At 34.2% G+C, this 72,089-nt stretch overlaps 5 protein-coding genes, 1 long non-coding RNA gene and 1 other non-coding gene across 12 annotated transcripts; 6 read left to right on the plus strand and 1 right to left on the minus strand.

The window, feature by feature from the left end:
• Positions 1-2,367: 2,367 nt before the first annotated feature.
• TRNAG-UCC lies at positions 2,368-2,439 on the plus strand. Its single transcript has one exon. It is a non-coding gene; the product is annotated as a tRNA-Gly (tRNA).
• An 18,863-nt stretch (positions 2,440-21,302) lies between these two features.
• LOC109172243 (UDP-glycosyltransferase 74G1-like) lies at positions 21,303-23,687 on the plus strand. Of its 2 annotated transcripts, none has more exons than XM_019321396.1 (3): positions 21,303-22,087; positions 22,709-23,460; positions 23,563-23,687. In XM_019321396.1, exons 1-2 carry the CDS (start codon positions 21,410-21,412, stop codon positions 23,438-23,440), a joined length of 1,410 nt encoding a protein of 469 aa, XP_019176941.1. In that variant the 5' UTR covers positions 21,303-21,409; the 3' UTR covers positions 23,441-23,460; positions 23,563-23,687. The 2 variants fall into 2 exon arrangements, with proteins under 2 accessions (XP_019176941.1, XP_019176942.1); XM_019321397.1 differs by having other exon boundaries at positions 22,709-23,457; positions 23,560-23,687.
• A 1,666-nt stretch (positions 23,688-25,353) lies between these two features.
• LOC109172245 (zinc finger CCCH domain-containing protein 12-like) lies at positions 25,354-30,711 on the plus strand. 4 transcript variants are annotated; one of them, XR_002052697.1, is made up of 10 exons: positions 25,358-25,714; positions 26,200-26,252; positions 27,280-27,440; positions 27,769-27,863; positions 28,001-28,156; positions 28,545-28,580; positions 28,704-28,915; positions 29,175-30,039; positions 30,250-30,333; positions 30,443-30,711. XR_002052697.1 is itself a non-coding variant. In XM_019321398.1 (5 exons), the coding sequence occupies exons 1-4, from the start codon at positions 25,626-25,628 to the stop codon at positions 28,874-28,876; spliced, it is 438 nt and encodes a 145-aa protein (XP_019176943.1). In that variant the 5' UTR covers positions 25,354-25,625; the 3' UTR covers positions 28,877-28,915; positions 29,175-29,452. The 4 variants fall into 4 exon arrangements, 1 of the variants encoding a protein (XP_019176943.1); XR_002052696.1 differs by having other exon boundaries at positions 27,280-27,419; positions 28,685-28,915; XR_002052695.1 differs by having other exon boundaries at positions 25,359-25,714; positions 27,280-27,419.
• Positions 30,712-31,346: 635 nt separating this feature from the next.
• On the plus strand, positions 31,347-34,238 carry LOC109172242 (UDP-glycosyltransferase 74F2-like). Its single transcript, XM_019321395.1, has 2 exons — positions 31,347-32,114; positions 33,356-34,238. The coding sequence occupies exons 1-2, from the start codon at positions 31,410-31,412 to the stop codon at positions 34,085-34,087; spliced, it is 1,437 nt and encodes a 478-aa protein (XP_019176940.1). The 5' UTR covers positions 31,347-31,409; the 3' UTR covers positions 34,088-34,238.
• A 4,312-nt stretch (positions 34,239-38,550) lies between these two features.
• On the plus strand, positions 38,551-39,471 carry LOC109172246. Its single transcript, XR_002052698.1, has 3 exons — positions 38,551-38,660; positions 38,762-38,859; positions 39,014-39,471. It is a non-coding gene; the product is annotated as an uncharacterized LOC109172246 (long non-coding RNA).
• Positions 39,472-41,027: 1,556 nt separating this feature from the next.
• On the plus strand, positions 41,028-43,425 carry LOC109172241 (UDP-glycosyltransferase 74G1-like). Of its 2 annotated transcripts, XM_019321394.1 has the most exons (3): positions 41,028-41,189; positions 41,232-41,866; positions 42,585-43,425. In XM_019321394.1, the coding sequence occupies exons 1-3, from the start codon at positions 41,147-41,149 to the stop codon at positions 43,314-43,316; spliced, it is 1,410 nt and encodes a 469-aa protein (XP_019176939.1). In that variant the 5' UTR covers positions 41,028-41,146; the 3' UTR covers positions 43,317-43,425. The 2 variants fall into 2 exon arrangements, with proteins under 2 accessions (XP_019176939.1, XP_019176938.1); XM_019321393.1 differs by having other exon boundaries at positions 41,028-41,866.
• An 8,137-nt stretch (positions 43,426-51,562) lies between these two features.
• On the minus strand, positions 51,563-55,199 carry LOC109172133 (filament-like plant protein). The gene is made up of 5 exons (XM_019321278.1): positions 54,781-55,199; positions 54,222-54,343; positions 53,595-53,787; positions 52,237-53,435; positions 51,563-52,154 (listed from the first exon to the last, which is right to left on the minus strand). The coding sequence occupies exons 2-5, from the start codon at positions 54,297-54,299 to the stop codon at positions 51,783-51,785; spliced, it is 1,842 nt and encodes a 613-aa protein (XP_019176823.1). The 5' UTR covers positions 54,300-54,343; positions 54,781-55,199; the 3' UTR covers positions 51,563-51,782.
• Between the last annotated feature and the right edge of the window lie 16,890 nt (positions 55,200-72,089).

Consider the following 72,089-nt stretch of genomic DNA (forward strand, 5'->3'; position numbering starts at 1 on the left):
TGAATTAAAAATCCCGCGATGTCCACGTCTACGTCCACGTTGGCTAAAGAGTGCTTGATTATATTCAATATAATTTTTATCTTCTTCTTTTTGAGAGGCTAGGGTCTACTCGTACCCCTGAAGAGCAAGTAAAAATTGATTAAATTTAGGATAAGGAGGTTTAGTTACCATAGCTAGACGGAAGCTTTCATAGTTTGCTCATAGTCCACGTGCAAATTGAAAAACTTTTATCAAGATCATCCACAGGTTTCTTGATAGCTGCTAGGTTGTCGTAGATCGATTTGAATTCTTTTGTGTAATCATCTACGGATCGTGATCCTTTCTTGATGGTCATCAACATATTTTTCAAAAGACCTTCCTTTTCAATTGTGATTGGCAGCAATTGTTCTTCTAAAGAACTCCACAAATCATAAGCAGTAGCATATTCTACAATGGATGGTTGAGCTTCTTCTTTTATTGAGCCAAGCAACCATGAAATAAGAGGACCATCATTTGTTAACCACAAGGTATATGCTGGATTCACAACCTCATCTTTTAGCAAACGTTCAGGTTTGTCATCATTCTTTTCCAAATGATGAAGCACGCCAAGACTACGAGCCAGATGAATGATTTGTGATCGCCACATGAGATAGTTATTGGAGCCTAGTCTGATTGAAATCAAACTGGCACACTGATGGAATGATTGCTTGGGTTCATGACTGAATAATAAGAAAATGGAGAAACCGGGATCTTGATGCCTGCGAGTTTCAAGGCTCTGAAACCATGAAAAACTCTTATAAACTTAATATTATTGTATTCGATTATGCATATTTCATAAGATAGGACAGACTTATATACAAAGAGAAGGGAGAATTAAAAAGGCAAGATATCATAATGATTCCTTTCAATATTTCCTTGATTTTATGCAGTGATATTTGTTTCCCTTCTTCCTGTGAAATCTTTTGTTTCCTCAATTTGCTTTTCTTCCTTATCACAAATAAATGCAAAGTATCCCACACCCAACACTTATGTATTTGAAAACCTAAAGATAAGATTCCAGTTGTGAAATTTAGGCACGACCTTACTTGAACACAGGGACAGAGGCAAGTGCATGCCTAGGGGGGCCAAGGCCCCCCTCCCCCACCCCAATTTTTTTTAATGTTATATATGTATTAAATTTTTTTAAAAAATATTATATAGAATTTTAAAATTTTGTTGTTTCTTCAAAATATTTGGCCCCCCTCCACTTAATTAATCTTACAGGTTAAGTTATAAATTTTTTCATCTTCTTACTTTTCAAGTTTTCTCCTATTTCAAATTATGTATTCCCTATATCGTTGACTCACATTCAAATTAAACCTTATTTAACCTACTTACTAGTTTCTCTCTCTAGAACCATGCATATATGCGGCATATACGTTATAATAAGATAATTTGTCATTAATAAAATCTATGCATATTTTTCAAGTTAATTTTTGTTTTTATTTTTGTTCCATATTCTATTGTTTATCTTAAATAGTTCTTTTGTTTGATTCTAAATCATGGATATCAAGATGCATTTGTTTGGTTAATTATGTAAATTTGTGGTTATATGATAAATTTTATATTTAATTTAAAATGCATAATAATGTAACAATTGTGTAGTATATGTATTTGAGAAAACAATTGCTCTTATGTTATGTTGTGAAGAGGATTTTTCAAGAAATAATCAATAGTCTTTTAAAACATGCGTGAATGTTTTCATTCTTTCACCCGTACAAAGCAATGTGCATTGAAAAGCATATTGCAAAATAATTTAATATAGATTCAATTATAAATGATTTATTCTATAAACTTTATTGAATTTGTAATGTAATGATTATTTTGACCTATGTTAACGGGATATTAATGTATTTGATTTAGTACTTCAATCATAGTTGGCCCCCGCACTATTCAGTCCTGGCTCCGCCTCTGCTTGAACAGGATCTGTTCTATAGGTTTGTACCTTTGTATCCTTGAGTTCTAAGGAGACAGGAAACTAAACTAAGTCTGGTTGATGAACTGTGGTCAGGGGGCTAGAGCGTGAGTGACAGCACCGTGCCTTTGCCGGCCGGAGCCGTGGCTTCCAATTCTTTTTTCTGCTGCATTGACGAGTGGAGATTTGATTTTTTGTTGGTGGCTTCTTCCAATCCTTGTGCTGCTACTGTTTTTATATCCATTGGTCTACAGGTTTTTATATTGTTTTGATGTTTTACACAGTTTGCCCACACCAGAAAATGGAGATTCTGAAATAAAGTTTTTTTTTAAATGGTTTATTCTGAAATGAGATCAAATCAGATTTTTATCAAACAATATGAAATTCCAAGTTTCGACTTTTTAAAGGCAGTTTCATTCATTTTCAAATAACATGCGTTTGTAGTCCAATGGTTAGGATAATTGCCTTCCAATCAATAGATCCAGGTTTGATTCCTGGCAGACGCATGTCTTTGCTTGTTTAATTTCGTATGCTGAATTTAAGTAGTGAAATTGCAAAAATCAGTCTATACGCCCCTAGGCCATGGCGATTTTCTCCCTAGGCAACTGGCCACCTAGCGCTTAACTCGGCTGAATTTGACCCAGTTGACTCGTCCATTTGGGTCTAGCCGAGTTAACTCAACCTTGCTAATTTTTTTCATTATATATATATAGGCTTCGGATCCCATGAGGTCACTTAGATGGGTGAGATAATGGGGCATCATCTCATCCATTAAATCATACCATATCAAAGGGTGAGATTGAAAGAGATTTATTTTCCATCTATGGTAATAGTCTATGCATAAGGGTGTATAAGTAATTGTAATATTAGAGCTATATATGGTTAGGAATAGATTGGAATATATTCCATGCTAAGGATCAACTAATTATGGTGTTGAATAATATATTTACGGTTATAAATTATTGTTGATAGAGTGTGAGTTGTATTTAAACATTTGTACTCATCAATAGTGTTTTGCGGTGGGATATCTCCTCAACAATGAAGGTGCAACAGGAAAGAGGTATGTGCAACCTTAATAGAAGTGTGTTATGGGGTATGTTCTGTCTGTGCAGCCATTTAGTTAAGTCCGTGCGTTGAGTTAAGAACCCAACGCACAAGCCCAAAAACTAAACCGAACAAACGTCAGACCTACTAGAATCTAGTGTAAATTTTAAATTAAAAAAAAACAAAAAAACAAAAAAAAAAAAAAAAAAAAAAACACACACACACACACCCCTTGTAAACCCCAATCGCACAGACCATAACAACAAAAAACACCAAATAAATATATAAAATAACAACACACCAACAGTTAATAGATCGTAACATGTTACAATTAAAATACACATACCAAAATTGGTTTACGTAAAAAAAAACAAAAACCAAGCTATAAAAATATAGTAAAAGTTTGCCTCAATTCTAGTTGCCAGTCCAAATAAGAGATATTTGGCCTGAAAACTTGTCAATCTATTTGTGACCCAACGCACAAGCCGAACACATAAAATGCACACAGAAAAACTTCATAACACAACGCAAACTTCTGTTCATTAATTTTTAAATTGAATAACGGAATCAACATGCAACAAAAACCACAACCATACCGCTGATTGATCATACCCGTCATAACAAAGAATTTAAGCCAAACGCACACACGGGAAAACAAATTGCACACACAGCATAACAAAGAATTGAAGCCAAATGCACACACGGGAAAACAAATTGCACACACCCTATACAATACCATAATTAAGTAGTGCAGAAGCCCATAAAAATCTGCTAATTAATTATTACACCCTAATTAAGACACTACCAAAAAGACAACAACACCCCCACATGCAAATAAATCACACGCACAAGGCATTATATTCAGCCAAATCTAATCCATCCAAAAACCCAAATAAACGCACCAGATCAAGCCTCACCACCTCGCCTGACAAAGGTAACCTCACTGGATCCAAAATCTATATATATATATATATATATATATATATATATATATATATATATATATATATACACACACACACACACATCTGCACACGTGCACTGTTTTTTTTTTTTTAGTTAGCCGCCTAGGTGACCGCCTAAGCCGTCTAGGCGCTAGGCACTACTCTACCACCCGACTAGCGCCTAGCGCCTACTGCAACCATGCCTTCAGTATATCAAAAATATATGTCAATGGCGAACTTGCAATATAAACCATAGTCTATTGTATAATAATTTCATAGCTTCTTGGTTGACATGTCAATCACATTAAATCCTAATGGGCACACATGTCATTTGGTAGCTGGGAGTTTTCTGATTGTAGTTGATTAGAGATTCCGATTTTAGCTCATAAGCGATCTTGTATTTCAAATTTCTTAGATGTTCTGATTTTATAATAGTACTAGTTTTTTCTACGCGCTTTGTGCGAAAACTTGTGCCCAATATTTAAACTCGATTAGTAAAATGTATTTATAATTTTTTTTTTTTAGTTGTCGAAGTTTCATAATTATCCACGTGAAGATTATTTTGTTGATGTATTTGAAATTTACACAAGAAATACAAATTCATTATGATGAAAATATACAATTTTGATTTTAAGTAAGGGTACTCAACGTTATATACATCTATTTTAAGTAAGGGTACTCAACGTTATATTATAGATAAGTATCTAAACTCATCATACAATACATTAATTTGTAATCCTTTGTCATCAGAATCCATTATTGTAATTAGCTTAAGTACAAAAAACATGCATATGCACATTCTCCCATCCCTACTCAAATTAATACAGTTGCAAAAACTATGAAGTATGTATCTAGAATCCACAAAACATGCTTAGGTCCAACTCCGTTGATTGGCCATTTTAAAGAAGATTATCACACTACATATTTGTAATTAATGTGATGGAGTTTTTTTTTTAGTATTTTATTTATCGTCTTTAATGGTTTTCAACAACAAAAGAAATCATTGTTCTTGCAATTCTCCTTTAACAAAAACTAGTTTTTGCCCCGTGCGATGCACGGCATAAAATTTAAGTAACTTTATTATTGATAATATTTTAAAAACAATAAAATAAAATATTAATCATGAAATTAAAACTTATTCTGAAATGTATTTTCCTTTAACAATACTAAATTGGTTGTTATATCGAACATCACATACTGTTAGCATATATTATAAAGAAATTGTGTTATAACATACCACATGAGATTTAAAAATTTTACATTAAAATAATTATATATATATATATATATATATATATATATATATATATATATATATATATATATATATATATATATATATATATATATATATATATATATACACACACACACACACACACATTTTTATAAAAAAAAATTAGGAAATCAAACAATTTACAATAAAAAATTATGAAATTAAATTTTCTTATATATAAAACATTTATTAATATGATTTGCAATTAAAGCCAATAGTACATATACTTGACAATATATAAATAAAAAATACAATATCATCATCATACATTGAAACTAATTACGAAAATCTTTTCTTAAATATTGCTTAATTATAATAATTATATACGTACATCATATATAAATCTAAACTAAATATGAAATATTTCATGACATGAAATAAAAAATAAAACCTGCAATGCTAAGCCCAATAAACATTTAATTATCTATCCATATAACCCAGTTATTGTTTAAAACGAAATTAAGAAATACATCATATTTTCTAATTACTTAATATCAGTTCAATAATTATTTGTTTAAACTTATTCGTCTCTCCAATATTATTGTTCATGCAACTGATTTAAATTTTAAAAAACTTTTTTTCAATTTAGTAACTGCTTTAGTAACTTTTTTATTTTTTATTTTTTAAAATTTTCCCTCTCAAAACTATATTAGAATGAGCAATTAAATTATTGTCGATCAACAAAATTGTAAGAATAAAAAAACAGGTTAATCTTTTTTTAAAATCAAATACTCTAATTTTTTTATTTCAGTAAACAATAAATTAATTTATATAATAAAATGTTAACTTAAAAATACTGGAATGTATTACCTGCTTCATCATTAAATAACAATAATTGTAGATTAACATGTATTGAAAATATATAAGTATGCTGCATTATATACCTTAAAATGATGCAATTTCATTTAATTGGTATTTAATACCTTAAAATGATGCAATTTCATTTAGGCGGGAAACTGATGTGGCAAAAAACATTTTGCTATTATATAGAGTAAGATTTTCAAGTATTGTAGAAGAAACTGATAAATTAACAATGAAAAAAATTTAAATTTAAATTTACATAAATTATTTATGCCCCCATACCACTTCACAACATAATAATTAAATATTTTCTTATGCTGTCAACATTATGTTTTCTATATATGATTTTCTTAATTTCGCTATCAACACCCAAAAGAAAAACAAATGAAAATGGTGATTAAAAACTGGACTATTCTTCAATCAATAAGCTAGGAAACTTAATAACAAAAAATGAGAACAAGAAAACAGAGTAAATTGATTTTAGAAATTACATGCTCTCATTTTGAATAACATATCACACAATGTATTGAACCATAGAGGATTTGGCATATATCGATATACATATCACTTGAATTCAGTTGTCTCAATTCAACAGCTTTCACATGCATATTGATATCCAAAAACCCTGTGGCACATGTGTCATATATCCAAATACACATCACTTAAATCCACTTGGGGGTGTGCACATAGGTTATGATCCAGTTTCCAATTACTTTTAAAGGTAGCTGGTAGAAACATATCCTAGCTACTTGGATCATATATTACTCAGTATGCTTGAAATCCTTTGGGGTGTGCACATATGTTTTAGTTCAGTTTCTAATTTGGTTGCGGTTTTGAATTATTTCTCCATGTTTTGAAAATGAGAATAAAATATTATTTTAGTACAATTTATATATTATGGATGGAGAAAATATTATTTTTGAATATTAAGTTTTTGGTGAGTACTAAAAATTCTTTTGACTACATATTTTTTAAAAAAAATATATAAATATTATATTTAAAACTTATTTTACAGGGTGGAGTGAACTTTAACAAAGTTTTGCTAATGTTGCTAACGTTGTTTGTTTTGTATGTCTTATAATTGTGACTTGTACAGGAGATTGTTGTTTGTTTTGTATGTCTTATAATTGTGACTTGTACAGGGGATTGAGTAAGAGGTTGATTGAAGAGAGAGCGAAAGTATTAGTTACTTGTTAATCATATTTCAAGAATTATTGTTCAGGACTTATAATAAGTTTCTTAAAGTTTAAATTATTATTATTATTATTATTATTATTATTATTATTATTATTATTATTATTATTATTATGGCATTATTTTGGATTTTAAAACCTTGCATCTAGTCTTGATAAGTTAGATGTGGCGATAACACTCTATAAGAGTGAAATTTGTATTATGAATTGTTTAAGACATGAATTGAGTACAGAGATCATATACTTACTACAAAGGTGAATATTAACCAAATTAAAGAAAATGAAAAATAATAATAAATAAGGGAGGAGGGAGTCACACTAATTTAAACAAAATGTCTTGGATCCACGATATAATTTGCCTCATGCGTCTTATTATTGAGTTTTACTCACATCAATTATTATTGTGTGGACCATAATCTACACAACTATATATGTGGATCATAGTACCATAATATTAAATAATGTACATTCATTACACAAATAATGTACACTATTTTATATAATGTAGGGAAAATCGCACTTTTGGTCCCTCAATTATTTAAACCGTAGTCAATTTAACCCTCAGATCAGATTTCTCACTAACTAATGTTAAAATCATGGATAAATTTGTAATTTTGCAACCCATTCAGATTTACCCCCAGCCATCGCCGAGAGAGGGCCTGTCGCCGGTAGAGGAGCTATCGCCACCATCGTCTATTCGTCTTCGATTGATTTCCGTCCACCAAATGCCGATTATCAAGCTGTGACGCGGGGGAAGAACTAGGTAGCGAACCCAGTCCATCCCGAACTTCTGAGCGATAATTGGATGGACCAAGCGGCGGAATTTGCCTCAACTGCGAAGAAATAGAAATAGGGTTCGAGACCATACGTGTTCGATTGAGGTCGCGATTGGACCGGCTAGAAGCCAGATTGGATTGCCGCACCTCAGGGAGCGAAACGGCCATTGCTGACTAAGTGCCCACTACCGTGGGCTCCAATTGCGACGAGGAAACCTGGGTTGGATTATTCTGTTCAGGAAACTGCCGCATCTCAGAGAGACCATCGCCAGTCCCCAATCGCGTAATCACCAGCGTTGGAGCTGTGAAACCCGCGTGACGCAAATCAGCGATGAATCTTTGCACAATCTGTTTAGCGGTTTCAGGGGTTTTGGAGGAGGATCGCCTACCTCCATGGTCGTCTCGACGGTGATGACACGGCGTCGTCTCCACCGAACAAGAAGACCGATGGCTACGACTGATTTTAATCTGTTATCTGCTGATGTTTGCTCCAGCGGCCACCAAATCCGGCTCCGGCAGATGGAAGTTCTCACTCTTTTCACTATGTGGCTCACCATGCTTCACGGTGACACATGAGCTTTCCGGCTAGGAGACTGCCAGACTTCGCGTATGTCAATTCGGAGGAAGGAGGAATTTGGGGGTAAATCTGAATGGATTGTGAAATTATAAATTTGTCCATGATTTTAACACTAGTTAGTGAGAAATCTGACTGGAGGGTTATATTGACTACATTTGAAACAATTGAGGGACCAATTTGGAAAAATTGACAATGAGGGATTACATTACATATCTGGAAACAATTGAGGGACCAAAAGTGCGATTTTCCCTATAATGTACATTCAATACACGAATAATGTACTTTTAGTATTTAAAAATGTACTTTTTATCATGGTTCACACAATCGTTTTCATACTCACATCAATTGAGCCATACATTCAATTGGATCACCAGTTAATTAGAAACGTACAACATGATATTTGGCTCTGTCCGACTGCAAACAAACAAGTGCGTGTCTGCATGCGTTTGTTTGTTTTGATAATTTCATTTCCTAGCAGATGCCAAACTCTTACTCGACCTCATCTTTATTGTTATTGACTATGTTTACATATACAAAAAGTTACAAAACCATTGCAACTTTGCTTAGCAAATCAAAGAAACACCCACCTAATTTCATCAAACCATTGTCTATGAGGGTAGCTAAATCTTCAGAATCAGACACAGGACAACCAGAAAGTTGAAAATTTGACTCTAAGTATTTCATTGATTAGGTCTATATTATGTTCCACTTGAGACTGCTCATGTATCAAGCCGTATGTTTTTCCAAAGAATTCACCGAATGTTTCCTTTCCTCCTTCATCTTCCTGCGTAAGAATATGAGATGTTTCCTCCTTCATCGCCTAAGAATCTGAGCCTCAATCTACTATCATAATCAACGGGATAATTAAGTTTCTCTGATCCTTCACTCTTTCATTCCTTCATCTTCTATCAAGTCGTATGTTTTTCCACTTGAGACATCTCATATTTTTACGCAGGAAGATTTAGGAGGAAACGTGAGTATTTAACGGTAACATAATATGTTTGGGCATTTTTGTCTTTTAAAAAATAATGTACAATATTAAGAACACAATGTACAAACAGACCAGCACTAACAACACGGACATAAATTCAAGGACAAAACCTGTATTAACACTTATTATGTTTTTAGATAATTAATTTGCTTTTATGATTTAGCTTGGAGCTGTTTTATTGCAATTGATGCGAATTTCTCAATTAGTATTGATAATAGTTCTTCTATCCATGTTTTAATTTTATTTTATGCTATTAATTTTAGTGCACTGGTGGAAATTTTCAAATTTTCGATCATTTAAAAGTGGTCAAAAATAGCATCCACTATTATAAGGTAGTCAAAAAAAATTGATTGTGGAATTTACCACATTATGCACTTTGTAACAACTAAATATGCATTCTTGTAATACATATTGTGATACAAGTTCCAAAGTAAAATAAATAATAAAATAACATAAAAATGATAAATAATAACAAATAATCAATAATAAAACAAACAAACAGTCGAGGAATATATCAAATTATTAATCGAAATGAAATATTGTATAACTATCGGATATGAATGTGAGAACATAAGCTTGGATTTGTATCGATGGAAAATAACAACTCATTATTATACACTAATTTCAATTGTGAAAAAGGAATGCATCACATAGTACTCCGTATACACTATAAACTCCGATGTTTATTCAGGCGCTTAGGTTCAGACTTTCATAGGCAGCTAAACACTCACCATCCTTGCTCCTATGAAGATCTAATGAGGACGGTCAACCGGTTTTGTATAAGCATAGGAGGCCGATAAGAATAAGAAAGAAAATGACGAAGGCAAGTCAAAGAGGAATGTCTGAGAAAACGGGTCCAACCAACCAGGTGTCGGGCTCAACTCCATCAAGGAAGGGATATAGAGATCAATCCTCAAGGAGACCTCGTTTGGTCACCTTGCGTCATTTAACCACGCTAACCCATCCTCGCCTCGGCCACAGTCGAGGCCACACATTGGCCAGAGCCAAGGACGTGCCTCGGCCCGGCCGAAGCCGCGCCTCATGATCAAACGAGATCGCCTCGGACAACATTGTTTTAAAAAATTGTTTCTTCCTAGCCGACTCCTCTACGCTTGTGGCCTATGGGCCGGGGGGGGGGGGGGGGTGCTGGTGACGAGATGTTTGGTAAGTCTAATATTTTGTAACTCCCTAGTTAACTTTGCTACACTCGTAGCTCAGGAGTAGGGGCTGGTGACAGGATAATTGGAAAAGCTAGGCACCGAACCCAACCCGATATTCTTGGTTTAACCCATTAGATCGAGCAGTTAAGGTGGTCAAAAAAGTAACGGTCAGAGTCAAAGGATGCGGAACAATACACTTAAAAGCAGAACCCATGCATTTATTAAGAGCACTGCCTCATCAAATAGCAGGAGTTATATAGGGCTAGCGCACATATAGACGAGAGCGCCTCAATTACTATGGAGTAGGAACACTTATTGAGAGGAGCCATTGAAGTTATTAGGTAGCCTTGTAACCGTTAGCTACTGTATATTATAAAACCTTACCTCATGTAGCAAGTGGGGGATACTCTCTAATTCTTGTACCGAAAACACTTTGACGATACACTTACAACTTACTACTTATCAATTATATTCTCCGGTAACATATTTACCGTCACTAATAAAATAACACACACTAGTACACAAACAACATTTCTTAATCTAAGTTAATTTTGACTAAAAATACGCAATACAATATTATGTATAAAGCTTATCTAATTTAGAGGCATTATTGAAGTTCTTTAACACGATATATTCATTGACACAATTAATTATAGTTTTGGTTATCAATGTATAATATATGATGTTATATACTTTTTTTTTTTTTTTTTGCCGAGTTTGCTTACATTATAAAAATGACTTTATTGGAGAAAAGAGGTTTTTTTTTTTTCTTTAAAAATACTTTTGTTGGTGTAGTTTTATCCTATTTGGTCTTCGATTATAATGATTTTTTTTCCGATTTAGTCATTGATTCTAATAATACAGTTGAAAACTAAATTGGATAAAACTATTAAAGTCGATAACCTAATTAGGTACAAAAAGTCTTGTAGGACTAAATTAAAAAAAATCACCATAATTAAAGACTAAATTAGGTATTAACTCGAATGAATACTTTTAACAAAACTGCGTAGAAACGGAAGTTTCATAGCCTTCTGCACCCACCACATATTGTGTTGATGAGAATCTGATCTCCAGGTGTGACCAAACTGCATGCGTGAAACCCAGAACAGCAAAACAAATATAGAAACCTGTAGACCAATGGATTCCACCATCGCCCCCCATGATTGACCACAGTAGCAGCACAAGGATTGGAAGAACCCTACCCACCCACCCAAAAGAAATGTTGCAGCTTCGATGCAAAAAGATTGGAAGCCTGTCAGACAGCCAAGGGGCCATCCCAACCGTGGTTCCACGGCCAGGAACGATCCTCTACGGTCCCAGCCAACGAAGGCACAGTGCTGTTAATCACGCTCTAGCCCCCTGACCACAACTCATCCACCAGGCTTAGTTTCCTGTCTCCTTAGAACTCAAGGATACAGAGGTACGAGCCTATAGAACAGATCCTGTTCAAGTAAGGTCGTGTTTATTGCTCTCAACTGAAATCTTATATTTAGGTTTGCAGATACATGAGTTTTCGATGTGGGATAGTTTGCATTTGAAGAATGAGAAGAGTAAAAGCCGCAAATTTCTTTGGACCTCTCAACTTTCTTATAATCTCAATTGGACCCTAAGTTTCGCCAGAAGCAATGTTATTCATTACTCCGTATTATCTAACTAAGTTGGTCTGCACACTTCTCAATATTTTGGGAGGCAGGTAATAATGAATTAAAAAATCATATTTAATTGTATTAATTTTGTCAATTTTGAAAATTACAAATTTAATTTTAACTCAATTTTAAATATTATTAATGTTAAACTGTTAATGGATATTAGCTTTGTTTTCATTTATAGAATAATATTATTTTAGTTAGTTGTATGAATTAAACAGAGTTAAGCAATTCAAATTGTTACTATCGGCCATCTAATTACATTTCCAATTACTCCCCCTTTCCTATTTATAAGTCCTATTCAATACCCATTGATCAATCAAACTAATATTTCATCATATCACTTTGTTTCTTTTTAAAAAAAATCTTATAGTTTAGTTCTTAGATATATAAAATTTATCTACTAATATTAAATTAAATATTACTAAAACTTGAATTGTTGATAATTTAATTTGAATCATTTCTGCGCGCATAAGAAAATAATATGTGTAGCCGAGTTAGTTAAGCTACCTCTTAGCTTGGTAATCATAAGATTCCAAGTTCGACTTTCATTAGGTGAGATCTATTGATCGACCTTCTTAATTTGGGTCGATCAACTACTTTCGAACAGTGACAATTTTTTAGTTAGCTTTTTAGAGATATTCTTTTGATTATTGTATGATAGCTATATAATTATATGTTTCTTATCAATGATAATTACAACTTTATTAATTAAAAATTTTTATTGATCGCCTAATATAAATTTATAAGTTCACCCCTAATTATAAATGATCATTATTTTTCATAAATCAATCAACACAAACATTAGAAAAACAACAACAATGAAATTTTCTTCACTTTTTTCTGACCAAAAAAAATAAATAAATAAAAAATCAAACAGACAAACTTCCACGTCGCTGATTTCGACATAACCATGCATACACTTAAATGTAGAGCGACAAAAAGCCTGAATACAATAAAGGCACATTTTACTACTTCCAATGTAGTATTGACTCAATGCGAGCCACACATTGGTTTGATCGTGCGGCCAACATTCAATTCCAACTTGAAACCATGCAAAACATGAATATCATTTCAAAATAAATAAGAAATATAAAAAATATAAATATAACCAGAAATATATTTCTAAATTTAAAATTTTAAAGATCAAAATACAATGAAATCTAGGACAAATAAAATGTTGCGTAGAATAACTAGTAATAAGATAAACAAAATCACAATTATTTAATAATTATTAAAAAAAAATCTTCCAAAGATTACATTTTTTGTTCACCCATAGCTTCTTAATATTATTTTTAAGTCTTGAAAAAAAAAAAAAAGAGAAATTTTTTATATTACTTTGTTATCACAATAAGCTGACACTGCAACGTATAACAAATCTAATACAAAACTGAGATTCGATTAGATCACAATTTAATTAATTGATACATGTTGGAATAAGCCAGATCCCTATTAAGGGTGTACGGCCTCACCTGATTTGATCCTACCTTCGTTTGGCAATCGTTATACAGTACAAAACGGTGCACATAGCAATGTGCACTCCGCGCCTCCCAAAACGACGTCGTTTTGTTGTGTTGTGTTGGAAGTCGACGCGACAGAGTGTATGTGTATTCTGTTATATAATTATGTACATTATGTTATACAATTATGTACATCCAAACACGCGATTTTTTTAACAGTTAAAAGTTGATGTGTATTCTATTATACAATTATGTACATTTTCAAAACATGAGATTTTTTTATAAAAAGTTAGCAGCAAACACAGAAAAACAAATTTTCCAAAAAAAAAAAAAAAAAAAAAATGCAAAACGACGTCGTTTTGCACCAGGACGCACAATACAACGTGCGCTAGTCGTTTAGTAAAAATATCAAGTCTAGGACTATTTTAAACTTAATAGGTCCAAATGAAAAGATCAGGTCCAGGTAAAAAGTAAGGACTAATCAAATCTATCTTAGTTTATATATATATATATATATATATATATATATATATATATATATAGAGAGAGAGAGAGAGAGAGAGAGAGAGAGAGAGAGAGAGAGAGAGAGAGAGAGAGAGAGAAAGAGAGAGAGAGAGAGGAGATTATTTTTAAATACAAATCCCCCTTAAAATATAAACTCCCCTTAAAATACAAACTTCTCTTAAAATACAAATTGTATACATGTAAGTATGTTAATGTGTGCACGAACTAATCCAAGATATTGTTGGCAGTGTACACAATGTGCATGCAAGTATGTTAATGTGTGCACAAGCTTTGATGGATGGTTGTGATTTTTTCTTCCTACGCGTTGTGTGTGTATAAATATGTTAATGTGTGCACGAGCTTTGATGGATGATTGTGATTTTTCCTCCTACGCGCTGTGTGTATGTAAGTATGTTAATGTATGCACGCACTCAATTTTGTATTTTAAGGGGAGTTTGTACTTTAAAGGAGTTTGTATTTGAATGTAACCATATATATATATATATATATATATATATATATATATATATATATATATATATATATATATATATTGTTTCTCTTCTTTTTTTTTTTTTTAATCAATTCCATATATTATATTTGTATAGAGATAGATGTTAATGTGAGCCAGCAGGGCGGGCCAAGAGTTGACTCACTCGCCTTGCCCTCTTCAAGGATCACAGGCTTTGGCGGGCCAGCTCACTGTGTTTTTTTTTTTTTTTTTTTTTTTTTTTTTTTTTTTTTTGATATATAGATATCTTCTAAGTTTTTAAGTGTTGAGATTGAATAAAATTTAGTGTAAGAATATATTGAATATTTTTTTTTTATATATAAAATTTGATGTTTTGGGTTGGAAGTAATCTAACAAAATTTAGGTTTATAAAAATGACATTAATTGGATAAATTATCACTTAAATATAGTATTCTTATCTCTATTTATTTTTGCATAAATAAAATGATACTTTAGCGTTACTATAATGAAGCTATTGTATGTGAAAAATGAAACTAAAATTTAAAGTCATATAATAACATATATTGTCAAATGAATCTAAAGTATAATTAAAATAATACTTCAGCATTACTTTAATTAAACTAGTGTTGAAAAACTAAACAAAAATTAAAGCTCATGCAATAATGTATACTGCTAAATGAAACTGTAGTAAAATTAAAATGATACTTTAATATTGGTATAATGGAACTAGTGTGTAAAAAAACCAAAAAAAAAAAAAAAAAAAAAAACATAGCAATTTTGTCAAATAAAGTTGAAGTATAATTAGAATGATACATACTTTATAGTCCACACTGCTACGTGGACCATGGTCTATGATAAAATTTGCCGATCATGTGCGACCAGGTGATGATACAAGGCCTCCAATTCTTTAGGGTCAATTTAAAAAAATATATATTAAAAAAAATTTTACTGGTTTGTCCCTTGACAATCATACATGTATCAAATTTGGTCATTGATTATGAATATTTTCAAATTAGGTGCATGACTATGTAATTTGTATCACATTTGGTCCTTGATTATTAATATTTTCAAATTAGGTACATGACTACATAATTTGTATCACATTTGGTCCTGCCGTCCAATTTTCTAGCCAAGTTTCCAACAAACTATTGTCATAATATCAACGAAAAAATATAATATGTTCCAATTAAAAGAATACTTTTTGCCAATTATTGTCAGAAAAATTATTTTCTAATTGAAATTTCGACAATAGTTGGCCGAAAAATTGAACGGTAGGACCAAATCTGATACAAATTACAAAATCATGCACCTAATTTGAAAATGTTAATAGTCAAGGATCAAATGTTATACAAATTACATAGTTATACACCTAATTTGAAAATATTAATAGTTAATGATCAAATTTGATACATGTACAATAGTCAGAGGGCCAAAAGTGAAATTTTGTCTAAATTTTATATATATATATATATATATATATATATATATATATATATATATATATATATATATATATATATATATATATAAAGTCATTATGTTTTTATAATCTATAGATTGACCTAAATTGTAACTAAAAATAAAATTTTAGAAAGAACTATCATTGAAATTTTGGTATATAATTTTGTATATAAATATGCATGAAAAATGTCACTTTTAAATTAAATTTTGAATTGTATTTTTTTCTTTGTGAAATTTTTATACGTTATGTTTGAACAAAATTGTTTTATTACATTTTTATTTTTGTTATGAAATACAATAACTTGAAGTTCAAATAGATTTGAACTCAATTACCTCAATTAAAGATACCTTTTATACTTCCATTGTTATCTTTCAATGCTTTTTTAATAATATACTTTTTGCCTCTATAAATAACAATGAAATCGAGGGTTAGGAGGAGAATATCTATTTTTAATAGAGATACATGAGGTGTTTGGTAAATATCTGTTAGCAGATTGGATTAGTAGATTTGACTAGTTGATAGCATTAACCTATTGTAGAAAAGTGTTTGGTAAATTAGTTGTTAGCTGATAGCTGATTACATGCAAAAATAAATTTCTCAAAAAGCTAATCGAAAAAGTTATTTTGAGCAATTTTTTAAATTTTAGCATTTTTGAGCACTAAATTGTTACAAAAGCTAATTAATCAAAAACTCATATTGATTATTTAACCAAATCAAACAACTAATTATCATGAAATAAGTTAAAATTAATTAATAGGTTAACTATTTTATCAGGCTACAATGGTATGAAACCGGGATATTCTTACCATGCCCACTTTTTGGTACATCTTTAGAAATTAGAAATATAGAATTAAATGGAAAAAGTGATTGGGAAGACAACGACACGGAGAACAATTAATTTTAAAAAATTAATGATATGTCAAAAATGATAGATAGAGATATCAGTAGGGATGTTAGTGAGCAAAGTTTTTAGTAAATTACTTGTATTTGTGTTTAGTTATATTCATTTATTAAGGTAAATAAACATAAATGAATAAATGTTAGAGCTCGTTTAATAAATGAACAGAGTATGAACGTTAGTGGAATTATTTGATAAGAGCTTATGAACAAGCTAGCTTGTTAGTTTTGATTTAATAATATTTATGAACATGCTCGTTTAATAATTAATGTTTACAAATATACTCGTTTAGTGTTTTGTTTAATAATATTTACAACCATTCTCGTTTAGTGTCTGTTATTTAAGATTGTTAATGAACAAACTCATTTAAATACGATTTATTTTTATTTAGTTTTAATATAATATACTAATATACTACTTTATTTTAATATAGACTATTTCTGATTTATGAATAAATTATGATCATAAACATGAACATATGTTTGTTTATTTAAATTAAATTAAAGTTTGTGAGGCATGTGTCCAATGAGACTGCTACTCATACAATGGCTATGAGTGTTAATCTTCGTTATTTTGAGGAATACTCCACCAAGTTGTATTCGTGGTTTTTTCTCCAATTAATGAATTTTGTCTCTTTTAAAAAAAAAAAAAAATTAAGTGGTTCTACCATTTAGCTACATTGTTTGACTGCTATGTTTGTTTAAAATTAAGTGGTTCAACCAAACAGTCAGAAAATAATAGAAAATGACAGCTAAAAATAAAGAAAGACCAACATAGGCCAAACTGCCAAACAATGAAATATTTTAATAAAAAGTTTTGCTCTGTGGCTTGATCCAATTTTGACGTTAAACACATCAATTTTACCATAAATAATTTATTGTTCTATACAAACATTTCCCCAACACATGTAATGTGATACAACCAGCACTAGACAGACATCTACGTAAGTGATTCCGTCATAAGATCATACACTTGGGCAAGACAAAAGGCCAAATACAAGAAAGGTACCTTTTACTACTTCCAAGTTCCAATGTAGTATTGAGGAGTAATATTAGATTATTAGACATAGTCTTACTTTCTACTTTAATTTTTATTCTCTGTTGTTTATCTGGCCCATTATGAATCATTCAAGAAAATATGGGCCACATTTTCTTGATTTGAGCGAGCACGAATTTAATTCAATGGTTTAGTAGACAGTATTTAGAACATCTCATTAGAGGAGAAATGGGGCAGAATTTATTACTTTTGAGATCAAAATGTCATGGTGGCAGAGAGAGAATCAAGAGAGAGAAGGGGTGGGGAGCATCTGCAAATGTTGGGATATTCTTCTGCCCAAGAAAAAGAATTAATGATGGAGGAGAGAGAACCAATAGAGAAATGACATGCTTATTTTTTATATTTTTTTTATAAAATCAGTTTTGATTTTTTTTCCCTCCCCTCCCACATTATTCTCTTTCCTACTCACTCTTACATTCTCCCCCTAATATCTCCAACTGATAAGGATGCTATTAAAAAAAGATATCAAGATTTAAACATCTACGATAGTAGTGTGGAACAGATCCCTTATGCGCACCAACATTTGGCCCTACTAGCCATTGTGTCACTGTGATTTACATTTTTTTAAATATTCTGTCGGGTGGGATATGGCGCCTTTAGCGTTGGAAATTCAACATTTTGGGAGAAGCTTAATAGTTGTGATTTTTACTTAATTTTTGTCCGTCTAGAGAAGAGAAGATGAAAAAAAAAAGAAAAAATAAAACAACACAAGCTTTAAAAAACACGGAATCAGACGCCGTGGGCAATTTATATCCTACACCACGGCGTGCGTTGCACTATGCGCCCAGATGCAAAACGACGTCGTTTTAATTATTTTTTTTTTTTTTTGAAATTTCCTTCCCCAGTGAATGGCAGTAGTTTTTTCTTTAAAAAAAAAAAAAACCCGTTGTTCAAGAAGGTACATAATGTTATACTAGAATGTACATAATTATATAACAAAATATACATACTCTTTTTAAAAGATAATACACATAATCTAACATAATACATAATAAACATAAACTTATAATACACATCAACTCTTAACATAATACACACAAATTTTCTGATTCGGATGTACATAATTGTATAAAAAGAATGTACATAATTGTATAAAAAATACACATAACTGTATGAACCAATACACATAACGTTGTGAACAAATACACATAACGTTGTGAACAGATACACATAATCTCAGCAACTTTCTACCGCGCCTCCCAACACTACCCCAAAACGACGTCGTTTTGAGAGGCGCGCGGCGCACAATACTATGTGCGCCGTGGTGTAGGATATAACGATTGGACGCCGCGCAGGGTGCGTGCATTTGTTGGGCCACAAGAATGCACAAGTGGATTTGTGCGTATTTGTTTCCATTAAATGGGGTACACAAAAAAATTATATTTACATAATAAAAATCATGATAAAACCTCTAATCTCCTCACATTTGTTAAAAACCCAACCCAAATTTTTTAACTCTGCAAAATTAATAGGAATGCTCTAATCCTTTCTTTTCTTCTTTTTTCAATAAAATTAATACACATAACAAAAATTTTACTTCCTTGAAATCTAGTTATCATTTTTCTCACGTGAGCCACACATTGGCCAACATTCCGTTCCAACTTGAAACATCTTGCAGAACATGACTATCATTTCAAAATAAATAAGTATATAAAATATAATACGACGAAAAAATAATTTAAAATTTTGAAGATAATACGATGAAATCAGGACCAATAATGTAAATGTTGCTCAGAATATAATAACTAGTAATAAGATTAACAAAATCACTATTATTTAATGTGTGTGTATATATATATATATATATATATATATATATATATATATATATATATATATAGGTTCTGGTGCGGGTGGCAGCTCCAGATGCGGTTGTACGGGGAGAGGAGAGCCATTGATTTTGTTTAAATCAACGTTCAGGATTACCAAAATTTAAAAAAAAAACGTTGTGGCAATTTAATAATTTTTGCAACTAGGTCAAATTCAAGGTGCGTGAATTTTGTGCTTAAGGTGCGAGAGTTTTGTGCTTAAGGTGCGTAGGTTTTGTGCTTATGGTGCGTGGGTTTTGTGCTTAAGGTGCGTCATGTTTCTTCTTCTCGCACCATTCTTTATGAGTCACGGGTAGTTCAGACCCTCAAGAAGAACAAAACTTTTGAAATGAGGGGTGGTTCAGACCCTCAAGAAGAACAAAACTTTTGAAATGAGGGGTGGTTCAGACCCTCAAGAAGAACAAATTTTTTAATTGAGGGGTGGTTCAGACCCTCAAGAAGAACAAAACTTTTGAACTTAGGGGTGGTTCAGACCCTCAAGAACAAAACTTTTGAATAAAATTTTTGAACAAAACTTAATGGTCGTCATTTTAACACTTAAGGTGCGTTATTATAACAATTAAAGGTGCATTGTTCTAATACTTAAGGTGCATCATGTTTCTTCTTCGCGTACCATTCTCTGTGTCAGAGGTAATTCAGACCCTCAAAAAGAACAAAACTTTTGAACTGAGGGGTGGTTCAGACCCTCAAGAAGAACAAAACTTTTGAAGTGAGGGGTGGTTCAACCCTCAAGAACAAATGTAATACTTATATCAAAAAATGTAATACGTACTAAATCAGGAATAAAACGTTTATTACTTATATCGAAAAATGCAATACTTTTACATTTTGATATATAAATATTGTATTTTTCTATCAAAAGTATTATATTTTCTTTTATAACTGCAACATTACTTATAAAGGAAAATATAATACTTTTGATGAAAAAACAATACGTTTACATCAAAATATAAAAGCATTACATTTGTTCTCAAAAGTATTATATTTTCCCTTCTAAGTAACAAACACTTATTTATTTCCAATTTAGTATTACATTTGCTAATATAAATATTACATTTACATATTGATCTGACCCCATCCGACGCATCTCGTGAGACAATCTCATATAAGTATGACCCATTTTTATTCGTCCCTAGATCTATCCCGCATTAAAAAAACTATATATTTAATTTAGAAATTAAATACAAATTATATATTAACACCCCTTATGTTTCGCACCTTGGCTTGCTCAATTTTTTGTCGTTATACCCCTAAATTTAACATAAATAATGTATAACTTCATCGTCGCCGGGGTCAACACCATAGCAATGAAATAATTAAGCAGAAAGACAGTGGAGTTTTCAATTCTCTGATCTGTTCAAAGTTCGAGCCATTCACAGAGATTGAGATGGAGAACCATGAAAGGGGAAATCACAAGCAAGATGATGATCAATACAAGGTTCATTGCCTCATACTACCATATCCAGCCCAGGGCCACATAAACCCCATGCTTCAATTCTCCAAGCGATTAGAAGCCAAAGGAGTGAAGATCACCATAGCTATAACCAAGTTCTTCTTAACAACCCTGCAAGACCTCTCAAGCAGCCACCTCTCCATTGAAACCATCTCCGACGGCTTCGACGAGGGCGGCTCTTCACAGGCCCCGAACGGTCAGGTCTACATCGAAAAATTCCGAGAAGTCGGCTCCGAGACGTTGGCGCAAGTTATCCGTCGCCTTGGGGTTGGGGGGTGTCCGGTTAGCTGCGTCGTCTATGACGCCTTTCTGCCTTGGGTTGTGGACGTGGCGGCGGAGGAGGGGATCTCCGGCGCCGCTTTCTTTACTCAGTCGTGTGCGGTGGATGCGATTTACTATTACTGCCAACAGGGGCGGTTTAAAGTTCCTCTTGCCGGCGATGAAGTCGTTGAAATTCCGGGGTTGCCGTGTTTGGAGCCCAAAGACATGCCGTCTTTTATATATTCTCCTGAAGCATACCCCAAGGCCTTGGAAATGCTTATGAACCAATTCTGCAATGTTCAGAAGGCCGACTGGGTCCTGGTCAACACTTTTTACGAGCTCGAAAGCCAGGCAAGCTAAGCAAACCTTTAATTTTTTTTTTATTTTTTATTTTTCACTGTGTCAAAAGGCTATAGCTGGTAACAAATACATAATTTTATTTTTTATATAGTCAAATTTTTAGAGACAAAATACTGAACTTGACCCTTCAAGTCTCTACCTAACAATTTTCTAGTCACCTGGTGACGGGTGCTGGACTTACTCTTTGCTGGACTAAGTCCAATTAAATTCTTCCTGCACTTGCCAATAATGGTATTGGACTTGCTGTGGAGCCTCCGCCCAGCAAGTCATCTAGTGTTGGACTTTATCCTTTATCGAATACGTCCAACAATACCTCCAACACTTATCAACAATGGTGCTGGACCATAATTATTCCGTGGACCCGGGTCCACCTTGCAAGGTGGATCCGTGTCTAAAAATACACAATTTATCTACTGAATATTTACAATTTGAATTGTGAACGTTTAGTATGTAAATGGTAAACATTCAGTATATAAATTTTGTATTTTGACTCGTGTCCATGACATAATAATCGGTACTGGACTTGACCATTCAGACCTTCAATAAAATATCGCCTAATCACCTAGTGCTAGACTTAACCATTAACATCCTTTGCCCCAATTGCCCCAACAGGTAATTGATTGGATGAGGAAGTTATGGGTGGTTGGGGCAATTGGGCCAACTGTACCATCAAAGTATCTAGATAATCGATTGCCAGATGACAAAGAGTACGGTTTGAGCATGTTCAAACCGATGACCGAAGTTTGCATGAAATGGCTGGAAGACCAGCAGGATGGTTCAGTTGTTTATGTTTCGTTTGGAAGCATGGTGAAATTGCAAGAGGAGCAGATGGAGGAATTGGCGTGGGCTTTGAGGAGGAGCAACAGACCCTTCTTGTGGGTTGTAAGATCCGAGGAAGCTAACAAGCTTCCAAAGAATTTCAAAGAGGAGATAGAAGAGGAGACGAGAGGATTGGTGGTCTCGTGGTGCCCGCAGTTGGAAGTCTTGGCTCACAGTGCCGTGGGATGCTTTCTGACACATTGCGGATGGAACTCGACATTGGAAGCAATAAGTTTAGGGGTGCCGATGATAGCAATACCTCAATGGTCTGACCAAGCCACCAATTCGAAACTAGTGATGGACAAGTGGAAAACTGGGGTAAGGCCAAAGGCAGAAGAGAATGGTGTGGTGAAGAAAGAGGAGATTGAGGAGTGTATAGGGCGAGTGATGGAGGAAGAAGAGATGAGAGCCAATACTAGAAAATGGAAGCAAGTTTGCAGAGAGGCAATGGAGGAGGGTGGAACTTCCGACCGTGATATCGAGGACTTCATTTCTTGTTTGGCAGCCAAATCCATAACTAACTAAGACACATTTGACGCTGCACGAGCTTAGCTCACTAGTTCAGGAAGTAGTATTTGGGAGAAAAGATCAATATCTAAACCTTGGCATAGCAGTGTGGAGGTTATGTGCATTTCAATCAAATAAATTAAGATATTTCAATTGAGAGATGAATAAACTTGAACTTTATTTAAATAATTGTATTCCATGAGCCATGTTTGGTAGATGATTATTTAAAAGGCTTATTCAAATAAATTGATCAAGTACCATTTAACATGCATTCACATTAGGCTGGGATTATCTCATCCAATTTGCTATTGGCAAGATGATGTTAACAGGATTTGCAAATTTGCAAATCCTGTATAAAAGCTGTTGCTGCCTTTTTACTTTTTTTTTTTTTTTAGTTTTAAATATTTAAATGTAATTAATATAAACTAATAATGTTATTTAAATATATTGGTGCTCACTTTTGAAATTTGATTGGATTTGCAGGGATGTAGTGTGAATAGTAAATGATTTGTAAAGTGGGTGATGTGGAAGTGAAATCTATTTTTAATAGTGAGAGAAATTTACAGGGATAAGGATAACATTAACTAGACGAGTCCTATTTTACTATTTTAAAAAGAGGAAATCAACAATTTGGTTCTTCAATTGTTGACGAACTGTCAATGTAGTCCCTCAATCGCTTATTCATCGATTTGATCCCTGAAATCAATTATTTTTAGTCGATTTAACCCCTCCGGTCGTGTTCCGTCGTTTAGCTGGTGAGAGCTTCGATTAAGCGTGGGTATTTCGGTCTTTTCGTATCTTCACACCGGAGCTTCATTCCCTAAAGAATCTATCATCAACAATTTTATTTCTTTTGTTTTGTTTGGTTTGTTTGTTTGGTTTTGTTTTTGTTTTTGTTTTTTGTTTTTTTTTTTTTTTGAGAAAGAAGTAAAATGAATATGAATATATATATATATATATATATATATATCCAACCCTAAGGGCCTCCCACATCCTGGACAAAGCATTTGGGCCAAATGTCAGTGCGCATAAGGGATCTGCCAACTTTGGTCATAATTCTCACACTGCCATTGTTGATGTTCGAACCTTGATTTCTTCATCCAAATACCGCCACCTGAACCAGTGAGCTAAGCTTGTGCGGGCAAAAAAATTAGTTCTTTGATTATTTTTTATAAATTTTAAACTTAGTGTAATATTCAATTAACTATTACAAAAAAAATAAAAATAAAAAAAAATAAATAGTAAATAATTCCACTTAAGTTTCATTAATCAACACATAAATATAACCGAGGAATAGTAATAGTAATTATATAGATTTGAAGCAAGGTTTTTTTGTGTGAACACTATTATGTGTGGCAATTTATATCATGGACAAGGTCCACATATTATTATAGATCATGAATTCGAACAACGAATTACAGAATTCATATTTATAAGGTACAAAATTTCATATCACAAAATACAAAAAATTACAAAACAAGACATATAGCATAATGTTATGGACCCACCTGGATTGAAAAAGCGAAGTACAGAATTTATACTTGTAAACATAATTTCATACCACAAGACACAAAAAATCATAACACAAGACACATATACATATTATATATTTACTTATTTTTCAAATCTGAATTAGATATATAATTTGCGTTGACAGACACAAATTTTAACAAAACAGAAATTTCATAACATAAAACACAATTACTAATTTCTACGAAGTACATAATTTCTATTCATAAGTTACACAATCTCATAATGTGAGAGGCAAAGTCATACACAAATACATAAATTAGGATTCATAGTGCACTGGTCCATAGTATAACGATTGATTATGTCTTTACTAAACAAGTTGAGTTGGACAGAAAAGAGTAGGAATTTCCGACCACTTTTAAAGTGTGGTCGGAATTTAAGTAAAAATAGTCAAAACAATTTTTTCGTCCATTTAGCAGGTGGTCTCACTCCAACAAATTGTTCTTTCAGCAACATCTACTTAAATAGTCTTCGCACTTCGTCTTCACTCCATCAACACACGAACCCTAAAACCTCGTCCTCACTTCATCACTTCATCACTTCATCACTTCATCAACACACGAGCCCTAAACCCTCGTCCTCACTTCTTCACTTCATCAACACACGAGCCCTAAACTCTACCATCATCAACCCTCGTCCTCACTTCATCACAACCTAGTAGCCTACTCGTAGAATGAAGCAAAAGGAAGAAGACATTGCAAATCATAGCCTAATCGTAGAAAGCAGCAGAAGGAAGAAGACATTGCAACAGATTTTTTCCAGGTTCTCCTATTCTATATCCTCCTCTTTCTCTCTATATATGCATATATTTATGTTTGTATCTAATTTTTGATTAAGATTCATATTTTGTTTTTTCATTTTATAATTACATTTATTCAGAAGAATCAGTAAATAATTTCTATGAATTCCTATCCTTTTGCGCGAAATTTCAGTGAGCTGCCGATTTGTTTTTGAATTTTGAGTGTCAATCTAGCTAATTTGGTGGGAATTGTGTTTCTTCTATATAATCTATTCACTTGAAATTGCTTTTGGAGTTCCCTTACTTTGTTAACATGCCTTCCCTTTATTGACTGTGCACATTGATATTGTGAGTACCTTTTATAATAGACTTGATGCCTATACATCAATTACGAGTTAGAAAAAAGTTCTAATTTTGTACTATGATTCATGGTATGCTTAAATTAAATTATTCTCCTATGAATTGGTGATGTGTGGTTTGAAAGAAGTCACCATTGATATCATTTCAGAGAAGTAAGGAGAAAAGCATAAAAGTAAAAGCCACAAGCATAAGGATTCATCAGTGAGTTCTCTTTCTATTCCTATCTTTACAAAAGTTCAGCATTCTAAAACATGTTTATAGTTGAAATGAGCCTAAAATAAACTCCCTACTTGCTTTTCATTTTCTGTTTATCTTTGAACTAATTTTTTGGACCATAAACATATGATCAGTCCTATTGGATATAAATGCTAGACCCATCCCCTAATTTCAGTTTGATTGAAAATGAAATCTTGAATTGCCCTCCGGACACCTCCCGTCTCCTATTGCATCGAATAGGATTTATGTTTGTGACTATTGGTGTGCTAACACTATTGGTGGCCATTTATACAAAATCTAACCCTCAATGTTAATAAGTTTACATAAATAAAATGAAAGGTTTAGTTGTGTTTCAAACTCACATTTGGTATTGTATTTAGCTGCAATTTTCTGATTGATTTACATCAACATCATTTACATTGTGATGTACTTGGTTCAGATTAGGAGTATATTCTTCTAATTTTTAAATCATGAGTTATTCATAGTTTTAGAGATTTATGAATCTCTAATTACTTCCTGTGAGGGTCAATGGCATGCTGGTGATTTTGGAGTTCCAACTGCTTAAATTAGTAGTAGTTTCTTAAGTTCGAGTCCTTGTTTAAATGTCCTAGAATTGATCTTTTGAAGTATTGAGTCTAAAACCTTTATAATGTTCTTTTTGTATTGAGCCCTCTTCAGGGTATCTTTTTCAGGGTATTGCTGAAAACTTCTCTCTAGGATTCCTAGATTGTTTTCCCTGTACTTTTTCTGTTCACAAATTTCTGTTTTTGTCTGGATTTTTCACAACTGTAGGACAGTCCAAATTTTGCATTTAGCTCAAGAACTAGTTAGCTTTTGTTTATTTTGAATTTAAAATGTAAAGAAAATATATAGCAAAAGTTGCATTGGAAAAGGCTATACTCTAAATAATTTGGCATTCCTATTAATCTGTACCATACTTTGAGGACATAATTTTTGGGGTCTTGCTTTCATTTTGTTATTTATCTGACAGATTTCCATTCCCCCTTGGCAGGTTCATTGATAGGGAAAATGAACTTAGACAATCAAAACCACCCACTCCACAGCTACCACAAAGACCAACCATGGATCCCTGGACAAAGTCTCGACTCAGTGGTCATTTGTGTACACAATCACCTCTGCTATTATCATCAGGTTAATACCAGCAGTATCTCGGTACTCTCTAGACTTACATTCTTACAATTCTTGGATGTCTAACCTAATCTATACAAGAATTTCATATAGGACTGCAATTTTAGTTTTCTAGCCTTGTTACTCTCTGGACTTACATTCTTACAATTCTAGGCCATCTAATATATTTCCTTGAATATTTTTCTGGAGCATTTTCTCAGCAACTCACTATATTAGTAAGTGATTAGATGAACTACAGGTTAACATGCTTGCTCTACTAGAGTTTTGCTCTTTTTCTTCTTATTTTTTGTTCATTTCTGTTTTATTCTTCTCTATTATTTTATTATTCATTTGTGTTTGTTTATGTTTGTAGGAGTATATGATACATTGCAGAAGAAATATCTGAAAACACTCTTATTCTCTGTGTGTGAAGCAATAGATGGGCCCATATGATTGAGGAATATGCTTGTAAGATTTCAAGATATGTTTCATTCTATACTTTTCATTTTATATGCACATGTATATAATGTGTGTATTTGGTATAGATGCATGCTCATACATGAAGAATTGAACTGGTTTCTAACATACTTCCTTTTCTGTGTCAGGCCTTCCATAATTCTTATATACATGTGCCAATGTGGGTTCTATGTCTATAGCATCGCTGCCCTCCTTGTCTGGGAAACTCGAACGAAATATTTTGCAGTAATGATGTCTCATCATATAGTCACTGTCATACTGATTTCATACTCATACATTACAAGGTAAATTTCAAAACTCGGTGTTCTTTTTAGCCTCCTGCATTGAGGTATTTGATTGTTCATGAAGTTTATGGTCTCTTTTGATTGTTCATGACGTTTAACAATATCTATTATCAAAATTGTTATTTTATTCAGTAGTTAAATATGAGTCATTACTAATACAGGGTATATACTAACACTAATGCTTTTTTTTTTTCATTATCTAATGTTTGATATAAGTCAATTTCATCTTAGGCTCAAGATTTTTTTTTTTAAAAATCATATATGCAACATCAAACAGTGCATATGGTATTTATTAAATTATCATAATATCATATCATTGTATTCTCATGTATCTTATCTACCCCTAGATTTTTATTTTGTTTATTCATTTTTTAAATCATATATGCAGCCGGCGTGGTTTCGGCGACTGAGACGGGGCTCGAAGGTGAGTAGTTGCATGAATTTCATGTGAATTTCCCCCGAAGTTGTTTATTTGCGGTAATGCGGGCCTGCCGGGGTTGATTAGTTTGTTTTTTTGTTTGTTTGAAGTTTTAACTGTGAAATGCAGAGGCTTTGTGGCAGTTGTCGCACAGTGGTGGGCCCAAATCCTACCCCGAGCGTCCTAACGTGGCTGATTGTATCTATTACTTGGGGACTGGCTTGTGCGGCTATGGTGCTCGCTGTCGGTTCAACCAAGGCCTAATTGGGTTGATCTTAATGTTCACTTGGGGTTTAGTGTAGATCTGTTGATAATTGGGTTGATCTTAATGTTCAAAGAAGGTACTAAATTCTGTGTCGTTGTCTTAGTTCAATTTCACTTTCTTTCCCTTCTGGTTTCTAGATATTCATACTGCCTGTGTAAGTTTTGCAGTCAGGGGTTGTGCTAGATGAAGTTCGAAAAAAGATTTGAGTTGTCGACTCAAAGACACTTGCACTGATCTCATCAATTTTGACTAGCTTCATAATAATGCACATTTTCTTTACTACTGCCATGAACTTGACCATTTTCACCAGTAAAACTTGTTTGGCTTTATATTAGGGACTTGGGCTCACGAACACTATTGATAACTGCAACAACCCGGGTTCCACTTGAGCAAGTAGGGCATGGATTGACACCAACACCAATCGCGAAAACTAGAGAATGATCAACACTCAGCGGGGCGTTTGCAGGGTAGAGTCTCGAATTCAAGCTTCTGAGGGAGTCCGTGAAAGAAATTGTCACTGGCGTGGTGTCCGCGAAAGTAATGCCTAGTTGGAATTGTATTATTACTTCATTGTAATTACATTTGGAATAAATATGGCATCATTTTTTGACCACATAGTAAATACTAGTTGTAGGTTTACAGTTTTGTAAATATTAATATGATATAAGTATAACCACATAGTAATCTTCCATCAATTTGATATGCTAGAAATTAAAGTTCTAAAATTTGACATGGGATGGGTCAATGTGATCAATAGATATTTATGCAGATGGTATACTTATTCCAAATTAGGCAAGACAGGTTGGTGATAGACTTCTGGAATGATATATTATTCTTCTTACCAGGAAAATAATGGGATAAGACTTCTGTAATGTTTGTTCTCATGCTATGTAGTTAAGTCCCCCATTTAATGCATTGGCAGGCAAAAGAGGCTGGTAGCACTTGATTTTGTATTGGTGCTGCATGCAGGGATACTATAGGAAGGAAAACCAATTTAATATAATTTTCTGCCTGTGAAGTTGAAACTGATGCTACAATTGGTTCTCTGGCATTAATTCTTCAAAGGAGAATTGATTTTTCCAATCTCATGATTGTATGTGGGACTTTGAAGAACTTTTCAAAGAGCACTTCAGGAGGCGCGGTTATTACATTCTCAAAGCATGTGATGCCTATATTGAGAAATTTGCTCCCTTGGATGAGGTGCGTATGAACTTTTATGATGTATTTTAAACTTGTTTATTCCATCATATGACTCAATATCAATAATTGACAACTTTTCTTATTATTTATTCATTTTTTTGACAGCATTATTATTTGTACATTTATGTAAGCGAGTTGTCATTACCAATAGGACAACTTTAATTACAGCAAATACAAACTCATCACTTTTGTAAGTTTTCACTATTGAAGAGGCCAAAGGGAGCTCCATACATCAACCAAGGTGTGGGATGCACGGAAATTATATTGCTGATAATAGGCATGGAGATGATGAAGGTAAATTACATTCCCATGGACTTAAAGGATTGCTTTCTTTTTCCTGTTTTATCTCTTGAAATTCTCTTATCTCTATTTTGTCCAATCACTACATCTTGAACACAAGCAGGATTTTGTTCATGGAGCATGTATGAAATAGAAGGTTTTTGTGAAAGATCTTTTGAAATTACAGTGTCTGACATGTATCAGGTATTAGTGTTTCTTACAGTACTAAAAAATTTGGAATTTCATTACATTGTACTCAGTTGACATTGACCAATCTGGCTATTCACTTAGTCTTATAATTACAGAGTAGTTTTTGTTTTCTTTTTGAAATGAGGTTGGCTTAAGTGTTGACATCCCCTCTTATATATGGTTGTGTAATTTTCTATTTGAGATTCCCATGCGTATTAACCTATTAGATTTTTGGTTTAGAAGTATTATTTTTGTTTTATTTTGTCATGGACTCTCATAGATGGAAAGCAACATTCATCCTCTCGGGGTGCTGAAATTTGTATAATTGTAACAGGTCAAATTCATTTGATATTTGTAGAATTTTATATTTTATTTTTTTGGTTAGTAAATCTTTTATATTTTATTTTTTTGGTAATTGAATTTTTTTATTTTTTCTTTGTAAATTTTACCGACCACTAGTGGATGGTAATTCCGACCAATTACCGACCACCAATGGTAGGAAATATGCTCTCTTTATCCGACAACTAGTAGTTCCGACGTCCTCAAAATGAAGCCGGTATTTCCGACCACCTTGAGTAGTTGTCGATAACAGCTAGGGCTTTTTTTCGAATCCATGAAATGGTCGGAAAATTGGTCGGAAACTGCATTTTCAACCGGAAATCTCCCTTTTCCGACCACTTTTTGGTGGTCGGAAAAATACAGATTTCCAGCCGTGTTGGACGAAAAAAAAAAAAAAAAAAATACTTTTTTCGACCATTTTTGTGAGTGGTCGAAAAAGTGGTCAGAAATTTGACAAATTCCAGCAGTGAAATGCACTAGCAATAAATGCCCCAATATGTTTGGTGTATTATATAACAGCAAGAAATAATTGAGCAGGAAGACAGTGGGGTTTTCTCTGTTCTATGTTCCGTCCATTTACAGAGACTAAGATGGAGAACCATGAAAGGGGGAATCACAAGAATGATAATGAATACAAGGTGGTTCACTGCCTCATATTGCCATATCCAATCCAGGGCCACATAAACCCCATGCTTCAATTCTCCAAGCGATTAGAAGCCAAAGGAGTGAAGATCACCATAGCTGTAACCAAGTTCTTGTTAACAACCCTGCAGGACCTCTCAACCACCCACCTCTCCATTGAAACCTTCTCCGACGGCTTCGACGAGGGCGCCTCTCCTCAAACCCGAAGAACTCAGGCTTACATCGATAAATTCCGCCAAGTTGGTTCCCAGACGTTGGCGCAACTTCTCCGTCGCCTCCGTGTTGGGCGTTTTCCGGTCAGCTGGGTCGTCTATGACGCCTTTCTTCCCTGGGCTGTGGACGTGGCGGTCGAGGAGGGAGTTTCCAGTGCCTGTTTCTTTACGCAGTCGTGTGCGGTGGATGCGATTTACTATTACGCACAACAGGGGCGGCTAAAACTTCCTCTTGCCGAGAATGAAGTGGTTGAAATTCCGGGGTTGCCATGTTTGGAGCCCAAAGACATGCCGTCTTTTATATATTCTCCTGAATTATACCCCTTCGTCTTGGATAAGCTAGTGGGCCAATTCTGCAATGTTGAGAAGGCCGACTGGATCCTCATAAACACTTTTTACGAGCTCGAGCGCGAGGCAAGCAATCCTTTGTTTTTTCATTTTAATTGTTAGATTAAGGCTTGCTTAGAAAATTGCTGTTAGGTAATAGCTATTAGTCGTGATTGGGTTAATTAAGGTATAACTAGTTGATAATATTACTTGTTTGATAAATTAGTGATTAGCTGATAACTGTTTGGTATAATTTATTTTCTCAAAAAGTTAATTAAAAAAGTTGCTTTGAACAGCTTTTTGAATTTTAGCATTTTTGAGTTACATAAATTTAATTAACCAAACACTTGGATTTATTTTTTAACAAAGTCAAACAATTAATAATGGTCAAATAAGTCAAAATTAACTGATAAGCTAACTATTTTACCAAACAGGGCCTAAGTGCTTACTGTTGGGCCGAGGCCAGTATAGGGTCAAATCCAGCAAATTAATGGTTAGAAAATTGTTGGATGGAAGTGGGTGAAGGTTAAGTCTCGCACCTCCTCTAGAAAATGTGGTTGTATATAAAGAAATAAAATTGAGCCTTTAGTGTGAGTTATGACTTATGACTAGTAATAAGCACTTAAAACTGACAGGTGCTGAAAGGGAGAGTTGTTGAGCTGAGGGCAGAGGCCAAGTTTAGCACTCAGCCTTTTAAAATCTGGCTATATAAAAAAAAATAGAAATTGTGCATTCACTGTGAACTATAACTTTTGACGAAGTGTAAGCACTCGATCTAAATACTTATTAATATGCAAAAAAGTTATAACTCATAGCGAAGGTGAAACTGTGCTGGACTTGGTCCTTCACAGATTTTTGCCAAATAATTCCTTCACCACCCGCCAACACTATTGTTAGACTTCACCCTTTAGGCCCCCGCCCGACAATTTGTTCTTAGTTACATGGTGCTAGCTAGTATTGGCCCAACATTAATTAAATTCATTTATACTCCCTCCGTCCCATTTTATGTGTCTAGTTCGGTTAACGAGACTTGACTGAAGTTATTTTTAATTCATTTTTTCATAAATGTTAAGTTTATTATTAATATACAAAATTTATATATTTAGAAACTACACTAAAAGTACTATTAAACACAAAAAAAAAAAATCAAATTTAAAAACAAGTAATAATAATAATAATAATAATAAAATAAAAAAAAAGTTGATTTGACCAATGAATAGTAAATAGGACAGATAAAATGGGACAGAGGGAGTAACTATTTTGACTAGGCATAGACGATCAGATTGGTCGTCACAGTACTGTTTTATTAAATCAAATTGATTGTACAGGTAATTGATTGGATGAGAAAGTTATGGGTAGTGGGGGCAATTGGGCCAACTATACCCTCAAGGTACCTAGACAATCAATTGCCAGATGACAAAGAGTACGGTTTGAGCATGTTCAAACCAATGACGGAAGTTTGCATGAAATGGCTGGATGACCGGCAAGATGGTTCAGTTGTTTACGTTTCGTTTGGAAGCCTGGCGAAATTGCAAGAGGAGCAGATGGAGGAATTGGCGTGGGCTTTGAGGAGGATCAACAGACCCTTCTTATGGGTAGTTAGATCCGAGGAAGCGAATAAGCTTCCTAAGAATTTTGCGGAGGAGATAGAGGAGGAGAGGAGAGGATTGACGGTGTCGTGGTGCCCGCAGTTGCAAGTCTTGACTCACCGCGCTGTGGGATGTTTTCTGACGCATGGCGGGTGGAATTCGATATTGGAAGCAATAAGTTTAGGGGTTCCAATGATAGCAATACCTCAATGGTCGGACCAACCCACCAACTCGAAACTCGTGATGGACAAGTGGAAAATTGGGGTCAAGGCAAAGGCAGAGGAGAATGGTGTGGTGAAGAGAGAGGAGATTGAGGAGTGTATAGGGCGAGTGATGGAGGGAGAAGAGATGAGAGCAAATGCAAGAAAATGGAAGCAAGTTTGCAGAGAGGCAATGGAGGAGGGTGGCACTTCTGACCGTGATATCCAGGACTTCATTTCTTGTTTGACAGTCAAATCCATGACTAAGTAAGACACATTTAACGAGGCAAGATTTATCCAATGTATTTTTCAGGTAGGAGTTACGAGTTTTCTAATAAAATAAATTAAGACACAGTCATGTTTGATAGATGAATATTTACAATGCTTATTCAAATGAATTGATCAACTATTTAACATGCATTCACATTAACTAGATGAGTGGTATTTTACTATTTTAAAAAGTTAGTATTTGTTGTTTCAAAAAATGAAAGTTAGTATTTGTACTTTAAAAATATATATGGAGTAATTCTTTTCTGCATGCGACCTTGGTTGATCAAGTGAAAATAAGAAAAAGGGGTCATCCATTAAAAATTAAAAAAAAAAAAAAAAACTTTCAGCAACTTTTTTTTTAAAGAAAGAAGTACAATGAAAATATATATACTCCATCTGCTATATTTTACATTTATCCTCTATTATTCATGAATCCATTCAATTCATTTTTTTTTTAAACACTCATGATTCTTTACAATATAATATTTGTTTTATATATTTTTAATCTTTTTAAGAACATCACCATCAGAAGTGAATACCCAGTTATTAGAAACAGGCCCAGCCTTGGGCAAGGGCGGCAGGCTGGGCCCTTGCCCAAGGCCCCATGCTTGGAAGGGGCCCCTACTATACCCTATACCATTACTCTTATATATACTAAAGAAATGCAATATAATGATTGAGTATACATTTGAGTTATTGGTTTTTGAGTTGGTTGAGTTGGTAAAGCTTAGTGTTTTAATACTCATGTTGAGGGATCGAATCCTCAATATGTAATTTTACATAAAATTTCCTCCTCTACTATTTAGTATATGAATTTAAGAATTTTAATACACTAAGATTTGAGTTGGTTGAGTTGGTAGGACTTGTAATTTTTGTGTTCATGGTTAAGGGATCAAATCCCTTTATATATCATTTTCCTATAATTTATTTATTTCTATTTCTAATTTGTATTTTTCTAAATTTAATTTGTAACTTTGTGATTTTGTTACCTTTCTATAATTATAGTGAGATTTATAATATAGATTGATTTGTAATACATATCAAATTTTGAATCTATTTCTATTCGAGTAATTTACTACTTATATTTAGAACTAGTTTTTTACGCGCATTGCGCGATTGGGATAATGCCCAATGTTTTTTTTTTTTTTTTAAATAAGTACTTTAAAGTATATTAAGACAGGATTATATTGAAATTGTTCATGCATAGATAATTGAAGGTTGAATTTGCTTATTTAAATAGGTAATTCTTCTCCCAAAGGTTGAGTCCTCAACCCCAAGGGCCCCCCACACTCCGGCCCGACAGAGCATTGTGGGAAGTTGTAAATCACGGTGACTCAATGGTTCAGTAGACAGGGCCAAATGCTGATACGCACAAGGAATCTGCCCACTTTGGACATAATTCTCACACTGCCGCCGCCGAGGTTCAAACGTTGGTCTCTTCTCCTAAATACTACCCACTAAACCATTGAGCTAAGCCCGTGCAGGTTAAATAGGTAATTCTCAGTTTACAAATGCAAGATAATATAATCAAGATTGATTATAATTGTCAATAAAATAATTGTATAAGTATAGTTGAAACCAAATACGGGACATAAGGGAGAAGACATAAAAATTAGGGCATAAAATATTAAATATATACTAATATTGTTTGAGGAGATTCCGACATTAGGATTTGTGGTTAAGTTCTATTAATACTTTAATATTAGAATTAGATTAATGGTGTAGTTATAATTCTATATTAGACTTTAATATTAGAATTAGACTAACGGTGAATTAACGGAAAAGTTAAATGGATAATCATATAATTAAAGATAAATTAGAAAATCTTAAAAGAAAAAAATTATAACCTGAACAATATGAACCATTCATTTGATTTAATAATTTGGCGGTCATTTTTTTCTACCCAATGTTAATAATTAAATAAATTCGCTGGTCAAATCCGCTAGTATAATCCGCTAACTGCTGATTGTCAAACAAGGACATTGCGAGGTAGTTCTCACTTCAATTTGTTGTGTGATTTGAATACTCTCTTTGTCACAAAATCTCTCAAAGTAGTTAATATGGTTGACTTTATTAATTATATTTTTTTTAATTTTTTCATGGTATTAATAAAATACTTGGTAAATAAATATATAGCATTATTTTGTATTATAACTTTGATATTTAATTAGAAAAACAGTGCACAAAAAACATAATAGATAATGTAGTCAATATAATCAATTGATGAATTTGAATGTAAAAATTTTTACATTTGAGAAAAATAAAGACAATTTAACTAATGAAAATATTTCTTTTAATTAATTTATTGATAATTAATAATTTTTTTCACTGAATAAAGACATTGTAAGGACAATGTAGCGAATATAATCAATTAATAAATTTGAATATAAAGAATTTTTATATTGAAGAAAAATAAAGACAATATAACTAATAAAATTATTTCTCTTATTTAATTTATTGATAATGAATAGTTTTTTTTTTTGAATAAAGGCATTGTGGACACATAATTCTAAATTAAAGAAATGCATATGTATTATTTTTTGTTGTAACTACTAAATTATTATTTATATAATTTAATAAGAGTAAAATAGAGTACTAATTATGCCAACTTTGATTGGGATGAGGTTCGAACCTAAGACTTTTTTTTTTTTTTTTTTTTTATTGAAATCAATGAGTAAGTTAACGGTGAACTAACGGCAATTCTTAAAATTTTAACGGAATTAGTAACGGTGTGTGAGTATTTTAGGAAATTTAGTGTAAAATTTAAATCTGATCAATCTTTTAATCAATCTGAGCCATTCATTTGATTAAAATCTGTGACCGCCATTTTTTCTACCAATTATAGGCCTAACTCTCTTGGGCTCTTATTAGTATAGTAGATATTTGTTGTTTTGTGAACTTTATAATGAGTTATGTATATGTAATATATTTTGTGATTTAGTTATGAAAAATATTTTAAAAGATATATATTAATTTCGTATAGGGCCCATTTTTGTTGTTATGCCCCGGGTCTAAAGAATGATAGGACCGGGCCTGATTAGTAACACTAATATGCATAGCAACTGATGGGAGGCACATGTTTTAATAAAAAGAATTTCCATGCAAAGATTGGGTTAGTGGCAAAAAAAAAAAAAAAAAAAAAAAAAAAAACAAAACAAAACAAAACAAAAAAACAAAAAACAAAACAAAAAAAAAAAACGCAGGCGCGGTAGGCCCAATTCGCGCCCGCTGGGATGCGTCAAAGTAGTCGCCAGCTGGCGGCCACTCTGACTTTAATACCACCTTTTGTTTTTGTTCTTTTGTTGTTGCAGAATTCTTTTTTAACCTCCCTCTCATATTTTCTTTCCTAATCACTCTTACAAAAATTCCTTTAAAAATTGCATCGGAGTTAAAGTGATAAGGGTGCTCTAAATCCAGAGAATGAATGTCCCACAACCTCAGTTCGATCCAATGATTAGTACTGTCAAAGCGGACTGGCTAGCCCGATTAGACCTGCCCCACCGTGAGCCTAATTTTGTACGGGCTTTTGCAGGCCGGCTCGCGGGCTAAGGTTCATGACCTTGAAAACCGCAAATTATGCTGTGCAACCGAATGCACCTTGCAAGGTGCATACAGTTGCAAAACGACGCCGTTTTGGTTAAAAAAACGCGCGTCCCACTTAAAGAATAAATCAGGTTCGATTCCTGGCAATAGCATTTTTATATATCCAGAAATTCATAAGTATATATCCACAAATTCATAACTATATATCCACAGTGAATGAATGAAGTAAAAATCCACAATGAATGAATGAATGAAGTAAAAATCCACAATGAATGAACTAAATATCCACAATGAATGAACTAAATATCCACAATGATTGAACTAAATATTCACAATGAATGAACTAAATATCCATAAATTCATAACTATATATCCGGAAATTTATAACTATATATCCATAAATTCATAACTATATATCCACAGTGAATGAATGAAGTAAATATCTACAATTAATGAACTAAATATCCACAATGAATGAACTAAATATCCATAAATTCATAACTATATATCCACAAATTTATAACTATATATCCAGAAATTCATAACTATAGCTATTGCCGAGAATCGAACCTGAATTTTTTTTTTTTAAAGTGGGACACGCGTTTTTAATCAAAACGACATCGTTTTGCATCATATGCACCATGCGCATGGTACATTCGGTTGCACAGCATAACTATTGCTTGAAAACCAAGCAAGATGGTTAGGTATTATAAACTAATGATAGGGGCTAACTACGCACTTAGGTATTATAAACTAATGATAGGGGCTAACTACGCACTAATTACATTAGTTTAATGAATTAATTTAATTATCTTCTTGGAAAGCGAAAATACTGATGACACATAGGGCCCGTTTATGCTAGCCTGATTTTAAATATTCCTCTAAGTACACGGAGACTCCAAGATCGTTGGATATGGCAATGGGATGACAAGGGCGCTTATACGGTGAAATCATGCTATAGGCATCTAACTACTGTGATGGGGGATGATCAGCCGTGGGGAAAAATATGGGGTTTGCATATACCTCTCAAGGTGAAGAGTTTTTGTTGGCAGTTAGCTTCAATGTATCTTCCTACTCTTGATATATTAAGCTCTAAACATATTGCATGCCTGTTGGACTGTCATATGTGCAGGAATGTGGCCGAATCAGCCTTGCATTTGTTCGTTCACTGTACTGTGACGACAAGAATTTGGAATAATCTGGGAATGGCTCATATCTCGGCTTTTAATGGTAATAATGTTCGTGAATGATTTTTTTGGGCTCTAAGTTTATTGAATGACACTGCTTTGCCTAATTTTGCTATGGTTTGCTGGGGACTTTGGTGTAGTAGGAATGATAGGGTATGGAATGACCTTGGTTTTGATTCTAACACGGTGATACACAGAACACTGATGTTCCTGGAGAACTGGCGGAACGCGAATGAGGCTACATCCATAACCAACGCTGATGCGCCCCATCCTACACGCTGGACTAAGCCTGCGTTGGGGAGGATTAAGCTGAACACAGATGCAGCAATTTGCCAAGGCTCTAACGTCATGGGTCTAGGTTGGGTGTTGCGTGATGATGAGGGGAAGTTTCTAGCTACCAAGAACACAATACTGCCCGGGAATTACTTGGTGAAGGAGTCTGAAGCTATGTCTATTAGAGAGGCTCTGGGTTGGTTAATAAGTACTGGTATGGGGAGTGTGGATGTAGAAATATAATGGACTCACAAGTCGTGTATAATGCTCTCCGTTCGTCTTCTTTTAATTATGCGTTTGGTCGTTTGATTGATGATGTAAGAGATTTAGCATCCGCAATTGGGGATGTTGAATTTCATTTTGTTAAGCGGTCTGCGAACTGTCTTGCCCATGCTGTTGCACGGGAGGCTTTTTCAGTGACAGGCTGTGGGGGCTGGATCGACTTTGCTCTGTCGTTCCTTGTAAACATTCTTGAGCATGATTTAATGGATTAATCCCTTTTCTTAAAAAAAAAAAACAAAAATAAAAAAAAAAACAAAAAACATGTTTACTAGCACAGTTTTCCATTTCGAAAACTGAAAGTAATTTTTCAATTTTCTAGAAAACTGTAACACTCTTAGAAACCTTAAGAAAGAAAACTACGCACCTTAATCACATAGTACAAAAACAACTCACCTTTAAGTACAAAAATCACGCACCTTAAGAAGGAAAACTACGCATCTTAAGAAAGAAAACTACGCGCCTTAATCACAGCACAAAAACAACTCACCTTAAGCACAAAAACCACGCACCTTAAGAAAGAAAATCACGCACCTTAAATTTGACTTAGATGAAAAAATTATCAAATTTTTCAGTGTTTTTTTTTTTTTTTTTTGCTAATCTTGTATGTTGATTTAGGCCAGATCAATGGCTCAGATTTAACCGCACAATCGCACGAGACACATCCAACCGCACGTGAACTGAATTATATATATATATATATATATATATATATATATATATATATATATATATATATATATATATAATAAAATTGTTGGAATGCGGATAGTCTAATAACTAACTATCATGGGTACTTGGTAATTTTTTACCCACCTTATTAGATTGGTAAAAGGAATATTCAAGTTTGTTTTAAAAAAATATTGAAAAATATTTTGAGAAGGGGAAATTTTAACATTTTCTTTATCACATTTCTTTGGACTCAGGTGGATGGAAATCCAAAATTAATGTTGAAAAAAATTTAAAAGGAATCTACCCACTAAAACCTGGCAATTTATATCATGCACCAGGACGCATATTGCATTGTGCGCCCAGGTACAAAACGACATTGGTTTATTGTTAACTTGCTAAAAAAAATCATGTTTTAAAAATGTACATAATTGTATAGGAGAATGTACATAAACTTTTAACTGTTAAAAAAAATCGCGTTATATAAATGTACATAATTGTATAAAATAATATACATAATTGTATACCAGAATGTATATAATTATATAACATAATACACATACACTTTGTCGCGTCAACTCTCCACACAACTTATCAAAATGACGTCGTTTTGGGAGGCGCGGGACGCACAGTACTATGTACACCGTGGTGCAGGGTATAACGTACGGGTGCTAAAACCTAAGTGATGGATGGGGTACTTGGACTCGAGTGATTGTTCCTAGAGTAGTTGGTCAATCAATTTTGAACAAAGTGTTCAACATCAAACCCTCAGATGAGTCAATGAAGTAGGCTCTTCAGCACAAGTCTCTAGGGACAAGTCTCTAAGGGATAAGGGTAAACAGTCACTCATGCCTATTTATTAGTTAAATACAAATTACAGTATATATTATCATACCGGGTGAAATTTTTTAATAAAGAGTTCTAATTTTCACCGTGGCTTGATCCATTTTGTCGTTATACACAAATTTCACCACAAATAATTTATTAAATCTACAACTTCAACATCTCAGAGGTCAGCACCGTACCGCACTCAAGTATATGGTGTAATATTTAACAGCATTACAGCAAGAAATAATTGAGCAGGAAAATAGTGGGGTTTTCTCTGTTCTATGCTCCGTCCATTTACAGAGATTGAGATGGAGAACCATGAAAGGGGAAATCAAAAGCATGATGAGGAAGATAATGATAATCAATACAAGGTGGTTCACTGCCTCATATTGCCATATCCAGCCCAGGGCCACATAAACCCCATGCTTCAATTCTCCAAGCGATTAGAAGCCAAAGGAGTGAAGATCACCATAGCTGTAACCAAGTTCTTGTTAGCAACCCTGCAGGACCTCTCAAGCACCCACCTCTCCATTGAAACCATCTCCGACGGCTTCGACGAGGGCGTCCCTTCTCATACCCGGAGCAGTCAAGCTTACATCGATAAATTCCGACAAGTCGGCTCCGAGACGTTGGCGCAAGTTCTCCGTCGCCTCCGTGTTGGGCGGTTTCCGGTCAGCTGCGTCGTCTATGACGCGTTTTTGCCATGGGTTTTGGACGTGGCGGTCGAGGAGGGAGTTTCCGGTGGCTGTTTCTTTACGCAGTCGTGTGCGGTGGATGCGATTTACTATTACACACAGCAGGGGCGGCTAAAACTTCCTCTTGCCGACGATGAAGTGGTTGAAATTCCGGGGTTGCCATGTTTGGAGCCCAAAGACATGCCGTCTTTTATATATTCTCCTGAATCATACCCCTTCGTCTTGGATTTGCTAGTGGACCAATTCTGCAATGTTGAGAAGGCCGACTGGATCCTCATCAACACTTTTTACGAGCTGGAGCGCGAGGCAAGCAACCAATCCTTTGTTTTTTCATTTTAATTAATTGTTAGATTAAGTGCATGCTTACTGTTGACGGAGGTTAGCGACTTAGCGTAGTGCCAAGTCCAACAAATTAATGGTTAGGTAATTGTTGGGCGTAGGCGGGCGAAGAGTTACACCTGTCTCTAAAAATGTGACAGTATATAAGAAAATAAAATTATGCATTAGTATGAGTTATGACTAGTAGTGGTAAGCATATAAAACTGACATGAGAGGGAGAATTGTTGGGCGGAGTGCGGAAGGTGGAGGCCAAGTTTAGTATCCTATTTTTTAAAATTGTGACAGGTATATAAAAATATGAAATTGTGTCTTTAGTGTGAACTATGACTAGTGGTAAGCACTTAAAACTAACAGGTGCTGAGAGGGAGAGTTGTTGGGCGGGAGGCGCAGGGCGAAGGAAGTTTAGCACCCTGTTTTTCAAAAATATGGCGGTATATAAAAAAATAAAGTTAACTTCACTGTGAGGTATAACTTTTTGGCAAAGTGTAAGCTCTCGATCTAAATACTTATAAGCAAAAAAAATTATAGCTCAGCAAAGGTGAAACTGTGCTGGACTTGCCCCTTCACTAGTTTTTGCCAAATAATTCTCTCACCACCTGCGAGTTGAATTGCTAGACTTCACCCTTTAGGCCTCCACCCAACAATCTAACAATATTGTTTTGTTTAAATCAATTTGAGTGCACAGGTAATTGATTGGATGCGGAAGTTATGGGTGGTTGGGGCAATTGGGCCAACTATACCATCAAAGTACCTAGACAATCGATTGCCAGATGACAAAGAGTACGGTTTGAGCGTGTTCAAACCGATGACAGAAGTTTGCATGAAATGGCTGGACGACCGACAAGATGGTTCAGTTGTTTATGTTTCGTTTGGAAGCATGGTGGGATTGCAAGAAGAGCAAATGGAGGAATTGGCGTGGGCTCTTAGGAGGAGCAACAGACCCTTCTTGTGGGTAGTTAGATCCGAGGAAGCTAATAAGCTTCCTAAGAATTTCGCGGAGGAGATAGAGGAGGAGAAGAGAGGATTGGTGGTGTCGTGGTGCCCGCAATTGCAAGTCTTGACTCACTACGCGGTGGGATGTTTTCTGACGCATTGCGGGTGGAACTCGACATTGGAAGCAATAAGTTTAGGGGTTCCAATGATAGCAATGCCTCAATGGTCGGACCAAACCACTAATTCGAAACTCGTGATGGACAAGTGGAAAACTGGGGTTAAGGCAAAGGCTGAGGAGAATGGTGTGGTGAAGAGGGAGGAGATTGAGGAGTGTATGAGGCGAGTGATGGAGGATGAAGAGATGAGAGCAAATACCAAAAAATGGAAGCAAATTTGCAGAGAGGCGGTGGAGGAAGGTGGCACTTCTGACCGTGATATTCAAGACTTTGTTTCTTCTTTGGCAGCCAAATCCATGACGGAATAATCTCACCGATTGAGATATGTAAAACAGTCTCACAGGAAATCGGTCATTTAAATAATTGCACTCTATGAGTCATGTTTGATATGTGAATATTTAAGATGCTTATTCAAATGAATTTATCAACCATTTAACATGCATTCACATTAACAAGATGAGTGTTTATTTTACCCGCACAAGCTTAGCTCAATTGTTCGGTAGGTGGTATTTTAGGGATTATGTCTAAAGTGGAAAGATACCTTGTGCACACTTACATTTAGCCCTGTATGCTGAGCCATTGAGTCACGATGATTTACATCTTCCTAAATGCTCTGTCGAGTCGGGGTTGAGGATTCAACGTAACCTTTTGGGAGAAGATAAGTGCTATTCTTACTATTTTAAAAAATATTATGCATACTTTAAAAGTATATAATTCTATTATGCTGATGACCTAGTGAATAGGGATGGCAACGGGGCGGGGAGTATACTCCCCGTCCCTGTCCCCGAAACTCCGACCCCGTTCCCGTCCCCGTCCCCATCCCCGGCGGGAAATTGGAAATAGTCCCCATCACCGCGGAGAATTTGGCGGGACCGGGAATCCCCGTCACCAGTCAATTCTTAGTCAAAAAAATTAAATTAGTATAATTTTTAATTTTAAAAACTAAAAACCTATATTATAATTTTAAAAAATTAATATATATATATATATATATATATATATATATATATATATATATATATATATATATATGTACACACATTAAGTGTGTGGTCCAAGAATCTTTTGGTCTAGTTGCACCAAGTTGCTCTCTTATATGGGAGGTTGTGGGTTCGAGCCTCAGTAAAAGTGGTATTGACTCTTTGTGCTTCAGTATGTTGAGAAAGTAGTTATGAGATACTCTATAGTAACAGAGTCGTAGTCTTCAAAATACATAAATGGACATATATGATTGGTTGTTTAATTGGAAGGAATTAAAATTACTTTCCTACCTCATTCTTTAAATATAAAATTACATTATTTATTTAAACGGAATTGCAATTCTCTCATTTCATGGAATTGAAAATCCTACCCCCCCCCCCCCCCTCCCCCCGAGAATTGCAATTCCAAGATAAGAAAAAAGTATTGTATGGACAATTCTACCCCTCCCCTTTATGAAAAAGGGAGTTGTTGTACGTTGTTGTTATGGCATTTTGCATTTTTGGGTCTAGCCTCCTTCCTTCGATCGAAATACGAATGAGATCAAAAAAGTCATGTCCATATTCAACAAGCAACGATTTCAAGCTAGCCGAGTAGGCGGGTTAGTGAGGGCGGAAAAAAATTAAAACTGAAAATATTTTCTAGAGATATATATTTCTTAGAAGAACATATAAGATATCTTGACATAGCGGCGTTTTGATACCACCGGAAACTATATATATATATATATATATATATATATATATATATATATATATATATATATATATATATATATGACAAGGAATCCAAAAAATAAAAAGTGAAAAATTGGATCTATGTCCAACGGATTACACCGAGCAAGAAAAAGCTTTTTTTTTTTTTGTCTTAGTTTTTATATCACTTCCCCACTTTCAATTCTTATATTTATCAAACATTTCTATTATTGTCTACCAAACAATAGAATTTGAATTCTCCTTAACCCCCATTTTATTCTTTTACAATTTCTTTCCTCATAATTCTCTCTTTTCAACTAAACTGATTGTGATGGAATATTAAATATGTTTGATGCCAAGGTTGTTTGTGTGCATACTCTTATCAAGAGGAATGAAGCAAATGCACTATCAATTAATGGTCCAAAATATTTGGTGTCAGCTCCTTACTCAATTTAATTACCACTACTAGGAAATTGCATTTACTTTTTTTTTTTTTTTTTTTTTTTTTTTTTTTGGAAACAACTAGGAAATTGCATAATACGATTCACCGTACTTATCCACTGAACGTGTATGGAAATTTCATCTGCTTTTGAATCACAGTCAAAGTTTATCTAAATTTCTGTCAAAATTTAATGTGATCGGTAAGGTTATTTTCACCATTCTCTTTCTCTCAAATACTGTTTACTGAACCAATGAGTTATATCCGTACGAGCATGTCATTTTCATCTGATGAGATTTCTCAAATTATACTCCCTTATTTGTACTTACTAAGATGGCAAATTAAGATTTGTTATTTTCATCATGTGGGTCCACAGAAAAATGTCTACATCAAAAATATATGAGAGAGAGTACAAATTGAGAATATAAAATCACTACTGAAAATTATGAAATTTTCGACCACCTGAAAGTGATATTAAATCAAGTTAATACCAAAAAGTGGTCGGAAATAGCAACAAAGGTTCTTTCGAATACTAAAAATAGTCCGAACAAGACTTTCGACTTGATTTAAGATCAGGTGGTCGGAAATTTCATAATTTCCCGTAGTGAATGGGAATACACCAAATATTTTTCATCTATTTATGTGTCAACTTTTTTACAAGCTTTCAAACACGGTCAATGTGTCAACTTTTTATTGACAATTTTAACAATTTGTTTTCTTTTAATAATATATTTAAACGTTATTATTTTTTTTTTTGAAAGTTACTGGCTCTATTACATTGTAGTATCTGTTCATATACTTTCTCAACCTACTGAAACACAAAGAACCAATAACGCTTCCACTGAGGCTTGAACTCATAATCTTCCAATTGGAAGTCCAACCCGGATACCATTAGACCACGTAGTCCTGGTTAAACGTTATTATTTTATTATATTATACTCCGTATTTTGAACAATTGAAATTTTAAAAATATAGAAAAAATAATCTTGAATTACAAATATACTGATGTAGTAGTAAGATTCCTTTTCTCCACATCTCTATCATTTCAATTGTCAAAAATATAATATTATATTTAAATTTATTATTAAAAATAGAAAAGTACAAAATGTTGAAAAAGCCATTGAAAAGTTGACACATAGTGATGTATGAAAGCTTGTAGAAGGCCTTATACATAACCGTAAAAACAATCACGGATTGAATTGCTCCCTCCGCCTTATTTTATATGTCAATTTTTATTAATGAGACTGACTAAAATTATTTTTAATTTAAATTTTCTTAATGTTAAATTTAGTATTAATATATAAAATTTATATATTTAGAAATCATATTAAAAGTATTATAGAGTACTAAACACACACAAAAAAAAAATCAAATAAAAAAATACTATTAAAAAAAAGTAAAGAAGATAAAGTTTATTTGACCAATAAATAATAAATAGAACATGTAAAATCGACATAGGAAATATAAAATAAAATTAACCGGTATCTCTTTCATGGATGCAAAATCACTTAAATTTTGACAAAAATTTAGACGAACTTTGATTATGATACAAAAGTGGACCACCTTATTGAATTGGTGAAAGGAAATTTCAAGTTTTTTTAAATATATATATATATATATATATATATATATATATATATATATATATATATATATATATATATATATATATATATAAAAGAATATTGAAAACATTTTGGGCAGGAAAATTTAACATTTCTGATCACATTTCTTTCGACTCAGGTGGATGGAAATCCAAAATTAAAGTTGACAAAATTTACAACATATAACATTTTAAAAAAAGAATCTACCCGCTGAAACCTAGAAAATTAATGAATAACTATAGAAACTTTTATTATGCTCTATGTAATAGTCTTATAAATTATTGTGAAATTGATGAAGTTGAATTATTTTGATTATATTTGTTTAAAATAATAGAGTTTATTCTCGAAATGGTCCCTCCACTATTGCGAAATTACCAATTTGGTCCTCGACAATTTTTCTTACCCAATTTAATCTTCGACTTTGAAAATGTTAACCATTTTGGTCCTCCGTTAAAATTTCATCCATAAGGTGTTAAATTTAAGGACAAAAAGATAATTTCATATATTTTATTTATTAAAGTTTTTCTTCTTCTATCTATCCACTCCTTGTTCTGGAAATCCTTAGCAATGGTCATCGAATGGGGACTGGTTCACAATCCTTGTCGTCGTCATCGCTGGCTCTGGAAATAAAAGAGATTTTTATATATAATGTCGTGATGGAATTGCATGTGTTGGGAAAGAGAGAGGATTTTTTTTTTTGTTTTTTTTTTTTCGAGAACAAACTAAATTATTTGTTCTCAAAAATAGACTTATTTTATCTTTTGTTAATTTTTACTCTTGAAAATCAATGAATTTTACTCTTATAAAACAAAATAGTTGAAGGTATACCCTAACTTAAGTATCACTATATAATATTTTATAAAATGGATGTATTTTTTAAATCGCCTCTTCTCTTTTTCAGTAACTTAATAAAATCAAAATTAAAATATCGTTACCTTCTTGCTAATTACCGTGTAGTGTGATGACATGATTGACATTCTGGTATTTTTTAGACTGAAAATATTTGAAAAAAATATAAAACAGGTAAAGAATTGTGAATATTTTTTTTTTTAAATCATTACCTTTTTTATTAAAAAGGCACCGAAATTTATCTCTCTTTAACCCATGAAAGCAAACAATGAATAGGAGTCTTTATCTTAATTCTTAATCCATCTTAACATTTTTTTTTTTTTTTTTTTTTGAAAATCTTAATCCATCTTAACATATTTTATTTTATTTAGAATTGTTATTCTTTGAAATTCCACACCACAGAAACTGTGGATAAGTTTGGAGGAATGGTCCCCAAATATTGGATTATGTTGAATGATACCTAACCCCTCTCTCTCATTCACGTGCCAAACTTGAAAATTACATCTGCGGCCAAAGCTCCTCAGAGACCAACCACTGCAGGTACCTTCTCACAATTTTCTAAAAAGTTTCTTACCAAAAACACCCTCCCCACATGTTATGTGAGATACAATTTGTATGAAATAGGGGTATTCTTACCTATTATATTTCGACACATCATCAAAACTTAGAAACGGAGAATTAAATGGAAAGAGAAAAAAGTGGTTGGGAAGACATAAAGAAGGAGAACAATTAACTGTCTGCACGGACTATGTGGTCCAATGGTATCCGGGTTGGACTTCCATTTGGAAGATTATAAGTTCGAGCCTCAGTGGAGGCGTTATTGGTTCTTTGTGTTTCAGTAGCTGAATCATTGAGTCACAGTGATTTACGTCATTCCAAATGCTCTATCGGATTGGGTGTGGGGGTCTTGGGATTGAAGATTCAACCTTTTGGGAGGAGAAGAACAATTAATTTTGGAAAAATGGCACTTTTTCCCCCTGAGTTATATACTTATAGCACTTTTTCCCCCTGAATTATTCATGTAAGCACATTAGCCCCCTCAATTATTTTAAAAGTGGCAGTTTTCCCCCCTAATATATTTTATTGACATTTCTACCCTTAAAGTAAACATTTTATTTATTTCCTTTTCAATAAATTATTGCGTATACATAGGGATGACCACGGTTCGATTCGAATTGAACCAGACACTATAGCAATCGAAGTAAAAGTTTCCGGTTATGATTCAGATCCAGAACCCAATATTTTAATTTCAATTCATTAAAATCATGAATCGAAAAAACTGAATCCTGAACCGTGAACCGGCGGTTCTAGATCCGTTTAGCGATTTTGAACCGTCTTTATTTTTAAAATTTTAATTTTTTATTTTAAAATAGTCTAAATTCAACAATAAATGTATTTTATTTTTTTCAGTTTGGACCATGAACCGGCCGTCCCGGTTCACGATTTTAATAAAATCTAAATATCAGGTTTCGATTCTAAATTGTAATTAGAATATTTCGGTTTGATTTCTAGAGTGTCTATTTGGTTTGAACCAACTTGTGGTCATAATTTGTTAGAGAAAAAAATAAATGAAATATTTATTTTAAGGGTAAATATGTCCATTTAACATTTCAGGGGGAAAAACAGCCACTTGAATAATTCAGGGGGGAAAAGTGCCATTTTCCCATTAATTTTAAAAAATTAATGTTGTGTCCAAAATGGTAAATAGAGATACCAGCTTTTATATTGTTAGGATAATTATGTGAAAGTAAATAATTGAAAATTGAGAATTATAGAGAAGTTTATATACTCCATAATATACATAGTAAGAAAGAAACGAATATATTTTAGGGATAAAATTTGGTAATAATAATGAGAACAATAATATTTACAAAGAGTATTATTATTGATCAATCATGTTTATAAAGTACACGAAGGGATGTATTTATAAGGATATAAGAATTAGTCAGCTAGGGCAGGACTGGTAAAGGTAGAGTCCCAATATATAATACACAGAGAAGAAGAAAGAATTCTAAAGTTGATAAAATACGGAGTTCTAATATATCCCCCCAAGCTTAAGGTTCTCTATAGAAAACATTAAGCTTATCCCTTAGAAGATTAAAGCTAGTAATGGTGAGTGGTTTGGTGACGATGTCTACAAGTTGGTCCTTTGTAGAGATGTTGTTTACTTGTAGCTCATTTGAGGCTACTTTGTCACGAACTAAGTGGTAGTCTGTTTTCACATGTTTAGTTCATGCATGAAAACAAGATTTGCATACAAATAAGTAGCATCAATATTGTCACACCAGAGCCGACGTGATTTTGTTACTGTGAGTCCAAGTTTACGAATGAGAGAGACTAATCATGTTACTTCGAAGCCCTGAAGCCAATTGAAAGTAAGCAATCACACATGAGGTGACTGTTTCAAGTCAAATGACCACGGGTGGTTAAAATTTGATAGTTGAGGTTCAAGAGTGGTTTACTTGGTCCACGGCTAGTAACAATTTGAAGTCAAATGACAATGGGTGGTCAATTTGAAAGTTTAAGACTAAACGTGACAAAAGTGAGCAAAACCACTATACTCGGAGAACCTCACATGGTATTAATTATTAACTCCAATGAACATATATCATCAACATAAAGTAATAGATAGACAAAAAAAAAAACTCATTAGAAAATTCTTTAAAATAAATACGCGGTCATATTATTTTTTGAGAATCCTTTCCCCAACATACAAGCATCAAATCACTTATACCATTACCTAGGAGCTTGCTTCAGCCTATAAAGAAACTTCTTCAAATGACAAACACAATGTTCCTTCCCAATAACTTCAAACCTCTCAAGCTTATACATGTATAGTTCTTCATCAAGCTCTGATCTCCATATAGGAATGCAGTCTTTACATCAAGTTACTCCAATAGGTATTTACAACTCTACTTGCTCACAAGTCTCAACGAGGAAAGGTGCGTGATATTTGGTGAATGGCATGTTTAGTGCAAGAAACATAAAAGATATCCAGGAACACGAAGAAAGAATAAGATACACAAGAAAATTATGCAAGAAAGTAAGCAAAGAATTGAGAACAAAACCCTAACCCTAATTCCAAATTGATGCAGATCTCATAATGAAATTCGTTCAAGAATTATCGTCCCAAGATGTTTTCAAATTCCATGAAAAGAGAGTGATCTTTAGAGCATACAACATCATCCTTGAACCTAAATTCCACAAAGGACCAAGAAACAATCCCTTAGCACGCATCAAGCTTCTCAAGAACGCAATTTTCGAACAACTAGAGTGGTTCTCTAGAAACTCCCTTGATTTTAAGATCGATATATAGATCCATAATCCTAAAATGTAAGGGACGTTTGATTTCAATAGGGATACGAAATCAAGAACACTATTTGATAGGTCCACTAATGAAAAGAACAATTTTTGCACAGGTGTAAAGAAAACTTGAGAAAATTTATTTATGTTTTAGTCTCAACTCTCAAAATCAAAATACACACCCCTTTTATAGGTGAAAGTGGCATGTGAAGCAATCTCATCCAGGGTAGGAAAAGAGATAAAGAAACCTTCTAAAATCCTAGTCAAGAATCCTTCTAAAAATCTAACTAGAAAGTAATAATTAATAAAGGTAACAACTTAAAATACGAAACAATTTCTTGGTGTATGTAGGAAAAGATCTTTGCAGCCAAGTCAAGTGGCCGGAGTGGTGGCCAAGAAAGAAAGAAACAAAGTGGCATGATGAGGGCTCTTCCAAATCAACTTGAATGTTAATAAAATCCTCTAAGTGTTTGTCATCATCGATTTGAATCCTTATTGGGCAGACTCTTCCACCAATGTTGCACAACCCAATGTATAGTTGCCTTAAGAGTTTAGTCTTGAGATGGCTTGTGTTAATTTTACTTTCTGATGTGATTGAAATCTGATAAACTATTTTTTCATGTGAGTTCCAATACAAGTATCTATATCAAAATTTTGTACGTGAATTAAAAATTGGGAGTATAAAGTAAGAGTACACAATATTTTCCATAACTAATAAGCTACATTTGGTATCACTATTCAAGATTGAATACCTTACTGGATTCCAAAGTTCTTGGACAGACTATGGAAGCACATTGAAGCTACTGCTAATCATAGAACAAAATGATAGCTAAAATGGATTTAACCAATTCACAAGTACAAAACAGTGTTCTTCATGAGATTTACCACAACCTATAGAAATTCAATTTAGAGTTGGGTTCTGCTCTTGCTCCTCGAAAACAACTTTCCGAAGCCATTCCTTCCTCTGGGATTGCTGACATGATTTGCTGATGAAGTTGATGATGAAGAAGAAGATGCTGGTGATTCCTCGTAGTTTCCATTCATAGAATGGCTAGAATTTTGATCGGGAATTTCCAGAGGATCTGAATCGAGTTTCTGGTTAAACGACTCGTCTAAATGCATCTTCCATGGGTCCACACCAGCAGCGGAGAATCCTTGAAGGTTTACAGTGTCTGTCAAGAAATCTTCCAATGTGGCCAGTGATTGGAGCTGTCTCCCGAGGGATGCAATTGTTTTCTGGCATTCTGCAAGCTTGTCAGCAGCTACAGCTAAATCTTCCTGCAAAATTACATTTTTTTTTCGCAATGTGATACTATGATACGTTATGCAGATTTAGGTATCATAGTTGCTTATTGCTAACCTGCTTTACTTTCAGTTCTTCGGTTGAACTAGCAGGCTGAGGTAGATCAACTTTCTCGGCTTTTCTTCTTATCTCGTTCTCCAAATCCTGGCACTTCTGTGCCATATCTGCAGACAAGGACCGTTCTCTTTCGACTTCGGTCTTTAGAGTGTCAATGTTTGCGGTTATTGCCCGAGCTTCTACTTCCATTCCAAAGAGTTGAAACTCTAGCAATTCTTTCGACTCGTTTGCTTCAGCTAGCTCCTTTTGTAGCTCTTCCAACTTGATTTCTGCCTCCTTAAGCTGAATCTGAGATGCCTTAAGGGCATCTTCGGTATCATTCAATGCACTTCCCAGTTTAGTTTTCTCCGCTTCGATTGTCTCTAACTTCTGCTCTAGTTCTGATACTCGTTGAGCCATAGTCTGAAGCTCCGTCATCAAAGGATTCTCTACGCTGGAAGACGTGAAGATAGTAGCTTCAGGTGCCACGTTCTTGCTCTCAGATAGTGATGCGAGTCTTTCCATTTCCAGAAAATCATCCATCATTTCAATTTCTACGGGGACGGCTGCTAGATTTTTAGACGAGGACTTTCCATTCTTGAATTGATCGAGCTCAGCAATCAGTGCCGAAGCCCAGCAGTCTGTGTCGATTATATTTAACTGCTCTCCACTCTCGGACTGGCTATCTGAAGAAGCAGCGAAAGATTTTTTATCGTTGGCTACGGACAATTTGCGAGTCTGAGCTTGTAGTCTCCGATACTCCGCCTCGAGCCTAGTGAACTTTTTTATGCTTTCGAGTTGCTGTTTGCTAGCAGTTTCCGCGGTTTGGGTGCTCAGGTCCCTCTCGATGGTTCTAATTTCTAACTCCTTGGTTCGAGAAAGGAGTTCGTGTTTGAGAGCTGCGTTCTCTTTCTCGAGGCGTTCGAGCTTTTGGAGAACATCGTGATCAGCAGACTTATGACATTCAGCTTCAGAAACCTCGGCTTTTAACTGCAGCTCAGCTAGCTGTTTCTCGAGTGATTCCCATTCCATGGTCTTCTCGACTATAGCTTCTTGAATTCTTTGCTCCTGCTCGTCTTTTGCGTTTCTCAACTGCCTCACACATTCCTTGAGAGCTCCATCGAGATGGCTAACACGAACTTCTAGTGTCACGTTCTGCTGTACTGCTGCCTCGAGTTGCTGCTTTAGAGCAGCTACCTCTTTCTCGGCCTTTTCCCAACCTATCACGTGATCGAGAGAGAGAATTACAAAACGAAACATGTTGCCCGAGATACTTGAATTATTTCCACTAAATATACCAATAAAGAGGGGATAATCATGAGGAAGAATTGATAACAAACAATATATGTCCATCCAAATAAGAACATTATTTGTGGTACCTGCAACAGCTTCTTCAGCAACTTTGGCATGCTGCTTAACTAGGTCTTCTTTGGCACTAACATTAACAAGGGCAGCCGATAACTTTGCTGTCAGACATCTTAGATTTTCCTTAACTTCATCGTCTGTGGAAGCAGGTTTCGAGGTAACCTCGGGTGACTGCTTGTCGTGGTCCGGTGATTCTTTCGATGTTTCCTGATGCATTACGAAGAACAAAGTACAGGTTATGCTTCAACCATTAGTAGTCCACCAGATAATCACTCACGGATCACAAACTCGAGAGATTAGCCCGAGAATTTGAAAGAAAATTTCAAATAAACTTTGCAGATTGGTACTAGAATAATTGAAGGGTGCATTCCATCTTGTTGAGCATATAACTATTAATGTGCAATCCAACTATAAGCTTAGGTTTTTAGTTGAGATGGAGCACATGCTCCAATTTGGTATCAGAGCCAGACCAATGGTCATGGATAGTTCATCTGCAATTCTCTTCATCATAACAAGATGATACAAGTATGTGAATCGCGATACATACATTCGAACCCATTAATGATTAATAATGTGGCAACAAAACTTCTGAATTTGCACAAAAGTAGGCAAAAGGCTTAAGATGAATTTGTTTCACTTACCAGTTCATCTGAACTTTCAGTTTCCCCAGAGCTCTTATCAGAAGGTTTCCTTTTCCACAGCCATTTTCTCTTCTCCATCTCAATAGCCCAATGAATCTCCTTCAAGCTTATGCAACTATGCCCTGCCCACAAATCCATACATTCATTCAGAAAGATTGCCTCATGCAATTACAAACTAGGAAAGCAAAAGCATAAAACTTGAACTAATTGTATCTCTGAGTGAAAAACTCATTAGCATTTTAAAGCATTGCAGACTTTGCTTATTATCCCTTCAGCTTTGCTTCAAATCCACTCTGCTAACAACCCAATCCCCAACCCCAACCATAAACATTTCTTGAATTCAAAAATGGAAAATGTCACTATAAATGGGGGAAAAAGACAAGACCCATTGCTTATAAAATCACAAAACAAGAACTACCCACCGAAGTGGAACCCAGTCAGAATTAGCAAATCAGGAAGATTAATTTAACAATGGTCGCTGGCTAGCATGACCGGAGCTGAAGATTCAAGAAAACAGATCCAAATTGGAAAATAAAAAAAATGAAATTAAAAATCATACCTTTGACTGAAGACCCAGAAGACCAAATGCCAAACCTCAACTACTAAAATACTACTAGCACAATATTAAATGTGAAGAAACGAAAGATTGGCATTTGGGTTTCTTCCAGATTGAAACTGGAGCTCTGAGAAACCCAGAAAAAAAACAACCCAAATAAATAAATCTGTGAAATTCTCTAGTACTCACACTACAATTCGGAAGGATAAAGATGATTTTTCTCCCTTTAAAAAAAAATAAAATATTTTTTGCTTCTTATTTATGGTTCATGCCCGCTCCAGTATAAACAAGGAAAAATGGACCCAGGACTCCAGGAGCGCATGTGAGTGGAAACTTAGAAAGTGAGAAATGGCGACAACTTTTCAGCTTTTCCCATTATCGTTTTCTGCGATTATTTTCAAATTAATCTGCTCTCTTTATTCCCGCCCATTAAATGTACTGGTGTTTTGGATAATACATAACAAATTAAATGTTCAGTACTGCATGCGACAATATACTCCGTATACAACAATACAAAACAGGTATGGAAGTCGCTAACATGTCCTAATCGCAAAATTAGATATGTTTGCCAAGGTTAGAGGTGAGAACAAGTTCTCAGGTTAAAAGTGAAGATTAATCTGATTTATAAATGATTGTGGTTGAAAAATAAGAGAAAAATAGAATGATAACTTTTATAAACAGTACATTGAACTTTTGTAATAATTATAAAAATTGAACTTATATTTTTTATTTACTAAAACTCCCAATCATTTATGACCTTAATAATGGTTATGATTCTCCCTTATTGTTTTCATTTAAACAAATGACCTTAATAATGGTTATGATTCTCCCTTATTGTTTTCATTTAAACCTATACATATACATTCTTCCAAAAGGCTGAACCATAACCCTAAGGGCCCCCACACCACGACAGAGTATTTGGGAAGATGTAAATCAACTGAACATGAACCACAGAGGCTAACCATCAACTGAACATGAACCACAGAGGCTAACCGTCAACTGAACATGAACCACAGAGGCTAACCATAGAGGCTAGACCGTGCTCATTGTGCACAAGAAACCCCCATCACTTTGAGAGGTTGCTCCCACACTGCCGCTGGTGAGACTCGATCCCTGGTCATTCTTCCAAAATATTACATATATAAATGATTGGTTATTCCAAGTAAGGTAAGTATCAATTACATAATGTAAAGAATTGTAACATACAATTACAATGGTTTGATTGGATATACATTAATACCCTCGCATATGTATATATGTATATGTATAGGTAATAGGATTACCTTCAGGAAGGTAATGTGAGATTTGGGGAATGTAAGATTACTTGATGTGTTTGGTTTGCATTGTGTAATATAATATTACCTTGTTTGGTTAAGAGTTATATTTTAGGTTATATGGATCAATTTACTGTAATGTCCTCAATATATATATATATATATATATATATATATATATATATATATATATATATATATATATATATATATATATATATATATATAATTTATTTATTTATTTATATTTTATATTTATTTATATGTGTGTGTATTTATTTATTTATATGAATGTATATCAATACTTAAATATTAAAAAAAATCCTAAATATATAAATATACACACATGTATATTTGATTATATAAACATATTATTATTATTATTATTATTATTATTATTATTATTATTATTATTATTATTATTATTATTATTATTATTATTATTATTATTATTATTATTATTATTATTATATAAGCATTAGTTAACAAGGGCAAAGTTGGAATAATTCAAAGTAATCTAAGATTACCTTAAGGGGGCGTTTGGTTCAGGTCATCTTATATTACCTAGGTAATCTGAGTCTGGTAATGTTATATTACCTTGTTTGGTTCAAGTTATAAGATTACCTGGTAATGTTATATTACCTGAAAGCTGACGTGGCGGTAATGTTTCAAGGTAATGTGATTACCCCCATTTTTTTAGGTAATCTTAGATTACCTTGAATTATTCCAACTTTGCCCTTGTTAACTAATTAATCCTTATATAATAATAATAATAATAATAATAATAATAATAATAATAATAATAATAATAATAATAATAATAATAATAATAATAATAATAATAAAATTAATATATTTTTATGTAATCAAATATACATGTGTATATTTATATATTTAATTTTTTTTTTAATATTTAAGCATTGATACTACAATGTAATAGAGCCATTAACTTTCAAAAAAAGCATTGATATACATTCATACATATAAATAAATACACACACATTATATATATATATATATATATATATATATATATATATATATATATATATATATATATATATATATATATATATATATATATATATATATATAATTGAGGACATTATTGTAAATTGATCCATATAACCTAAAATATAACCTTGAACCAAACAAGGTAATATTATATTACACCATCCAAACCAAACATACAAGGTAATCTTACATTCCCAACATCTCACATTACCTTCCTGGAGGTAATCCTATTACCTGGGGTAATCCAAGATTCCGTGAACCAAACGGCCCCTAAAAAAATGGGGGTAATCACATTACCTTGAAACATTACCGCCACATCAACTTTCAGGTAATATAACATTACCAGGTAATCTCATAACTTGAACCAAACAAGGTAATATAACATTACTAGACTCATATTACCTAGGTAATCTAAGATGACCTGAACCAAACGCCCCCTTAGAGTTATTCTATCAATCAAAGACATACATTCATATGGTATCAGATTGTTAGGCTCCCAATTTCTCTCCTACACCTTTTCGATCCTCATCCAATGGCTGCCAATTCATCCGAAAGAACGATGAGCACTCCGGCTGCACCGGCGCTGACGATCACCGCCCCAAACCACCTTACCTCGGCTCACCATTTCGTGTCAAACAAACTGACGACACGAAACTATCTCTTCTGGCGTACACAGCTCATCCCCTTCCTCCGGGGCCAGGGCCTTCTCGGCTTTGTTGATAGAACCACGCCGTGCCCACCGACGTTGGTTGTCTCCATTCCAACCGTCGACACCTCCGATGAAGCCACGTCCACCGCTGCCAATCTAGCCTTCTCCGTATGGGTTCAACAAGACCAGTCCATCTTATCCCTCTTGATCTCCTCCCTCTCCGAGGAGGTCATGTATCTTGCGGTCGGCCGCTCCACCGCAAGGGAAGTGTGGTGCTCCATTGAAACTGCCATAGGCTCGTCGACGAGGATCCGGTGCCTCAACCTTCTTGGCCAATTTCAGGCGCTTCGCCAAGGGGAGATGTCGACTGCCGAGTATCTCGGCCGAGCCCAACTTCTCGGTAAAGACCTAGCACAAGCCGACCGGCCGATGCCCCTTGGGCCTTGACGAGCAGAATCTGCACGTTTTCAGGGGGCTCCGGCCGGAATTCCGGGCGATGGCCTCCACTCTGGCTGTATCTGGCACTCCGGTTACTCTTCCTCAATTATCGGACTACCTCCAAGCTCAAACGTTTATCCACTCCGACGATTTTCTGACCGGTACGCGTACTGGAGCTCCTACGGCGATGGTTGACACTCGGGGCAGACAGAATGGTGGAGGTAGACAGAATCGCGGTGGTGGTCGCACCAATCAGTGGCAGAACCGTGGTGATGGTTGTGGCGGACTAGGCCGTAGCCGTGGCGGTTCTCCTCGTTGTCAAATTTGCCGGTTGCACGGACACACGGCTATCTATTGTTTCCGGCAGTACTCCGATCAGCCATCACCACCGTAGGCAAACGTCGTAGTTAATTCCGACGGTAGTCTCCCACCGGAGGTTGCAGCTTGGTATCCTGACACCAGCGCATCCTCCCACGCCACTCCCGATCCGGCCATGATGTCGCATTCCGAGGGTTACACCGGCAGTCTCCCACGCCATTACCACGGTCTCATTTGACGTTTCTGTTGGCTCAGGCTTCCTCCGCAGTTTGGCATTGTCGTTTAGGCCACCCGCATGCTCGTGTCTTACAACGTGCACTCAGGTCTTGTCCAGTTACACTATAGAAATTGAGCTCTTCGAGCCTTTGTTCGGCTTGTCAGTTGGGCAAGTCCAGTCGTTTTCCTTTAGATAGAATAAAATACACTAGTAGTGTTGTTCTTGATCTAGTGTATTCGGATATTTGGGGCCCTGCACCTGTTATTTCTGCAGATGGCTTTCGTTATTTTGTTTTATTCGTGGATGACCACACTCGTTTTTGTTGGTATTATCCACTTCGTGTAAAAACTGGTATATATAAGGTGTTTGATGTTTTTTGGGCCATGGTAGAACGTCTGTTTTCACGTTCTATCAAGATCACACAGTCTGACTTAGGGGGTGAGTATCGCCGTTTGCACAACTTATTCAATACTCTTGGGATTGTACATCAACAGTCCTGTGCGTACACCCACGAACAAAACGTCCGTGTTGAGACCGGTTTGGCTCTTTTAACTCAGTGATCCGTTCTGTTAAAATACTGGGACTCTGCTTTTGAAACAGCTACATATCTCATAAATCGCCTCCCCTCGCCAGCCATACAATTCAACACCCCATATTTTAAGTTGCACAAAAAGACTCTCGACTACACATTTCTTCGCGTCTTTGGGTGTTTATGCTACCCTTACTTACGGCCATACAACCGTCACAAAAATCGAGTATAGGTCTACCTCATGTGTGTTTTTAGGTTATCCTTCTTCTTTTAAAGGGTATCGTTGTTTAAACCTCGCTACTGGAAAGACTTTTATCTGTCGTCATGTACAGTTTGACAAAACTGTTTTTCCTTTTTCTACAGCTTCAAATGAATATGATACAGTGCTGTTAATTGATCATAATGTGCCATGGGGTTCAGGACCAATTATACCGTCCGCTGATGCTGCACCTAATCTTCCAGTTCTACCTCGAGTCTTACCACCAGCTACTGGTGGTAACCGCACCACTCGAAGGCGTGGTGTCACTGACCCACAACAACGGGCTCATGTAATGCGTCTCCGTCATATGACACACGGTACCCATGAACAATTCCATGCCCTTGTAGCAAACATGAGCCCTACTGATCCAAGTTGCTACACCCAGGCCATTGGTCACCCTCAATGGCGTGATGCCATGGACCAAGAATTTAATGCCTTGCTTCACAATCACACATGGGACCTTGTTCCCGCAACTCCGAGCATGAATATTATTGGTTGTAAGTGGGTATATCGCACCAAACGCAAGGCAGATGGGTCTATTGAACGTTATAAGACACAACTTGTAGCCAAAGGGTTTAATCAAATAGCGGGGGAAGACTTCTTTGACACTTTTAGTCCTGTGGTTAAACCCACGACAGTCGGGCTCCTACTGTCTCTCGCAGTCTCTCATAAATGGACCCTAAGGCAACTTGATGTTCATAATGCCTTCTTAAATGGGCATCTGGCTGAAACTATATACATGCGTCAACCACCAGGGTATGAGGAACCTGGGCATCCAAATCATGTGTGTCATCTTCGGCGTTCGTTGTATGGACTTAAACAGGCCTCACGTGCTTGGTTCAAACGTCTTCATGAGTTTTTGCTTGCTACAGGTCTTTTAGCCTCAAAAACTGATGTATCTCTCTTTCATTACTCAGCTGGTACCGCTAGAGTCTTTTTGCTAGTGTATGTGGATGATATTATCATGTTGGGAAATGACTCTAGTCGCATTCACACTCTTATTCAGCGACTAGCAACTGCCTTTAAAATACGGGATCTCGGTCGGCCATCTTTTTTCTTCGGCATTGAAACACTATTCAGTAATGGGTTTTGTTTACTCTCTCAACGTCAGTATATGGGTGATCTTCTAAACAGGGCTGGTATGACTGACTGCAAACCGTTCACCACTCCGACCTCTATTATTAAAGCAGTCACTCCGTCTGATGAAGCATTTGACAATCCCACTCAGTATCGACGCTTGGCAGGGGCTCTCCAATACTTAACTATTACACGCCCTGATCTGTAACACCCCCATTTCTTAAACTACATAAACTGTCGAAAATACATACAAATTTTTTTTTTTGAAAACGAATGTAACTGCGGAAGCGAAAATAAAACTAAAAGAAAAGGAGAGTGCTACCGCCACGCTCAGGTATTTCTCTATACCCAAATGCTAAGGCTAAATTTACAATTTACAATAAACAACTCAAAATATGTATTAGTACAAAACAACTAACAATTCAAATGTCTAACTAATAAATGATATCTCTAGGTGGTTCACTCATTCTCATGTCCAATGCTCATGCAAGAGTTCCTGCAAAAACAATTAAAGAATAGAAAACAAAGAAACACACAAATTCAGCATTAAGCTTGTAAGATCTACTTCACCCCGTAAAACATTTTTACACATAGCACATAGGAGCAGATAAGTGGCATATAATATAAACCCTTTAAACATTTAATCTTTTCTTATCAATAAAGCATAATCATATAGAAACATAACTCAAATATGAAATACTCAGAATTTCCAACAACCATAATTTCCCAACAATGCTCACAATTTTTAATACCAAATCAATAGTTCTCATAATAGATATTTTAGGAACCTTTCAAATGTAATATATTTTATTCCAACATGGAGGAACACCAATCTCAATGCAATGGGCAGGGTTTTGTTTCATCAAGCCCTAGTAAACAGTAATCACCATACTGAACACTACACAAAATCCCATTCAATCTCAAATAGTGGGCAGGGTCTTAATTACTTAAGCCCTAGTGAACAATAATTCTCTTTACTGGACACTACTCAAAAATCCCATTAAAACAACCAAATGATGGGCAGGGTCTTATTCAATAAGCCCTAGTGAATAGTACTCACTCTACTGAACACTACGCAAAAATCCCATTAAAGTGGAACAGAACTAATACCTTAAGTGTGCACACCCCCAATGGGTAGTAACTAGTCCTAGTAGCCAGGATACGTTTCTACTGACTACTACTCAACAGGTAAATACCCTAGTGGTAGACTCCGCTAACCACTCCTCAAAATACAACAGGACTAAAAGTCCTAGTGAGACATGATATGTTTCTACTGCTCACTCCACAAAACAACAGAGAGTTTTTAAGCTCCCTAGTGCGTCGGTATATTCAACCGCTCACTCCACACCAAACTGGGTCTTACCCAAGTATCCAGAATTTCATAACAGGATACTACACAATGCTTAAGAATCCATTTTTCTTTATCCTCCATCTTTATAAAAAAGATAACATTACTGATATTTCTCAAGCAAGCAAATTCTCAACACCTCAAATAAGAAACTGACAAAAATTTTCAGAAACTATGACCTGAATTGCAGAATTTACTGAGAAAAATCGGTAACGTATTTTCATATGAAATTTTCCAGATAAGTATTAAAAAGAGTCTAGATTACACAAAAAAATTTTCAAGTCAATCCAAGGCTTACAAGTATTTTTCCCGAAATATTTCCAAACACTGCGCCAGGCAGAAATTAAACTGGCAGTACACTGCCTCAACTTCACAAAATTTTTCTGGAAAAATCGAAACATATTTTTAACCAAAAATTTTTACAAACATCAAGTATAACAAGTCTAGGTTCTCCATAAAAAGATTCAAGCAAAAATAAGTATAGGAAGAATTTTTCACGAATTTTTCTTTCTAGCTGCGCCAGTCAGAATTTTCTCAGGCAATGATCTCCTCCTATGCAGTGTGCACGCTCCGACAGCTGAGCATTGGGGACTCTTAAAACGTGTGTTACGGTATATTAAGGGTACTTTAGACTATGGACTTTGTCTATCTATCTCACAGTCCTTTGACATTCATGCCTACTTGGATTCCGATTGGGCTGGTTATCCGATAGATCGCAAGTCCACTAGCGGGTATGCCATTTTTCTTGGCAGCAACTTAATCTCTTGGGTTTCGCGTAAACAACACACTGTTGTCCGCTTTTCCACTGAGGCTGAATACAAAGAGTTAGCAGACGTTGCAGCTGAAGTAACATGGGTTGTGTCACTACTCCGCAAACTGGGTCTTCATTCCGGTACTTCGGCAACACTATGGTGTGATAATCTTGGCGCCACCTACTTATGCGTTAATCCTGTTTTTCATGCTCGAACAAAGCATGTTAAGATTGACTTTCACTTTGTTCGTGACAAAGTAGCATCGGGGGACTTTCTGGTCAATTTTGTATCCACCAAAGATCAACTAGCCGATATCTTTACAAAACCGCTTCCGGCTTCGTGCTTTGAGATTCTATGTGGTAAGCTTAATGTTGTCTCCCTCCAACCTTCAGCTTGAGGGGGTGTATTAATGTATATCCAAACAAATCATTGTAATTGTATGTTACAATTCTTTACATTATGTAATTGATACTTACCTTACTTAGAATAACCTTAGTCAGGATTATATATATTTGTAATATTCCTTAGAGTTATTCTATTAATCAAAGACATACATTCATAGAGGGTTTATGTGATAACATGTTTCTAGGTAAAAATTGAGGCCTAATTTGATTCATCCATCTAGCCATCTAGGTATATTAATACCTGGAAGTTGCTGAAAAACAATGAGAAAAATAAGTTCTTTTCATATTGAAAACTCAAAAAAAATAAATAAAAAATTAATAATTATAAAATTGACCACATATATTTTTTTTTACTAAAACTATCAACACTGATGAATCATGATGGGCGGTGAGAATAGATTCTCAAGTAAAAAGTAATAAATTATATGATACATCCATTTGGGTAGATTAACAGTTGAGACTTACTAGTGAAAATAAACATATGTTATATTTATCATATATATCTTTTAACTTCCTTGTTAAGACCTTGTGGTCTAGTGGCACTAAGTTGCACTTCCATATGGGAAGTTGTGGGTTCGAGCCTTAAAAAATGTTGGTGGAAATGAATGGAGCCAATAATGTTATGCCCTTAACTGTAACAAAAAAATGTTGGTGGAAATGAATGGTTCATATTATTTTTTTCAATGATTTTCCTTATTTACCCTCTATTATATTATTTCCTTCCCTTTAATGTTGTGGATGAAAAGTATGTACACCATTATATTACTCTTATTAAATTAAATAAATTGATAATTACAATAAAAAATAATACATATGCATTTACAACCTCCCACCGCTCTGTCGGGCCGGGGTGTGGGGGGCCCTTAGGGTTGGGGTTCAGCCTTTTGGAAGAATACATATGCATTTAATTAATTTAGAATTAGATGTCTATAATGTCTTTATTCAAAAAAAATTCATTATAAAAAATTAATATATAAATATATATATATATATATATATATATATATATATATATATATATATATATATATATATATATATATAAAACATATTTTAATTTGTATTATAATTTTGATATTTAATTACAAGATAATGCAAAACGAAGAAATAGACAATGTATTGAATATAATTAATAAATAAATTTGAAGGTAATGAATCTTTGAATTGTAGAAAATAAAGATAATATAACTAATGAAATTATATATATATATATATATATATATATATATATATATATATATATATATATATATATATATATATATATATATATATATATATATTTATTTATTTATTTATTTATTTATTTACCAAGTATTTTATAGAAATATAATAAATATTAATACTGTCACATGATAATCTATGACACACATCTCACAACACACAACACATGAAATATGTAAGGAAAAAATTACAATTACTAAATATCAATTCAATAAGCCTTGTAAGATAAAGAGTTTATAGTATAACTAAGATCTCAGTCATATACACAGCAAGGCAAATCTAAAACTTAATACACCATAATCTCATTGCGTGCTGATGCCCTCTATGCTACCACCAGTAATCAAATTGCACATGACAGACTACCAATAAAAAAAGAGACTAAAGATGAAAACAATAACAATGCTATCCAAAAAATAATTAATAAAGACTTAGAGAAATTTAAACCAAAAATAGTATTTATCAATGTTGTAAAAAACGTTAGGCGCCTAGGCGCCGATTTTTTATTTTTATTTTATTTTTATTTTTTTTATTTTTTTAATTAAAAAAATTTTTAAATTTAAAAATTTTCACTAAAATATAAGGTTTCCATAGTTATTTCTTAGAAACTATTTACAAAAGTGGTTGTAAAATTGTTCAAAAGATTGTTTAAACTATCTAAATACATAAAAAACTAAAATTAAGAGCTAAAGAAGCATTTTTTTGAGAAATTAGTGGACCAAACCGCCAAAAGCGGTGTATAGATCTCGAAAAAATACGCGATTTGAAAAAAAAAATTGTCCAAATCGAACAACCAAGTCAAAAGTTATGCCTTCCGAAAGTTTTCGGACATTTTCAAAAAAAAAAAAAAAAAAATCGCCGAACCGCCGAACCGGCCGGTTAGGAGGAGGCCGCCGAGGTCATTCCTCGCGGCGGCCTCCTAGGCGCGATTTTTGCAACCTTGGTATTTATTTAGACTATCGCTTTTACATTAAGTATTTAGACTATCATTATTACAAAGTTGCAAACATTTATTTTAGTGACAATTATAATTATTCTCTCATATATTATCTTTATTTATATACTTTAATTTGAATAACGAATTTAAATAAACAAATTCAACATTCAATTACATATACATGAACATCTCATATATAATATTGCTATACTTTGAATTACTTATTTAAAAATAACTAGTATTTGCGCCCGTGCGTTACACGGAATTAATTTGTTATAATATTTTTAAAATATTTAGATTGATATACAATTGTATAAATTATAACATCGAATATTATGTAATATAATTGAAGAATTGAGTTGCACAGATTATGTTTTATGATGTTATCAATGGTTGAATTTGAGTAAATAATTTTCCAATTAATAGCTAACGTGTAGATATACGCATTTGGTGCTGCAAGTTTTGAGATTTTATATATTAGTGTTTGGAATTTGTATTAATTGGGCTAATTAGTTCGTTGTCTAGCAACTCAGTTATAAAATTATTTATACGGAATATATATTTTCTATGTAGATATATAGCAATTTTGTCATCTTTGTATATAAAAAAAAACATAATATCAATGGCTTGAATTATACATTATTGAAAATTTCTTTGTAGACGACATTGGTAGTAGTAACGGAATTTTATCCATCCTCGTCTAGAGTTAAAACCATCAGACCATTAGGATGGGCGATTCGGGAAACAGTCACATAAAATTAACCGTGATTAAAGACTGGTTTTTTCAGTAATAACTCAACATGAGTTAGTGTTTGACCCTAACTTTTGTTGATAGTCATGGCATATGCGAGCATCAATGTGAATTGTTTTCGTTAGAACTTGAAGGGCAATCTCGTATCAGAAGGTGAAAGACATTTTAATTGAAGATTTTACTTTTATTAATAGTATAGATATAGATATAGATTGTTGTAAATAATAATTAATAAATTATTATTTCCTTATAAAATTACATAGATTTTCAAATGAATTTTCTCATTTATTACGCATAATTTGTTTCCGTTATTCTCATAATTATAATGGTTAATTATTCTCTGAAGTTGATAACCATTTTCCATTTTTAAGTACATATATATTAAATTTAATTTATGATAAAATTTATTAGATATTAGTTAATTTTCATATAAAATTTTGTTACCAATTAAGCTTTATTAATTTTTTTTACCAATTAATTAATATTCATATTAATTTGGGTGGAAATGTTGAAGATGAGGATTTTACTTTTATTAATAATATAAATTGGTGTAAATAATAATTAATAAATTATTATTTATTTATAAAATTATGCAGAATTTCAAACGAATTTTCTCATTTGTTATGCAGAATTTGTACCCATTATTTTCACAATTATAGTAATTTAATTATTCTCAGAATTTGGTAACTATTTTCTATTTTTATGCACATATTGACTTTAATCTGTGGTAAAAATTCATTAGATATTATTTAATTTTCATAAAAAATTTTGTTACCAATTAAGGTTTATTAATTTTTTACTAATTAATTAATATTCATATTAATTTGGGTTGGAATGTTGTAAAGGAGGATTTTACTTTTATTATAGTCATTTCACTAAGGAAATTAAAACTAATTAAGGTAAATCTAATTATGATATATTTATTTGTAATTGTACATTAATTTCATTTCTAAATCATTGGTTCACATATTTGAATTATTTATTTTTTCTTTAATTATTCTCGTTGTAAATATAAATGATATTGCAATAATTAATTTATGATATTTATCAAATTGTATTTTAAAAAAAAAATATAAAATTTTCTCATGTTTAGGGATTAGAAAATATTTTAAAATTATTTTTTATTAGTAAGTATTTTTATTTTTTAAAATATTTACCAGCAACCCAAACATTCCCTTAGTCTCTAATAAAAAATTGAAAAATAAAAGTCATTGCATTAAGAAAATTAAAATTAATTAAAGTAAATCTAATCATGCTATATTTATTTGTAACTGTATATTAATTTCATTTTGAAATTATTGGTTCACATCTTTGAATTATTTATTTTTTTCTTTAAATATTATAAACAAAAATTATGATATTTATCAAATTGTATTTTTAAAAAAATATAACATTTACACATGTTATGAGGGGTTAAAAAATATTTTAAAATTATTTTTTATTAGTATGTATTTTTATTTTAATATTTTTGAGCAATCAAAACACTCCCTTAGCCTCCCATAAAAAATTGATAAAGAAAAGTCATTTCATTAAGAAAATTAAAACTAATTAAAGAAAATCTAATTGTAACATCCCGAAATTTTGAAACTTTTAAAACTTATATAAGAAAGGTAATTTCTCATTAAGTCCTAAAAGCAAATATAAGAGTACGGGGTGCTATGCCACACCTGAGTTAGAGAGCTCAGGTGCACAGGCGTCAGGCAAACCAACTAAAAGCCTCCAAGTAAAGTCAGTACATAAACATGGCACGCAAGCCGAAAGGGAGAAACTAACTACTCTACGCTTCAGGTCTCTAGCGCGCTCCGGTGTCTACTCATTTGTGCCTGAAAACCAAAATATATCTGTTCAGCGAGAGATGCTGGTAACCCACTCCAACGCGTTGAAATATATTATAGGTAGATATATATAGATATATGAAAATCATTTCGAAGCAGGAAGATATATACTTAAGAGACTCTAGTTTTAAAACCAGGAATGGACTCAGCAAATAGGGGTAAGCACAACAATTAATGATAACAGTTAAGTAGAATCATCATAAAGAATACACAACTAAGGTCACAGTCTATGTCCACATCAATCATATCATCATTTAATCATCATTCTAATCACCATTCAATCATCATTTGTGACACTCAATCACACTGCTTTGGCGCCACGGGACCAATCGCATGCCCCGAACATGAGGGTTAATGCGTATAGCATTAACACGGCCCCGTAGCACCCTACCTCATACCGCGGCATGAAGGGAGTTGATCGCAACCAACCTATAGAGGATCGCTGACGAACTCAACGTCGGACCACAATCCGACACACCGCTGACGCGCACAGTCGGTGGACCGTGATCCCCTTTACAAGGGGGGACTTACGACCCTACACACTGTTGATGCGTACAGTCGGTGGACCGTAGCGGATTAAGCCCGACACACCGCTGAGCTGGACTCAGTCGGTGGGCAAAGATCCTCGGAGACTACGGCCCTACACACCGCTGTCCCATCACTCGGTGGATCGCAGCCAGCCGTAGCCCTACACACCGCCTGATTACTCAGGTCGGTGGACTACAGCCTTTCTCGGCTTATTGGCCCTACACACCGCCTGGCGCGTCCAGGTCGGTGGATCATAGCACCGAGGCCCATGTAGACCGCAACCCAAGAAGTGAATCAATTCGGCCTTTAGCCAACTTCTGAGCCTTAGCTCAGGAACAATCCATTTGGCCTTCAGCCACTTCCAAACCTTTAGTCCGGGAACAATCCATTTGGCCTTCAGCCACTTCCGAACCTTTAGTCCGGGAACAATCCATTCGGCCTTCAGCCTACTTCCGAACCTTAGTCCGGGAATCACCCAATTGGTTTGTAACCAAAATGGGGGATCATGCAACACATAACACATAGGAGCACGTAATAGCATATTGGGAGGGGGAAAAACATATAAATAAACTTACTTGTGATCATTCACATGCTAAGAATAGTCCTAAGGGTTCATACAACTTCCACCTAGGTCAACGGATTACCAATTCCACTAGCATGCAATTCCTAAGACTCATTTAACCTATGAATGATACCCGAAATATCAAACTAGACTCAAGCACGACAAACGGGGTCCGTTGGGACACCATGGGGGAATCGCGGAACATCAAACGGGGGAGCCGAAGACCCGGGGTGGGTATGGACCAGCGGGTAGCCGGTGGGTGGGGGTCACCCGCCGGAGATCACTGCCCGGCAGCGGGTTGCCGACGGGCGGACGCCTGCCCGCTGCCCGGCGGTGATCTTCGGGCAGCGGGTAGGTGCGCGGGTACCCCTACCCCCACCTACCCCCCCAATGACTCTTTCATCACAAATTCGTCCCGGGATCCTTTGTGGAATCCGAAACCATGCTTAGACACTTTTAAACGTAATTAACGACACCACGTAGTCAATTAATGGATCAAAAGCAAGAATCATGTATAACTCATCCTATCACGACTTCTAAAATAAACAACACCCGAACATGCGAATCCCCACCCAATATTTATCAAGAACATTACAATACAAATTCCCAATCCATCCTAGGGCTCTAATCCCACCCAAATTATCAAGATCATATTTTATCTTTAACATCAATAAATATCAAGATTTGTCAAGGATTATCACATCAATGTCAAGAACTTCTTTTCAACATCAAGATCATCAAGATCATCAAGATTATCAAGAATGCACATAGATCATCTTATCAATCATCAAGAACATAACACAATTAACATAGAAGAATTTATCAAGACACAAGAATATAGCGGGAGGCCAAAGAAGGAGATTTTAGCGAAGAAAATAGGTTTTGTTGAGACATGGGTTACCTCTTAGCCTTAATTAATTTCCTTGGCTATGAAGGGTCTTTCTTTAAGATTTCTTCTTTCTTGATTTCTCCTAATGGAATTCTTGGAACCTCTTGTGTGGTGAGAGATTATTGTGGTGTAAGGTCTAGGTGACTCCTATGTCCCTATTTATATATTTAAGAGTCCTAATTAGGGTCTAAGTGGTATGGGTTTGCTAATTCTATTTCCTATAGGACTAGGGGATTGGTTTTAGGGATAAGGGCCCATGGACTATGGTGGACTCTTCTTTAGCTAATTAATGGGTTTTAATTCCCTTTTTAGGGTGGGTGATAATTTAATTAATTTTAATTTAAGGGCCGTAACTGGGGTGTTACACTAATCATGCTATATTTATTTGTAATTGTATATTAATTTCATTTTGAATTCATTGTGTTGGTCCCGATAGGGTGGTAAAAAGTCTATGGGGGGAGGGTGAATAGACTTTTTAAACTTTTTCACAATTAATAACACTTTGATAATTTCAACTCCAAGTTACAAATAAATAACAAGATATACAATTTGGATGCACAGCGGAATAATTCAACAATAAAGTGTTACGTAAAAACAGAGAGATATATCACATGCAATATGATGGATATGCTAGAAATAGATCAAATAATATGTATTCAAAATTTAGCTTGCATGCGGACGTGGAAAGCACTAAACCCAGATGAATTTATCTGTGTATGAAATGGGTTAGTCAAAATTGAATTTGCAAGTCAAAATTGATTTATGTGGGTATGCATGTATATACGTATGATATGGGAAATACAAATATTGAATTGTATTATATTGAATAAGCAAAATTAAAATAAGTGTTGTGCATGCATATATACTCACGTATGAACAGATTGACTTAGATGAATTTAATCAATATCTGTTTGAAGTGTGATAGTTAATATCTTTGAAAAATTAAATATGTTAATGTGTATGCATGTACACGTATGGAATTTGCAAACCCAGACAGTGAATAGCAAATATAAAACGGGTTAGTTCACAATAAATTAAGCAATAAATAAATGAGAGCAATAAGTAAAATGCACGAGGAAATTTATAGTGGTTCGGAGGTGGCGTAATCCTCCTAGTCCACTCTTCTCCTTTCACTCCAAGGAGGACATTCACTATCTCTTTCACCCAGATACAAATAGTGAATCAAGTGCTACACAAGCACTTCCCCGAGTGTTTTGCACACAGCTACACTCAACCCCGAGTACTTTGCACACAGCTGTACTCCTACGCCAACTAAGTGTCTTGCACACAGCTACACTTAGCAACTCCGAGTGTCTCGCACACAGCTACACTCAACAGGGTAGTGTTTTGCACACAGCTACACTCAACCCTCTTTCTACACACTATAGAAAATTGTTTTATAGAGAAAACAAATTTCTCTTCTAGACTTGAAGATTTCTACGTGAAAAGCTCAAATGAATGCACTGGATATTTCACAAATATTACTCTCTGATCGTGTGTATTTGCTCTCCTCCAAGTCTTCAATCCTTGCCCATATTTATAGTTGAGAATTTTTGAAGTTGCCCGTTAGAGATAGACAATTTCAAATTTTGAAATCTTGTACTGAGAGTTTGCCTCGTAGAGATGTTCAAAATAATTTCAATTTTTATGAAATGTCACAATGATTTTTGAATTTGTGAGATTTTCCTAATCTTGCAAGTAATCTCCATACTTTGTGATTAAAGCTTTGTCAGAGATTTGTCTTGATCTTCCTTGGCCCCTTCTTCTAAAAATATGACCGTAGCTCATCCTTCATCTAAAAATCTGACCGTAGCTCATCTCCATGATTTAATTTAGGATCGTAGCTCATCCATTTAATAAATAGACCTTAGAGCTCATCCTTCTTCTAAAAATCTGATCGTAGCTCATCTCCATGATTAATTTAGGACCGTAGCTCATCTCCATCTCCATGAATTAATTATGTATGTTTATTAAACTTAGAGCGTGACTCTTATTTAATAAATTAGAGCGTGGCTCTTATTTAATAAATTAGAGCATGACTCATTCTTCAAAATAGCTCATCCCCACAAATTAATTTGGGACGTACCGTTCTTCTAAAAATCTGACTGTAGCTCATCTCCATGATTAATTTAGGACCGTAGCTCATCTCCATCTCCATGAATTAATTATGTATTATGTATCTTTATTAAAAATAGTAATTTGGGACGTAACGTAGCCGAGACGACATGCATTTATTGTAGCCAATCTTCACTTCCACGTGGTAAGCATAGAGCAGCATGCATACACCAAAATTACTTAGGGTGAGAATTG

This window comes from Ipomoea nil, unplaced genomic scaffold, assembly GCF_001879475.1.
Source record: "Ipomoea nil cultivar Tokyo-kokei standard unplaced genomic scaffold, Asagao_1.1 scaffold0415, whole genome shotgun sequence".
Taxonomy (NCBI): domain Eukaryota; kingdom Viridiplantae; phylum Streptophyta; class Magnoliopsida; order Solanales; family Convolvulaceae; genus Ipomoea; species Ipomoea nil.

Bases quoted from the DNA above. Each gene is read 5' to 3' on its own strand.
- LOC109172243 (XM_019321396.1), top strand. From the start codon at position 21,410: ATGGAGAACCATGAAAGGGGAAATCACAAGCAAGATGATGATCAATAC. The intron at 22,088-22,708 runs GCAAGCTAAGCA...TTGCCCCAACAG, and splicing joins TTTACGAGCTCGAAAGCCAG to GTAATTGATTGGATGAGGAA.
- LOC109172245 (XM_019321398.1), top strand. From the start codon at position 25,626: ATGAAGCAAAAGGAAGAAGACATTGCAAATCATAGCCTAATCGTAGAA. The intron at 25,715-27,279 runs GTTCTCCTATTC...CCCCCTTGGCAG, and splicing joins TTGCAACAGATTTTTTCCAG to GTTCATTGATAGGGAAAATG. The intron at 27,420-28,544 runs GTTAATACCAGC...TCATATATGCAG, and splicing joins ACCTCTGCTATTATCATCAG to CCGGCGTGGTTTCGGCGACT.
- LOC109172242 (XM_019321395.1), top strand. From the start codon at position 31,410: ATGTTCCGTCCATTTACAGAGACTAAGATGGAGAACCATGAAAGGGGG. The intron at 32,115-33,355 runs GCAAGCAATCCT...TTGATTGTACAG, and splicing joins TTTACGAGCTCGAGCGCGAG to GTAATTGATTGGATGAGAAA.
- LOC109172241 (XM_019321393.1), top strand. From the start codon at position 41,147: ATGCTCCGTCCATTTACAGAGATTGAGATGGAGAACCATGAAAGGGGA. The intron at 41,867-42,584 runs GCAAGCAACCAA...TTGAGTGCACAG, and splicing joins TTTACGAGCTGGAGCGCGAG to GTAATTGATTGGATGCGGAA.
- LOC109172133 (XM_019321278.1), bottom strand. From the start codon at position 54,299: ATGGAGAAGAGAAAATGGCTGTGGAAAAGGAAACCTTCTGATAAGAGC. The intron at 53,788-54,221 runs GTAAGTGAAACA...GTAATGCATCAG, and splicing joins CTGAAAGTTCAGATGAACTG to GAAACATCGAAAGAATCACC. The intron at 52,155-52,236 runs GTTAGCAATAAG...GTAATTTTGCAG, and splicing joins AAGAACTGAAAGTAAAGCAG to GAAGATTTAGCTGTAGCTGC.